The sequence below is a fragment of the Arvicanthis niloticus genome, chromosome 21 (assembly GCF_011762505.2).
Source record: "Arvicanthis niloticus isolate mArvNil1 chromosome 21, mArvNil1.pat.X, whole genome shotgun sequence".
Lineage (NCBI taxonomy): Eukaryota > Metazoa > Chordata > Mammalia > Rodentia > Muridae > Arvicanthis > Arvicanthis niloticus.
In genome coordinates, this window is record NC_047678.1 from 29,353,505 (window position 1) to 29,415,040 (window position 61,536).

Genomic DNA, 61,536 nt, shown 5'->3' on the forward strand with positions numbered 1-61,536 from the left:
CCACATATGAGCAGCACGTCTCCTCACGGCAGCTTGTTCTTTTCATTTAGCAGAATGTTGTTGTCACTGTTGCTGCTCTGAGATAGGGTATCTAAGTAGCCTGGGCTGGTTCTAAATTCATGTAATTGAGTATGACCCAAACTCCTGCCATCTTGCTTCCACCTCCCAAGTGCTTTAATTACAGGCATGTGCCACCACTCCTGCCTCATTGAACTGTAGTTGAGGTCTTCAGAGTGGATAATGCTAACCCATGAGAATATATATCTGTTTGCTTTTCTGTAGGTTGGCACTCCTGTTGGTCAAGAGAAGCAGCTGAGTTCCTGAGACATTAATGTGTCAGAACTGAGTAGACAGGTCTGAATGAGGTAAGTTTAAGGAGGGAAGAGAAGGAAGGGAAAGAGGAAATAAAAGGAAGAGAAGGAAGGGATGAAGGGGAAGGAGGGGAAAGGAAGGGGAAAGGAAGGAGGGGAAAGGAGGGAGGGGGAAAGGAGGGAGGGGGAAAGGACGGAGGGGGAAAGAAGGGGGAAAGGAGGGGGAATGAAGGGGGAAGGAGGAAGAGAAGTAAGTGAGGAGAATAGGGGAGAAGGAGGAGAAGGGGGAAGGGGTAAAAAGGGGTGAGAAGAGGGGAGAAGGGCAGAGAAGGGGGAGAAGGAGGGAAGAAGGAAGGAAAGGAAGGGAGGGAAGGAAGGGAAGGAAGGGAAGGAAGGGAGGAAGGAAGGAAGCCAGGCTGTGTGAGTACAATGCTGGGGTAGCTGAGACTCCAAGACTGAGCAGGAAAGGCCCAGGGCCTTATGATGCACCAGATGGAGGAGTTCAGCCAAGGAGCTTTTACCTTGTTCACTTGGGCAGCCTGTAGCAAACTGAAGGCATCCAGATAGGAGAAGATTTTCAGTGATGTCACAGGAGACAAATAGAACTCCATCTTAAGGGGCCTAAGTCCACATTGACTCTTCTTTCTCCTCCCCAGCTTGCTCCAATTTTAAAGGCTTGGCCAAAGATTTAACAAGGCTGCCACCCGCAGCTCCTCAGGCTTTGATTGCAGCAAGCTGCAGGTGTGTAGACTCTCAGCCTCACACCAACACACACACACACACACACACACACACACACACACACACACACACACACACACTCACAGGAGCCAGATACACTCAGCTAAGAGTGTCCACACCTAAATTCACTCCACAGTGTTATTCATCACACAAATGAGCTCAACAACCCCTGCCTGGCACTGTGGAGACCAAAAAAGTACATGAGCTGGGGTAGCCCTGATTGATAATGTACTTGTCAGAACTTTCTAGAAAATACAGAGTAATACACTAATTTTCAACAGGCTAAAGACTGAGACTTTGTGTCAGAAATAGAAAAGTAAGAGTCATGCTGATTTTGTTCATGCTCGTTATGTTAGTGACCAGAAATCGGAATGTGTTTTCATCTAACATTACCTTCTCCTGTGCGGCCACAGGGTGGAGCTTAAGTCCTGGACCCTTGGTAACTGTGCTCCTTTGTCATTTAAGACAATAACTCGGGGTTAGGGGGTTAGCTGATTGGTAGAGCACTTGCCTATCAAGTACAAGGCCCTGTGTTCAGCTCTCAGCTCTGAAAACAAAAACAAAAACAAAAACAAAAACAAAACAAAAAAGACAAAATAACAAAAAGACAATAAATAACTCAAGGAACCAGCGCTATGACAGAGTGTACATAGACATACACAATGGACAGATGCATTTAAACATGTGTAGACACACACATACAAAATAGATATATGTATATACACACAGAGACACACACACAAACAAAATGGATATATGTATATACACACAGAGACACACACACATACAAAACAAATATATGTATATATACAGAGACACACTATTTAAACTATGCTCTCTACTGATTCAGACTGAAAATAATTTTGAGGACTGCAGACCCCACTCCTGACTTTGCTACTACAGAGATGGAGGGTTGAATGTGAAGCCCCCGCAAAAGCAAAGCAGCCTGAAGAGAGGACGACAGGCCACAGTGCAGGCTCCAAAAGAAGCCACGGGCCTCCTTGTGCTATACTTTTCTCTATTTTCTTTCTTTCTTTCTTTCTCCTTCCTTCCTTCCTTCCTTCCTTCCTTCCTTCCTTTCTTCCTTCCTTCCTTCCTTCCTGCCTTCCTTCCTTCCTGCCTTCCGGCCTTTTTCTCTTTTCTTTGTTTTATTATGAGACAGGGTCTCGCTATCTAGTCCTGGAACTTGATATATATAGTTCAGGCCTCAAACTTACAGATCAGCCTGACTCTGCCTCCCAAGGGCTGGCATGAAAGATGTGTGCCACAGTGCTTGGCTTTGGACTTTCTGTTTGCATGTTTGCTGAGCCAGAGGATGGCCCTGGCTTCTTTCTCTGAGTGTCTGATGTAGATGTTCACATGCACAGCTGTTATAACTCCTTATGATAGTCATGAGGCATTGCTACCACAGACACCTTAACAATGGATATTTTTCATCCATAAAGGCGATCTGATTACTTTACAATGTATAATTGTTTAAGGAGGGGGTGTGTCTGTGTGTGTGTTTGTGTGTGTCTGTGTGTGTGTGTCTGTGTGTGTGTGACTGGATTAAAAAGGACATCATCCTATGGTCCAGGCTGGTCTAGAATTCACTGTGAAGTTTAGGTTGGCCTCAAACATGAAATCTCTTGCCTGTTGAAGCCAGAAAAGGCCATTTGACCTCCTGGTACTGAGGTTACAGACAGTAGTATGTGGTACTGACACCATGTGGGTACCAAAAATGAAACCCAGGTCCTCTGGGGGGAAAAAAACCAGCCAGTACTCTTTTTTTTTAATGTGGACAATTTATTTATTTATTTATTTATTTATTTATTTATTATTGGATATTATATTTACATTACAGATTTTATCCCCTTACCCCACTCCCCCCACCACCCAGGAACCTCCTATCCCATACCCCCCTCCTCATGCTTCTATGAGGATGTGCCCACTCCCACCTCCCCACTCTTGAATTCTCCCCCACTCGGTGTTCAGTCTCCATGGGACCAAAGATCTCCTCTCCAACCTATGCCCAAAAAGGCCATCTTCCCCTACATGTACAGATGGAGTCATGGGTCCCTCCCTATGTGCTCCCAGGCTGGTGGTTTAGACCCTGGGAGCTCTGGTTGGTTGGTATTGTTGCTCTCCTCATGGGGCCACAAACCCTTTCAGCTCCTTCAGTTTTCTTTCTAACTTCTCCAGGGGAAACCCTTGATCAGATCAGTGGTTAGCTGTGAGCATCTGCCTCTGACTGTGTCAGACTCTGGCAGACCTCTAAGGAGACAGCTATATCAGGCTCTTGTCAGCATGCATTTCCTGACATCCATATCAGTGTCTTCCTTTGGTGACTGCACATGGGATGGATACTCAGGTGGAATGGTCTCCAGACAGCCCTTCCTTCAGTTTCTGTCCCACACTTTGTCTCCATATTTGCTCCCTTGAGTATTTTTGTTACTCCTTCTGAGAAGGACCGAAGCACCCACACTTGGTCTTCCTTCTTCATGAGCTTCATGTGTTCTGTGAGTTGAATCTTGGCTATTCCAGGCCTTTGGGCTAATATCCACTTATCAGTGAGTAAATACCATGTGAGTTCTTTTGTAACTGGGTTAACTCACTCAAAATGATATTTTCTAGATCCATTCATTTACCTAAGAATTTCTCAAATTCATTACTTTTAATATCTGAGTAATACTCCATTGTGTAGATGTACCACATTTTTTGTATCCATTCCTCTGTTGAAGGACATCTGGGTTCTTTCCAGCTTCTGGCTATTATAAATAAGGCTGCTATGAACATAGTGCAGCATATGTCCTTGTTATATGTTGGAGCATCTTCTGGGTACATGCCCAGGAGTGGTATAGCTGGATCCTCAGGTAATGCTATGTCCAATTTTCTGAGTAACCGCCATGATTGATTTCCAGAGTAGTTGTACCAGCTTGCAATCCCACCAACAATGGAGGAGTGTTCCTCTTTCTCCACATCCTCACCAGCATCTAGTATCACCTGAGTTTTTGATCTATGCCATTCTGACTGGTGTGAGGTGGTATCTCCGGGTTGGTTTGATTTGCATTTCCCTGATGACTAAGGATGTTGAGCATTTCTTAAGGTGCTTCTCGGCCCAGTCAGTATTCTTAACCACTGAACAATCTTTCCTGCCCCTAAACAGATACTTCTTCTCACTGTATTTAAACCAGTATTTCAATAATGGCCACCTGACAAAGGGATCATCAAGGGACCAGTAGAGAAATGAGCTGAAAAACATTTTCTGAGGCTCTGACATTCACCACGCAAGGCGAGTAGAACATGGTTGTTGCAGTAGCTTCCTGGACCATTAATAAGTGAGTGTCAGTGAGATGGGGTGTGTGGGAAAATACACTGTCTCCCAGATTTAGACATTGGTTATCTGACAGTGGCAGGGCCCTGTTCTCTGCAGGAACACTAGTAGACTATCCACCCCTTGTCTCTGCCAGGTCCCAGAAGCTACCATGGCATCCCTGGGCCTGAGACACATCACACCATTCTCTGTCTCTTCCTTGTGTGGCTAAGATTCTACAAAGGAACAACACTAATGTGTATCAGGCAGTTGTAGCTGACTAATTAAAGGAAGGATGAGGAGACCTCCCATTTTCTCAGTTCCCCAGAATATACTGGGCTTCAAACTGTCACTCATAGGGCAGTTTACAACCATCTGTAACTCTAGTTCTAAGAGACCCAACTCCCTCTTCTGGTCCCTCTGGTACAAGGCTTGCATGTGGTACACATACACACATCTAGACAGAACACACATGATTTCAAAAAATTGAAAACCATGTACCCATAAAATTAATTTTTATTTACTTTTATTTGTTTTGTGGAATTAATTTTTTAAAAAATATTAAGTGGTTTAATTATACATCTGAGTACACTCATATATTAATGTGTGCATGGAGGCCCGAGATCTGTGTTCACGTTTCTCTCTTTTGCTCTACATTTTAAAAATCAATTATTACACTTATTCATCTGTTTGTTCTGTTTCCTTTTGTGCAGTACAATTTCCTTAATGAAAGGAGTCTGCCTCTGACTCACTGCTGAATCCACACAGTCCAGACTGCTCTCTGGTGCGTGAGATTTAATTATGACCTGAAGGATGAGGGACTGGATTAATAAGTCCTAAACCAACAAGAATATAAGCAAGCTCATTCCCGTGGTTACGAATGACCATGGCTGACCCAGAGGGGCTCTGCTCAAGGTCAGCCTGAACACGGATCAGGTCGGAGCCTCAGGGCGCCCTCGGAAGGACAGGAAAAGATTTCCCTCCTTTACTTTAGGCATTTTCCTTCAGAAAAAAAAATTTACTTTCTCTCTCAAAATGTGTGTGTATTTCTTTAAATAGTCTGTCTACTCAAATTTAGTTGCCTAGGTAGTTCTCTGATGAGGTCATTCAGATTGACTTTCAAAATCTTATGATTTCTGAAATCTTATTACAAACATGTATAAACTGATTACATACTTATATATGAATTTATTATTTTCTATTAAATGTCTTTGTAGTATAAATATGTCATTACATTATAAAATGTTTCATTACTTATGCACAGAGATCTGTAATTTGATGAACTGTGCTAGGTCCCCGTCTCCCAGTGTCTGTGGCTGAGGAGCCGGGCTTCAGGGAAAGCTTGGCTCCAGATTGGGAAACTACCTCTTTCATAAAAAAGCCTGTTTTTCCATTGTATAAAACCAATGAACTGATGCAGGTGGTGACCCAGTATCAGCTAGATTTAGGATAAACAAATTATTACAAGTGAGCACCTAAAAATGTGCCTGGTGTCTTTAAGGAGGGCACCTCTTTATAGTAAGACTCTGGAGCCCCTCCCATTCAGATTAGGTCTGCTCCTCTTCCTCCATGCTTTCCAGCTGGCATACCTGCACACTCTACTTTCTGGGCTAGTGACTGGACTTGAGCATGCTAAGCACTCACTCCAGTATGGAACTGCACCCAGTGTGTTCATGTCCTTAGTCAGTTCTGCGCCCGTGACTCTTCTCGGGCTAATACAAAGCAGCAGATGTGGTCCTGACATCTCAGAATATTTGCCTCAAGAGGATAGGCCAGCTTCCTGTCTCTGGGGACCGAGTTCAGGCAAGCAGATGATGCTAGGCTGACTGATGACAGAGAAGCCTGACCTTCTTACTCATCATCCTCCCCCCAGGCACACAGGGGCACCAGCCAGAGGAGTAGCACCCAAGTGACCTGCCACCTGGTGGCAGATACAGGCATTAAACACAGCTGAGATGGAGCTAAATCAGAAACCATTTAGAAAGAACAGCTGAGCCAGGGCCAAAACACCAACCCCCCAAAGCATGAGGTAATGGTTTATTTTAAGCTGTGGAAGTTTTGGAGGGCAGTGTGAATTTAGTCGTGTGTAACTGACAAATTATCATGAAATCAACCAATCTCTGATTTTGTTTGGTTTTGTTTTTTTGACACAGGGTCTCATGTAGCTCAGGCTGGACTTGAACTTGCTAAGTAACCAAAAGTAACCTTGAACTTCTGATCCTCCTGCCTTTGACTCCCAACTGCTGGGGTTACAGGCATGAGTCACCTAGCACACCTGTGTATCAGATGCTTTCAAACTCCATATGTCCCTTTGGTAAATTTGCTGTTCAAATTTACCTTTCAGCTAAGTCTTCATCGTGGTTTCTAAAGAACTGTTTCAGAAATATATCCTGCTTATGTGGAAAATGAAAACACTGCTTAGAGGGATCAGAATTAATTAAAAATAACAATGGCTCAGAACATAGAGCTCTTGCTGTTCACACAGAAGGACCTGCCTGCGTTCAATCGCCAGATCTACCCAGGGGGAAACCATGTCCGTTCTAGCACTGAGGAGGCAGAGGAGGAGGAAGATCCCTGGCCAGTTTGGTTAGACTCGCTGAATCAGCCCGGTTAGCACTGACTTCAGTGAGATCCTGTGCAGGGAATGACTAAAGAATATAATCACTACTGACCTCTGGTTTCCCCATGTATCCATGACACACAACTGCATATGAACACACACAGACACACACCTGTGCGAGGGCACACACACAAATGTGCACACACACACACACATGCTGTCTAGATTATAAAAATAACTACAAACTCACAAAACAAAATCAAGTTTTTACATCATGTCTCAGGTATACTTTAATAGAGTCTGGAAGAAAAAATGTGATGTTCCTCTTGCTGACCTCTCCACAGGAGTGTCATGTGGACCTTATTAGTCAATAATAATCATGTAGAAACTGATTGATTATCTTCAGTTGCTATTTTCTATGTCCACGGGATGGGAGAAGGGGGGCTATTCCTGATCAGAAGTAACCACTAAGTTCTCCAGTGAACCAACATAGTGCATCTGTCTCCCACTGACCCAGAAGCCTACTGTGTGCCCAGAGCTCACAACCGTGGGGTGGAAAACAATAATGGAGATATAGTTACTCCATAAATGCCTCAGTGCTGGAGGCAAACATACAGGACTCTGTGTGAGTGTCAGCCCATGGGTGGTGGCACTCAATGTGATGCTACCTAGATACAGAGGAAATGGATGTCGCTGTAATGTGGAAGGAAACCAGGCTTCTCTTTCCATATCCTCTTGTAGCCTTCACACATCTGTTGAGTTTTACATTTACTTATTTATTCACTTTTGGTATTCGACACGAGGTTTTTCTGTGTATCCTGGAGAGAGTTACTAGGAGTTGGGCTCCCTGGGTACCAGTGAGATAACAGGATTCCAACTAATGGGAACCCAGAGGTAACATTCCATGGTCAGGAGCAAGAGAGGTGCATTTGCTGAAACCAGAAACAAGGCTGGCTTTGCAACCCAGGGGTCTTGAACTATAAGATTTTTTATGTCAGTGGCAAGCATGCCTTGCTGTTCCTAGGAGTGGGTCTTTACAGGTGCCAATGATAATGGCATTCATGTTCTACAGCCAGAAGCAACAGAGTGCAGAAAACTCATGTCAGCCACCAGGCAGAAAATCATGATCCCCTACACACTTTTGGTATGGATCAACTCTTACACACAGAGCCCATTATTCAAACAGGATTTGGATGTTCTTGCGAATGGACCATTGCATGTATAAAAAACATGTATCACCTAGTGTTTGGCTAGTGGGACTTGCAGAGAAAGGAATAATCCTAGATCTATTGAGTGCAGTTGGATGAGTTCCCTCTGTTGCCATGGCAATAAAAAAAAGTAACATAGCTTTCACAATAACATGGGAAACACTGAAACCTAAGGGTAAATGGCCCACATCTACCTTGTGTAGATCAGTGGTTCTGTGAATTCACTCCAGTGTCATTTTCCTGGTCTATGATATAAAGTTATGGCAGAGACAGACTCTGGTAAATGACTCATGAAGTAAAATCCTTCATGGTGAGTAGGCCAAGGATTGCCTTGAAGGATCAATGCATCATGAAGCAGGCATGCTTCATTCTGGCAAAAGTGTAGCCTTTGAAGAAAGAGGCAGGCCATTAGGTCCATTGCATCTTATGTCTAACTACTATTAAAGAAACATAGGTCATGGCAGGGGAAAGTCAGCCAGCAAAACCTGACCTGTGGCTATTCCCAGGTCTCCGTGCACCTGGGTTTGCCTTCAGGGGCAGCTTGGCAGCTTCTGAGCAGTTACCCATTGGAAGAATATGTTCTTTCCCACCTGATCAGAAGGGAAGAGCAAAAGCAATGACCATTTTCCTAGAAGAGTCACTCACACTGACCCTCTACAACTAGCTAGCATCACTTCTTGCTGTGGCAAATCTCAACTTTGACCTTCCAGACTGAAAACAATGTGTAAGGTAGATACTACAGAATACAGGGAGCTGTCTGGGGACCTGCTGAGGACAAATGTGTGCCAGAAGGCATAATTAAAATGTAAATTCTACTCTTTTTAACTTTTAAAATATTATTAGTGGCAGCTGAGGAGATGGCTCAGCAGTTAAGAGCACTGGCTGTTCTTCCAGAGGTCCCAGGTTCAACTCCCAGTACCCACATGGTAACTTGCAACTGTCTGCAACTCCAGTCCTAGGGAATCCAAAACCCCCAAACATGCAGGCTAAACACCAAAGCACATAAAATAAAAATTTAAAACACATTGCAAACTTTTTATAAATATTATTAGTGGCTATTGAAATGGCTTCTTATCAATTCCATTATATACTATAAAATATTTTATTATGGGGGATGGGAGGGTGAGAGGGGAGGCTGCAATGAGGATGTAAAGTAAATAAACTAATTTTTAATAGCTGGAAGGAGAGATCAAACATTCCAAAGTTGTAACACAGAGTTTAGCTGTTCCTCATCACACACACACACACACAACATACACACACACACACACACAGACACACACACACACACACACACACACAAGACCATCACTGTTAAGTCACTAAACAGTGAGTGAGGAGGTGAGTATGTTGGGTGGCACAAACCTTTTTTCTCAGCACTTGGGAGGCAGAGGCAGGTGAATTCAAAGCTAGCCTGATCTACTTTTAGTTAATTGCAGGCTAGCCAGAGTTATATAATGAAACCCGGTCTCCAAAAAAAAAAAAAAAAGGACAGGGGATGGGGGGGGCATAAGACATTTGATGACCTGTAATTACACCTTAAATATATGCATTTGAATTTCTTCAAATGTTACACTTGTTTCCAGGATGCTCCCATGGGGGAAACACAGTAAAGTGGATATGGGGTTATATATATTGTTTCTTCTAATTGTAAAAATTGCATGAGAATTTGTAATTTTACAAAAAGGTTTAACTTAAGAAGGAAAAATAAAAAGGAAAATACCTAAATTAAAAATACTTAACAGTTCAACAACCGGATGAAGGAGTTGGGTTCCTAGTACCCATGCCACACAACTGACCACTGCCCATATCTCCAATTCCTGAAGTTCCAATGCTCTTCTTGTCTTTGTGGGCACTTGCATTCCTCTGAACATACCCCCTATACACATATACACGAGTAAAAATAATACGTGAGTAAAAACACACGATGAAGTGGAAACTTAAGGGTTCTTTGGAAAGTCAGTTGTGTTGGATGGTGTTGTGCTAAAACTGATGTGAAGGTATGTTTTCCAGCCAATTGGAAGAATAATGTCTGCTGAGACAGACTCTGGTGCTGAGGCAAGAACCATGGAGGACACATGATGTTTGGAGGGAGTTTAAATAGGACTTGATGGACAGTGACCAAGGCTGAGCTTGGCTTGCTTGCATAGCTAAATACTTGTTGGTCTCACACCTTTGTTGATCTTCCCTTCATTGAGAGAGGCACAGCCATGAACTTATCCTGGCTTTACAGTTGGCCCTGGTCCCTCCTGCTCACTCCTGCTGTTTTGACTGAGGCCTGGCTGTTCCTCCTAGGCCATGCCACCCCTGCTGATATCCTGACACTACCGAACTGGACTGCTAGGATATTCCTGAAGTGTTTACGATTGGATCGAGCTGTGACCTGTGAACTAAACTGCTGATTTCCTGACAATGCACATGGGATTTGCTCCAAAGGACCATCTCTAAACAGGCCCACTTCCCCTCTATCCTTTCTTCTCCACTGCCTCTGGTGGGTGCTGGGCTAGAAGGAAGGTTAATGTGTTTGAAGACCATCATTAAAAATAGGCATTGAAACAATTAAATTTACAACACGAGGTACCATTTATCTTAGTTACTTTTTCTGTCACTATGATCAAATACTCTGATGCAAGAAATTTAAAGAAGTGTTTAGCCTTGCATTAAATGCCTTTAATCCCAACACTGGAGAGACAGAGACAGGGGAATCCTGAATTCAAGGCCACCCTGGTCTACAGAGTGAGTTCCAGGATAGGTAAGGCTACACAGAGAAAACATGTCTCAACAAAACAAAACAAGAACAAAAAAGAAGGGGTCATCCATGTCTTTGACCTAATCGAGACAGTCCCTCACAAGTGTGCCTGGAGTCTTGTCCCATAGGAAATTCCAGATCCTATCAAGTTCTCAATCACCACTAACTTTCTTACACCATGCAGCCCCTAAAATAGCTAAGAATATGATTGACACTGTCAGACACACAAGAGCTGTGACAATGTGGTTGGCTTAGTTCCTTTTCTATTGCTGTGATAAAACACCGTGACCAAAGCATAGGAGAAAGAGTTCATTTGGACTTAGGATTCCAGAGGGCTAAGAGACTGTCATGAAGGGAACAGCAAACATGGAAGCTGGGCACAAAGCAGACTGGCTCCTGAGCTGTAAGCAGGAGCCAGAGGAAATAAAGGACTGGAAGGCATGTGTGGCTCTGAGTCCTCCACGAGATACTTCATCCGTCCACAGCTTCAAGGCTACACAAAAAGCTCCACTAACTGGGGACCAAGTTCAAAAAGCCACCCCTGTGGGAGACATTCTCATTTAAACCACCACAGAGTCAACCATATTCCTCCACCTAACAGAACTTAGTGTTCTGTTACTAAGACAGCAATTTAGAATCTTTGCTGTGAGTCCCTGTGGACTCTCCCAGATGAAAGTGATGGTAGATTAGATGCCACCATCATCAGAGTCTCTTTTTCTTCACATATGAAATGAAGGATTTGGATTGGATAACACCAAAGCAGTATCAGGTCTGACTTTCCTGATTCTTTTTCTTGATTGTTTGTTTGAGTCAGTGTTTCTCTGTGGACAGCCCTGGCTGTCCTGGAACTCCCTCTGTAGATCAGGTTGGCCTCAAACTCAGAGACCCACCTGCCTCTACCTCCAAAGTGCTTGGAGTAAAGGTGTGTGCCACCACTGCCCAGCAGTTTTCTTGATTTTTTTGGTTAGTGTATAACCTAAATATTTGGCTAAGTTTTTTTTTAAAAGCTTTATTTATTTATTTTATGTATGTGAGTACACTGTCACTCTCTTCACATACACCAGAAGAAGGCATCAGATCCCATTACAGATGGTTATGAGCCACCATGTGGTTGCTGAGAATTGAACTCAGGACCTTTGGAAGATCAGTCAGTGTTCTTAACCCCTGAGCCATCTCTTCAGCCCTCATTAAAACATCAAAGTTGAGTAATAATTTCACAGTCACATAAAATTTTATTTTTTAAATATTTCTCAAATATATACCATAAATATTTACAATACCATGTCCATTACAGAACAAAATGTTTCCACCAACTCTCTTTACACTGCCCTTATTAGAGTTTACTTGCACTGTCATAAGCTAAGCAAGTTTCTGATTGTTGCAATCTTATGAAAACTAGTCAAGGCAGCACAGGGTAAGTTTCCTGTAGCCTGAGCCCCCAGGCATGCACCGCCTTTCTCTTTGGCCTCCACCTACCTATTGATTGAACACAGAGATAAAGGAGAAACTGATGAGAATGAAAAATGGTCTAACATTACATTTTTCCATTATTACATTTATTTATTTACTGGGTGAGCAGTGGATGTGTGCACCAGAATGCACCTGTAGAGGCTTCACCATGGCAGGTACTTCTCCTTGGAATCCAGAACTGAACTAAGGTTCTCAGGCTTGGTGTCAAGCCTGGTTTATCCACTGAGCCACCTTGCCAGACTTAGCTTTTTATTTTAATTGTTTAAGAGGAAACAGTGTGTGGGGTTTTTGGGGAGTGGAGGTACAAAGGCAGCCTTGTGGAGTCAGCTCTCTCCTACTTTATGTGGACTGTGGAGATCGAATTCAAGTTACCAGGCTTATAAGATACACACCTTCAATTTCTGAGCCATCCTGACATCCAGAGCAAAATTTCAAAAAAAAAATCCTTTTACTTTATGAGTTGTTGTCCACATATATGTCTGTGTACATGCATTCCAGGTGCCCTCAGAGGCCAGAGGAGGGCATAGGATCTCCTGGAGCTAGAGTTAGCAGGGCTGTGAGCACATGTGGGTACTGGGAACTGAAGCCAGGTTCTCTACAAGAGCAATGAGAGATCTTATAACCTGAATCTCAACAGGGCCATGATGGCATATGCCTTTGACCCCAGCACCAGAAAGGCAGAGGCAGGCAGATCTCTGTGAGTTCAAGGTCAGTGTGGTCTACAGAGAAGGGAGGAACAAAGCAGGAGGGGGTACAGGGAAAAGGGAGGGGGGAGAGTGAGGAAGGGGAGAGAGGGGTAAGGGAGGGAGGGGGAGTGTGAGTGTCTCTGTGTGTGTGTGTGTGTGTGTGTGTGTGTGTGTGTGTGTGTGTGTGTGTGCCAGGACAGCAAGGGCTACATAGAGAAACCCTGTCTTATCAACAACAACAAACCCTGAAATATCTTCAGCCCAGCACTTGGGAGGCAGAGACAGGTGGATCTCAGTGAGTTTGAGGCCAGCCTGGTCTGCAAAGCAAGTGTGGGACAGCCAAGGCTACACAGAGAAATCTCTGCCAGGAAAACAAAACAAATACACAAAAAACCTGCACCTCCCTGTTCTAACACATTGGGCATGCAGGGAGTAGAATCAGAAGTTCAAGGTCATCCTCAGCTTCACAGAGACCATCTTGGACCAGATGAGACCCTCTCCCAAAAAACAAACCAATAAAAAAGGGAGCTGAGGGGTTACTTCAGTCAGTAAAGTGCTTACTGATGGAGGATACAGAACTACAGGGGTCACAGGTGTAGTGAGTGTGAATTTGCAATCCTGGCACTGGAAGGCAGACTTCTGGCTCTGGATGGCTAGCCAGCCTATTCTACTTGGCAGTTCCAGGCCAGTGAAGAAAGACAATATCTGGAAAACCATGATGGGGATAGGGTGAGGTGGGTGAAGGGATGGGTATCTCAGTGATCAAGAACAGTTGCTGAGCCAGGTAGAGGTGGCACACGCCTTTAATCCCAGCACTTGGGAGGCAGAGGCAGGCAGATTTCTGAGTTCAATGCCAGCCTGGTCTACAGAGTGAGTTCCAGGACAGCCAGGACTACACAGAGAAACCCTGTCCCGAAGGAAAAAATAAAAACCTGAATCCAGAAAGATGGTTCATCAGATGGCGAGCTTCCTGCTCTTCCAGAGGATACAAGTTCAGTTCCTTGCCCCAGTTCCTAGCTCAGGAGCCCCTGTGACTACAGCTCCAGGTGCCTTCTTTCAACCTCCATGGATACCCATAAACATGAGACAGATGGACACATACATGTAAAATAAATTCTTCTTGTTGTTGGGTTTTTTTTTTTTTGAGAGAGAGAGAGAGAGAGAGAGAGAGAGAGAGAGAGAGAGAGAGAGAGAGAGAGAGAGAGAGAGTTTCTCTGTGTAGCCCTGGCTGCCTTAGAACTAGTTCTGTAGATCAGGCTGACCTCAAAATCACATAAATCCTCCTGCTTAAAAAAAACTAAAACAAAATAACTGAATCATTAAATCAGTGCCGCAGGGCTGTGTACTTAGAAAGTAGAGGCAGGAGGATCATGGCAAGGATAGCCTCAGCATCTAACCCAGCCACAGGAAACCCTGCTTTAACAAACAAACAAATTAAGCATGCCCTATTTAATAGCCAATAGCACATAATAGCAAGTTTGGCAAGAGGAGTTGGATTTCCAAGTGGCCATGACAATGTATTCCATCCCCAGAAAGCTGGAATGCAAACAAAGAAGAAAGCATGGGATTCATAATTTGATCTGTATTTCCCTTTTTTTGAGATGATACAGTATGGAATATGTAGCCTTGGAACTTGCTATGTAGACCAGGCTGGCTGCCCTCAAACTCCCAAAGATCTACCTGCCTCTTCCTTGACTGCTGAGACCAGAGGCATGCACCACCACAGCCCTGGCTTGTATTTATTCTTTTGAACTTCAAAGCTCACTGCTTCCAGGGCCAGGCACTGTCCTGAGACAGCCAGCACAGCCTCCTGTCAGTCTTCCTATTTCTTCACTGGCTAAAGATTTCCAGACAGTCAGTTTCTCAGAGCAACTGTGGGAATCACAGCAGGTAACATGCACAACCAATATATAATTTTCTGAGACTGAAAGAGTGTTTTATTATTCATTTCTCTTCAGGGAAGGTCATGGGCTGAACTTACCCAGACAGATCATTTTCCAGAACATGAGAACAGACTGTACCTCTGCTGTTTCAGTTCTGCAGTGAGCTCTTGCTACAAACTCTCCGGCTTTCATTTTGGGAATTTCATTGGTTACTGTTAACACAAAAGCGATACTTACCAAAGCTTAAGAGTGTGGCAGTGTGTGTCTGGGGTTCTGTCCCTTTCTGCTTCTTACTGTCTGTTGACTTCCAGGTCCCGCCCCAGAAGTGACTGCAACTTTAAAAGAGTTATTGAAAGACTCTTGGCACTTATTCCTTCATTTCACAAATATTATTAACCTTTTCTGGTATCTTTATTAATTTTGCTTTATAAATAGTTTTCTTTCTTTTGTTGTTAAACAATGAGACATATATAGCTTTAATAATCTATAAAAAAGCTCATAGCTGGGCACATTGGAAATGTTCCTTATTTAGCCAGAAGCAATGGGTCTGAAAGATCAGGAGCTGTGTTATAAAAACTAAATGTGAATCTAGAATTATATAGATTTGTTCCTTTTACAATTTCACTTTATTATATATGTGAATGTATGTGTATGTGGGCAACTGTGTGCCCCAGGATGTATGTAGAAGCCAGAGGGCAACTTTAGAAGTGTGTTTGAAAGAAATAGAAACTTTTTGAGACCCCCTAGCCGATAGAATAGAGCCCAAGGACCCCTGCTAACAGATACTTAGTGCCTGAGATTGAAAAATGGAGGGCTTGCAGTTCAGGATTAACCCTTGTATATTCACTTCTGTCTTTGATGAGGCCAAAGATTATTGTGTACTTGTACAGCTGGTTCCTCTGGTTTATTATTACCCCACTGATACCCTTGAAAATGAGTTCGAAATGCGACCAAGACTCTTCCAATGAGAGCCCATCTCCTTGACCTTGGCTGTCATACTGGGACTTAGAGTGGCTGCAGGTGTGGGAACAGGCACTGCACCACTAGTACAGACACCTCATTATTTCCATGAATTAAGAGTGGCCATAGACCTAAGGGCCCTGGAACAATCAATATCAAAGCTTGAAAAAACATTAACCTCCCTTTCAGAAGTTGTCCTGCAAAATAGGTGAAGATTAGATTTACTGTTTCTTTAAAATGGTGGTTTATGCACTGCTCTTAGAGAAGAATGTTGTTTTTATATAGTCCATTCAGGGGTGATTAGAGACTCTATGAACAAACTCAGAGAGAGATTAGACCAAAGACAGAAAGACAGAGAAGCACAACAAAATTGGTTTAAAAGTTGGTTTAACAGATCCCCATAGATGACTACTCTGATATCTTCCCTCGCTGGACCCCTTTTTACTCCTGCTTTTTCTCCTGACTATAGGCCCCTGTATATTAAATGAATTAGTAACTTTTGTTAGAGAAGGTATAAGTGCGGTCCAGATCTTAATGCTACTCCAACAATATCAAACTTTACCTAGCCAAGAAAATGAAGGTTATGATGATACTGAAGTTTAGTTTTATGATTAAAATTATGTATTAGAAGGAGTGGAGAATGAAAAGTATAGAAAATTCATTAAAAGATATAGAAAGTATTCTCTATGTCCCCTAGAGCTGAGCCAAGAATGTAGGCCAGCTTGTTCCAGGAACTAGCTGACCACAAAGAAAAATACAACTCATCTGGGGTGGGGTGGGGGTGTCCAGGAACTAGCTGGCCACAAGATGAATGGTCCAGCAAGATTACATTCTTGAAAAAAATGTGTGTACAAGATGTTCCCCACATGACCGACTGAATTATGGGCTAAGACTTTCCACTATTTTTATGATACATCCCCTTGGGTACCCACCCCCTCACCATCAGCCCACCCCAATCCCCGTTTGTTGTTTTTCCCTTTAAATAACCTTCTCTCCCCAGGCTCTTGGTCAATTCCTCTGCTCCTGCGTGAGTTTTGAGTTGACCATCAGCTGGTTGATCCCGAAATATACCTCTTGCTGACTGACTGCATCAAGATCTGAGTCTTGTGAGTTACTGGATGGCCGAGAATTTCTGATGCTTGGGTGAGGTCCTCCCTTCATGGGGGTCTTAAAGTGTCTGTGTACTTGTCATCAGCTCTAGATAGCTATGCCTTTACTGTGAGGCCAGTGTCTCCAGTTCTTTCCCTCTGGGCTGGCTGTGACCTACTCACTTAACAGTATGTGGGGCCTGAAGACAGTTTTCAGCCTCTTCTTCTCTGCTACAAAGGGGCTTCAGAACATTAAAATTTTTCCTCAAAAATAAGTTCCATAAAAATTCAACAACAAAAAAAGGCTTTTACTTTGGCTTCCATTGAGTCTGCTGAAACAATGCTCTCCATACTACATGTGATATTGCACAGAAATCGTTGTCTCTACTCCACCACTCTTATCTTCACTGTCGATAAGATTTCTGCCTCTTTATCCCTTGTGGAGGGATTGAGGGGTGGAGCCCCAGTTGTTATCACTCCTGCTGATGTGACCCAGTGACTCTGCTTTGCAGTGTCAGCAGGCACTCTCCCTGACAAAGCCACTGTTCTGTAGAGAACACCACACTGTTAGAACTTCATTGTTCACAGGCTCCCAGCAGGAAATGGTTATTTCTAGAGTGGAGTCTATGAATCCATTTGGGTAGGAGGAGGTAGCTGTCCCCTGGCGGCCTCTCAGTGCTTTTGCTACTGGTTACAATCAGCCAATGCTGACCCTTAGTAACAGTCTTCCCTAAAGTCATATGCCATTCATTCTAACCAACATGGCATCAATAGAGAAACTAGGTGTTCCTCTAGGTACCTGTTCTGCACACAGACTTTTAAAGCACCATTGAGAATGGAAAAACATGAATGCTGTTTGGTGTGTTGTTGCTTTTACAGATCACTATAGACAGCATGTCTAAAGCCCCAGAGAGCACAAAATATAGACCTGTACTCACACGCAGAGCTGGGCTTAGAGAATTTGATCACATACATGGCTGCATGCCTGTAATCCCACACTGAAGCAGGACTGCCAGTCTGAACTACAAAGTGAGTACAAGGTTAGCCTAGGCTAGAGAAAGACCCTGTCTCAAAGCACACAATGAACAGAAGCTGCAGTAGTGGGCTTGGGTATGACTTGGGGCCCATAAATAGGGGTGATGACCAGGAAGAATGGCAAAATCAGGCTAAAGTGACATTCAGTAGCCATACACTGGAGTGAGCTACTGAATGCTAGTTACACTGTCCTGTCAAAGTATTCCCAAGAGTACTGGCCTGCTTGCTGCTGCTCTGTGGCTGTGAAAAAAAACAGGATGACCGAGGCAACTCTTAGAAAACATTTAGTTGGAATTGCTTTTGGATCAGTTCATTTTCATCATGTTGGAATGCATGGCGGTGTGCAGGAAGACACAGTGCTGGAGAAGTAGCTTTTGATGCCCAAAACACTTTCTCTTCAGCCAACAAGGTCACACCTCTTCATCTTTCTCAAGTAATGCTGCTCACTGATGACTGAGTATTCAAATATATGAGCCTATAGGGGCCCTTCCTATCCAAACAACTGTAGGAGGACCCCAGACTTAGGAGGCCCCGAGACATTAGCACAACTGAGTCCATGATGGCACTATGATTCAGACTGTAAAACAGCACACAGACAGCACGAACTGCCAATTCAGACTTCTTGGAAAATGTCTAAAATATACTAACCTTGCGTCTTAGCTTCTGTGTTTTGCTCTTCTTTGTGGTTGTCGTTTTTGTTTTTTGTTTCATTTTGTTTTGTTTGTTTGATTTGGGGGGGGGGGTTGTTTGATTGCTTTTGGTTTTTGCTTTTTGTTCGAGAAAGGGTTTCTCTGTGTAGCCCTGGCTGTCCTAGAACTCACTATGTAGACCAGGCTGGCCTCAAACTCAGAAATCTGCCTGCCTCTCTCTCTCTCAAGTGCTGGGATTATTGTGGTTTGCTCTTATGTAGTGGTTAGAAAAATTACTGAAGAGAGCAAAGTTCAACTCCTGTCTGTTGCAGGAACCCTGATTCTGCAGATGGTTATCACAGAAGGAATTTCTCCCCTGGAGAATGGAGGCATGAGGGAGGACAGGAAAGGCTACTTTTCTCTACACTCTCAGGCCAGGGGAGACAGAGAAGCTGCTTTCCACCCACAGAAGGCTGATGACAACTTTGTTAACACTGAGCTGAGGCTCCTTCAGTCAGGAGTGTCTTCCACAGCTGAAAGTAAGTAATGCCAGAGGGCAAAGAACTGCTTCCTTCCACAGATCTGTCACCATGAGAGTGACCTCCTCAGTTGCCATCCTTGTTCTAGCCAGCTCAGTGTGGACTTCCTTTGCAGTTGGTGAGTTACAACTTCTTGCTCTAGCCACTTTTTTTCTGCAATACATCTAATCTCTGGGGATATTAGAAGTGTAAATGCCATTAGATGGAGACTAGAAAAATGCTCAGTCAAGCAAAAGCACTGCCCAGCATCCTCACGGCCTGGGTGCCATGTCTGTGTCCACAGGTACGAGGAGAGAACTTAACTCCTGCAAGTTGTCTTCCGACTTCTGCATGTGTGTTGTACCTTCCCCTCTACTCCAAATAAGTGTAATAATTGATTTTTAAATGTAGAGCAAAAGAGGGAAATGTAAACACAGATATCAGGCCTCCACACACACATTTTATATATGCATGTACTCAGATTAAACCACTTAATATTTTTTAAAAAATCAATTCAAAACAAATAAGAGAAAATAAAAATTAATTTTATGGGTACATGGTTTTCAATTTTTTAAAATCAAAACATGTGTGTTCTCTCTAGATGTGTGTATGTGTACCACATGCAAGCCTTGTACCAGAGGGACCAGAAGAGGGTGTTAGATCTCTTAGAACTAGAGTTACAGATGGTTGTAAACTGCCCTATGAGTAACAGTTTGAAGCCCAGTATATTCTGGGGAACTGAGGAAATGGGAGGTCTCCTCATCCCTCCTTTAGTTAGTCAGCTACAACTGCCTGATACACATTAGTGTTGTTCCTTTGTGGAATCTTAGCCACACAAGGAAGATGCAGGTTTGATTAATTGCCACTGAAAGGTGCCTACTGACAGGGCTTCTGTGACTGAGGCAAATGTGGATCAGGCCTGAGCTGGTGAGGACAGACCAGAAGTGGACTGCATAGCCACACTAGGCTACATGGAAGCTAAGGTCACCCTACACATGCATGTGTGGTGAGAGTGTGCAAGTGCTCATACCCACACCAGAACGTGCACTGGAAGCTCAGACACCAACTTCAGGAATTAGATCCTGTTCTGCTGAGTGGGTTCCAGAGATTGAACACACCAGCCATCAGGCTTGCCTCAAAAGCTCCCTCACCCACTGAGCCATCTGGTTGGCACAACTTTTATTTTTAAAACCTTGCTTCAAAAGTATCTTTTTCATAAAACCTTCTGCAAACTTATCCATGACACCTCGTATCATGCTAGGACCTCAGCTGACAGGAAGCCTAGTGCCAAGAGTGGGCAGTGCTGCTATCTGGAACTCGAGAAGGTCATTTCTGCTTTTGTTCTGTCTCAGATCGACCATCACCATCATCCTTCTCCAGTGGAATAGTCCTTCCATTTATCTCCAAGATAAACTTTTCTGAGGGTCTGGGGTCTGATTTCTAATATGGTCTCCAAGTTTGTAGAAACACTGAATGTTATTATGAAATTCCTTAACGTTCTATGAAGACATTGTATCTGTTTTGCCTGCTTTTTCAGTTGGTAATATTTTCATTCCTCAACTCAGAAAATTCTCTTTTTAGGCGTATAGCCTCGTTTACTGGCCTGAGAAAGGGTTTTGTTATACAGTCTGAGCAACTTGAACTCCCTGTGATCAGGCTCAGCCTCCTGAGTGCTGGAACTCCAGGCATACAACACTCTTACCTAGACTGCCAGGGAGCATGTATGTATGTATGTAAGTATGTATGTACATACGTATGTACATATTTACACATGTATGTATTGCCTGAATGTGTACCAGAAGCATATGGTATCCTCAGAGGCTAGAAGAAGGCATTGGATCCCCTGGAACTGAATTGTCAGTTGTGAACTGATATGTGAATGCTGGGAATTGAAGTTAGGTTCTCTGGAAGACCAGCTCTGGTTTTAACTGCCAAGTCTTGTCTCGAGTCCCTTGGTTTTATTTCAAGAGGTGGTGTCTTGTAACCCAGGTTAGCCTTGAGCTCATTGTATGGCTGAGGATTCCTTTGCTTTTGACTCTCAAGTGGTTTAGCTCTGGGGTTTCTTTCTTTGCATTTTCCTGTGTGCTATGAACGTGTGTGCATATGTGGTAATCTGAATGAGAATGTTTCTCCCCCTCACCAATGTAAGCTTGGCCTCTAGTTGGTGGAACTATTTTGGAAGGATTAGGAGGTGTGGCTCTGTTGGAGGGGTTGTGTCACTGTGGACAGGCTTTGAGGTTTAGAAAGAGTTGTTATTTTCATGATTTCTCTTTGCTTCCTATTTGCAGATCAAGATGTGCACACTCCACTGTTTCTGCCTCCCTGGCTTTGCTCTGCCCTATTGACTCTAATCCTTTGAAACCATGGAGCAGATTTGTCCCTGTCCAATCACTTTAAATATCAATACAACAAAAAGCCTGTGATTGGACAGGGAAAAGAGGTGGAGCAAAGAGTTTCAGAGATGAGGACAGAGAAGGTAATGGAGGATACACAGGAGGATTCAGAGTCTGCGTGGCTTTAAGTAGCCACAGGCAGCTACAATACAGGGATAGAACAATCGGGATAACGTGTCTACTCTAGGTGGGCAGCTTGTATCATCATCAATTGCCTCTGAAAGGATTGTGTGGGCATCTTATGAATTGAGAATTTATTGATATAGAAATCTGACTGATTAATGATAAGCTTCAAGAGCTTTGATTTACTGGGTTAAGAGGATTTGTTACCACCAGCCATAGGGATGGATGGCAGAGAAGGAATGAGCAACTCTGAGGCAAGCGAACCGGAGCTGGGAACACCACCATATTGGGCTAGCCTTGGAGGTGGTGACACTGGGAGTGCCGGGGCATAGAGTAGCTGGACAGAGCTTGGGATGGTGCCAACTTTTTTTTTTAATATCTCTTGCAATAAAACCATAAGCTCAATTAAACTTTAATTTTCATTTTAAGGTTTTCTAAGACAGGGTTTCTCTGTGTACATATACATACATAGCCCTGACGATCATGGAACTCACTCTGTAAACCAGGCTGTCTTTGAAGTCAGTTCTGGTTGACTCTGTCTCCCAAGTGCTGGGATTAAAGGTGTACTCTGACACCACCTGGCTTTTAATAATTTTTTTCCTTTTTTTCCTTTTTAAAGATTTTTACGTGTGTTGCTGTTTTGCCTTTAAGGACACTTGTTAGTTGCTGCATGTGTGCTAGCAATTGAACCCAGGTCCTCTGGAAGAGCAGCCAGTGGTCTTCACTGCTGAGCCATCTCTCCAGCCCATATGCCCATGATTTAAAAAAAAAAATGATTTGAGAATAAAGAGGTCAAGAATTCAAAAGAGAACAGTGAGGAGAGGTCTATGGAAAGGTTTAAAGGAAGAAGGGGGAAAGGATAATTATAGTCTAAACAAATGCCTTTTTTTTTTTTAATTTGTCACCTGGCTTCTAAAGTGAGAAGCTGCCCACATGCCCTGGTCATCTAAGGAAACCCTATAGCAGTGAAGTGACAGATGTCACAGACAAGTTGCTCTTACAACTAGCCACGGGTTTTGTTCCAGAGATGGATTCTAATAATGTAGCCCTGGTTGGCCTGGAACTAGCTCTGTAGACCAGGCTGGCCTCAGAACTAAGATCTTCCACCTGCCTCTGCCTGCCCAGTGTCTGGATTGAAGGTGTGCACCTCCATATTTGGCCTCTTCACTTCTTAGCAACACTGAAATCACCAGCCTGGGCTTGCAAATAGACTTTTATTATCATTGAGGAATAATTGACACATAACCTACTCAGTTTTCAAGAAGAGATGTTCAAGGTATATGCCATCAGATAGTTGGGGATGGGACCATTTTTCATCATTCGAATTATGCTCACATCATCACAAAATGTTTCGTTACAAGCGCTGCCAAAGAAAAAACAAGATGTCAGTACTCAAATGGGAGTGAAGCTTGTCAACTGATAATTAGACTGTGGTTTCATCACAGTGCTGAATTTGTTTAAAACTTTTTAATACTTACGTGTCATGTGTGTATGTGTATGTATATGTATACACTCCTGTGTTTGTGTGTGTGTGCCTGTGTGTGTGTGTGAGTGCATGCCTATGCTAATATGCATGGCGTGGATAGATAATAACTTGTGGGAATCAGTTCTCTCCTTTCACCAAGCAGGTTCCAGAGACTCAACTTGTAGGGATTGGTGGAAGTTGCCTGACCTGCTGAGTCATCTCAGGTTAATTGTGAGTAACTGCACACATTGGCAAAGGCAGACTATCATTCATAGTGTGAGTTCCAATCTCAGACTTCTGCCCCACTTCTCAGCCTCAGTTGTTCAGCAGATTACCTAGCTTAAGAACAACAAAAGGCGAGTGTGATGCCACATACCTATAAGTCACTGCAACTTAGGAGGCCGAGGCCAGAGAATTGACAGAGTTTGAGGTTAATCTAGGCCATACAGTGAGACCTTGTCTCAGAAAAAAAATAAAAGATTTTAATTTATAAATTTATTTTAAAATTGAGTTCTGTTCCCTTGGCCAAACATGGTCCACTCAGAGCAAATACAGTAAAGAAGCAATGCATCCCCTCCCACTAGGGGGCGTGGAGATGGTGGGGCACATGTCCATCATTCCATTCTCTACTACTGAGGGAAGCCTCTACTAGATCACTGGGGAGCTCATAAGTGTCAGGCCCGCCCTGGGCAAGTACACAGCCTCCTGCCCATGACCTTGCAGACTCTAGCCAAAACCGGTCGTCTACACTCATAGTTTCCTTTGCACTGAGGTGGTAAAAATGGCACCCCTATCTCTCTCTACTCAACATGTTGAGAACACAGCAAAAGTCCCTAAATTTTGGGGTAAAGTTCATTATCAGGGTTCATCCTTTCCATGTGCAAGACCCTGGATTCATTCCACCAGCACAAGAAAGACAAAATCCCTTCCTTAAATTGTAAGTCTACAGAGAACTTGAAACCAGAGGGACATTATACCTGATCTATAGAATGACAGACCCCAATGACAATTGATCTTTCAGCACCTCATAGAAACCAGAAGGACATGGTAGAGCCCTTTCCAAATCCTGAAGGAGTAGAAACTAATACCAATTTAAGAAAACCAAGACTGAGTGAGAGGGAGAATGTTCAGGAGTTCAAGGCAAGTCCTGAATACATAAAGTTTTAGGCTAGCCTTAAATACAGAGCAAGTTTGAGGCCAGTCTTGGGGTATACAAGTTGTCTCAAAACATACATGCGCATTCTCAAACACACAGACACACACACACACACACAGACACAGACACACACACACACTCTTTACATAGCCAAGGCCTTCTTGAGCGAAACAACAAAACTAAAGCTATCACAATATCAGATTTTAAAATATATCACAGCAAGCGGTTGTGGTCAAAGCAGAATGAATGATACTGCCATCAAATAGATGAATCAGAGCCTAGGAGAACCTGCACTTTTATTGTTTGGTGATTTTTTTTAAGGACAGGGACTAGGCTGTCCAATAAATGGTGTCAGGAAGATTCAAAAGTCATCAGTTTCTTATACTTCCCACTACTCAATGATTCAGTGATCAATTCATAACACACTGAAGGCAACACTAGACCTGAGACTGGAAAATCATGGAAAGAGTCTGTAGAAAAAGCTCCGTGTCTCTAGGCAGGAGTTCTTGGCTAGAAACTCTCAAGTACCAGCAAGCAAAGCAGGAATTGGCCAATGGAACAGAATCAAACTAAAAAGTCTCTCCACAGCTTAGTGGAGGAAACAAACAAAACACCAAAACCAACCAACCAACAACAAAACATCAATCAAGAGAAGGAAGAGAAACCCCACTGAGTGTGGGGAAAAAACTGAAATAAGTTTTCATTGTGTATAGCCCAGATTTGCGATGAATTTGAATGTAGCATAGGCTAGCCTCTAACTTGAGGTAATTCTTCTGCCCTAGTTTCCTGCATGCTGGGATTATAGCTGTGTGCCACTATGTTCAAAGGGAGACATATCTGTAAGCCATACATGTAATATAAATTATACTGGTAAATTGTCATGTGCTGTTGGCCCTTGTTGAAAGGGGACTCTGGGTGAACAACTTCAGTCCCAGGCAGAAACAGGTGGATCTCTGAGTCCAAGGTCAGCCTGATTCCAAGACAGCAGAGGCTAAACAGAGTAAACCTATAAGAGGTAGGGGTGGGGACTCATTTTTTTTTCTTTTTCTTACTTTTTTTGGACACAGGGTCAGGGTGTCCTGCTAAATGGCAATCAACACTTGCTTCAGAAGCCTGGGTGCAGGGTTTGGGGCCTGTACCACCACACCACAATCACTGAAGGTAACTTGGATGAAGGCAAGTACAACTCTAAGGAAAATTAGCCAAATGGAAATAACGACAGCTCACTGATGAAGCAACCCAAGTGGGGCCCACACTCAGGAGAACCCATCCTGCCACTGAAGACAAGACACAAGGATGCAGTCCCCCTACTTCTACTGTGGGCCTGAGACTGCTGACATAATAACTGGATCCCAAGAACTAGCAATTCTTTCTTTTCCCTCCTTCCCTCCCTTCATTCCTAATACACAATCTCTCCCTAGAGCCCTGGCTGTCCTGGGACTCACTATGTAGACCAGGCTGGCATCAAACTGACAAGAGAGCCTCTGACTCTGCCTCCAGAGTGCTGGCATTAAAGGTGTGTGTTATGCTTAGCCAGTTCCTACTTTTGTTTGTTTGTGATGGTATTGAAATTAACCCATCTGGCTGCCAGCTTTCCTAAACAGCAGAAGGTGACCTTGAACTTCTGGATCCTCCTGCCTCTACTTAAATATTAAGCACACACAGCACCATGTCTGCTCTGTATGATAATGGAGGTCATAAATATAGTCATATCTTTTTCTCAAAAGTTCATTTCTCTCTTAAAAATGCAATTTTACATAGACCTTTTTAATATGTTTAACTCAAGTTTAAATGCATTGGTGTGAAGGTGTCAGTCAGATCTCCCGGAAGTGGAGTTATAGACACTTGTGAGCTGCCGTGTGGATGCTGGAGATTGAACCCAGGTCCTCTGGAAGAGCAGCCAGTGCTCTTAACTGTTGAGCCATCTCTCCAGCCTCAGAAATGTTTTAAAATTAATGTCCAGTTTAAGTTAAGAAGCAGAGCTTACCATTGTCGTGGGCAAGGTCTCCAGTTTTTCAGCCAATAACACCTCCTGAGCAGCAGGCTTCTCTCCTCCCAAGCATGCACTTCCATAGAGCCATCAATAAAGGTGACGATGACATTAACGGGGTCCTTCAAAGAACACCCAAATGTGAGTAGGCTGGAGTCAATATCAGATCAAAAGACAGAAAGAGGGGCTAGGAGACGGTCCATCAGGTAAAGGCACTTGCTGAGCAAGCCTGGTGCTCTGACCATGTAAAGGTGGAAAGAGAGAGACCAACTCCAGGAAGTCGGCCTCTGGCCTCTGCATGTGCTCACGCTCGTGCCAATGCACAAACACACCCCAACTGTATGAAGTTTCAAAAAATGTAAATCTATTTTTGTTAAAACCCACTGGAGGGGAAATGTTCCAAACATACCACCCATAGTCTCAAGATCTCTAGTGGGTAGTATGGAACTCTCTGCAGAATGTTGCCGTCCATGCTGAAGAGCAAGAGAGAGGATTGACAGGAACAGACAATCACGTTCTTGTCACTGACTCCCATCCATTCCGGTCTGCCTTCGTAACCTTCGAGCGAGAAATTTGCTACCAGATGTCCTGTTCCAAACAAACACAAAATACACAGACAATTTTTCAATCATTTAAGTCAGAGCAAAATCTTCAACAGTTAAGAACACTGACTGCTCTTCCAGAGATCCTGGGTTCAGTCCCCAGTAACCACATGGTGGTTCACAACCATCTGTAATGGGGACCTGATGCCCTCTTCTCGTGTGTCTGAAGACAGTGTCAGTATACTCACATTAAATAAATAAATATATGAATAAATAAATAAATACATTTTTTAAAAGTAAGAGCAAAACCCTAAATGCTTACTGAAAAGCATATCCATATTTCCATGGCGTGCTACTCTGATAGAGACAATGAAATCAGTCCATTGTTCTGACAAGTCCATGTCCTAAGAAGTCCATTTCTTTGGCCAGGAAAAGGCAGGCTGTGACACAGGGACAGTATGGACAGTCAGAAGCTCAAACTTGGAAAAGACAACTAGACTAGAAAGGACAGTAGAACCCAGTCCCTAATACAGGATGGAAATGGAAACATGTCTGCCCAAGAAAACCATAGCTCATGAGTGTAGTGACCATCAAACAGGCACAAGTTCACTTCTGGCCAAGGAACCTGCTGTTCCCTTTACTAAAACAAACATCATCATGTGGTAATCCACAATCCTAGCAGAGTCCAGTGGATCTCCATGTTTGAGGCCAGCCTGGTCTATAGAGCAAGTTCCAGGTTTGCCATGGCTACACAAAGAAACCCTGTCTTGAATGATTAAAAATATAAGACAATGACAAGCATTTATAGTTTATGAAGAGCACTTGTAGGAGTCACAGGGGAAAACAGGATTTTTTTTTTTTTTTTTTTTTTTGGCTTTTCTTATATGGTTTTTCGAGACAGGGTTTCTCTGTGTAGCCTGGCTGTCCTGGAACTCACTCTGTAGACCAGGCTGGCCTCGAACTCAGAAATCCACCTGCCTCTGCCTCTCAAGTCCTGGGATTAAAGGTGTGCGCCACCACTGCCTGGGCAGGATTTCTTTTAAAATTGTCTTTAAATTATTACATTTCTGTAGGAATTCATGCCACAAGCACATATATTGGGTCAGGGGACAACTTGAGGGATTTGGTTTCTCTCCTCAGTCATGTGGTATTCCAGGAATTGAACTAGGTTGTCAGGCTTGGTAGTTAAGTGTCTCTCTCCTTTAAGCCAGTGCTTCTCAACCTTCCTAATGCTTCCGATTGAACTTTAACACAGTTCTCATGTGGCACTGAGGGTCACCCCAGACACTAAGTTACTGTCATTGATACTTCATAACAGTAATTTTGCTACTTTTATGGATTATGATTCAAGTATTTTTGAAGACAGAAGTTTGCCATAGGGGTCACGACCCATAGAGAGAGAACCACTGCCCTAAGCCATTTTGCCATCCCATAATACAGTTAGTTATTGCTTGTCATTTGGGGTTTTTTGTTTTTGAGACAAGGTCTCACTATGTATCCCTGGCTAACCTTGTACTCACTGTATAGATCAGGCTGGCCTGGAACCCAGAGAGATCTACCTGTCTCTCCTCCTAAATGCTGGGATTAAAGGTGTGTATTACAATGCTTGCCCTTTTATTTTTATTATTTTTTAACTTTATCAGTGTGAAGGTGTATGTGTGTGTACATGTATGCACTGGTGTATGTATGCATGTGTACATGCTAATCCATCTTGTCAGCTCCATCTTTTCTGTTTGTGAGACAGCACCCTCTATGACGCTTTGCTGACACAGTCTCCTGATTTTGGCCATGTGCCAGCATGTCTGACCCGAGAATTTTCTAAGGTTTACCTTTAACAGTTAGTTGGTTCCTGAACTCTTCCAGCTTCATATCAAATGTGGCAAATTTTGTGAATTGTTTAGGGCCTCTTCTGGCCATCAGGGTTATCCTGTCTTCCCTTCTTGGGGTCCAGCAGGCTCTTTGGCATAATGAGAAGGAGAGAATGGTAGACACAGGGGCGGAGAATTCCGATGTCCTCAGTAAGCTGCTCAGGAAATATACCTGCAGAGAGTATGGCCCAGTGCAATCAATGAGGAGTAACACCTCTGTAGCCTGGCACATGTGCACTCCAGACAAGGGGCTTTTGAAAGAAACCCAGGAGTGGCTGCATCTGTTCTTCACCCAGCACATGGTGGAACAGTCATTGCTCTCATTCAGGGTTGAAATAATTCACCATCTTCCTGCCCCTCCCATCACATTCAGAGACAGAATGGAGTCCCTGACCCAGGTCAAAGGGCACCTTGGTCACCCTACTGTAATGGACTCATCAGGCAGAGATTGGTTAAGTACATTTTCCCTGTGCAGAGGACTAGTCCAGGGCTGTTCTGGATTTTTTTTTTTTTTTTTTTTTTTTAATGAGGCATTGAGACTGTCTTCTGTAACCCAGGTTGCTTTGAAAGTATTTCAATATATAAAACCAAGTCAATATGCTTGGGCCCTGAGAAGACCATTTCTTGGCCTCTGAGCAGACCATCTCTCTTACAGTACCTAAGAACCAGGCACCAGAGAGCTGGCAGTTAAGAGAGAAGGCAGTATATAAAGCACTGGGTATGGTAGCACTTATGTGAAATGTGTCATGGCTTGGGTAAGCGTGTCAGCCAGTGATAGAAAACTGCTTCCAGTTCCGGACCAGCAAAGGTTTCTGGGACTGTTATGTCACCTGCCTTGGTCCTTTGGCTGAGCCACATTTCAAGGACACTTCACTAATAGACATTTGCCATTGTGGTCGGTCACGTGACTGCTTCCAAGCACATTACTATTTCCTGACTATAGGAATGGCTTTCCTTATGATAGGGCCTAGGAGGGCAGGAGTGATCTGCCCAAACCTCCCTGAGGTCTGGACCATCCCACCATCTCCCACCTTCACCCTGGAGTTGCTACAACAGACCTACCTTTGGCAAGATATGTGGGTGTTTCTTACTCACAAAGACCCATTTCCTCTGTGGAGAGCAGTAGAGTTCGTTAATACCATATTGGAATACATGGACTTTGGAAATGAGGTTTAACTCTGGAATCTTAAAGATGTAGAGGTCACCATCAGTATCACCTGCCTGAAATCAGAGCACCCGGTCAGTGGGAAAAGGTTAAGCATGGAGGAGGCAGTGTTATCTGCTCTAAGATACACCACTGTGTCTTCAAGTCCAGTAACAAGAGATCCAAAGCTCTGAGCAGCCTGTGTCACAGAGCATCTGGGATGATCATGGAATAAGACATAAGACTCTCTAGCCCTGGGGGGAGACGACTTATTGGGTAATTGTGGAGAGAGAGAGAGAGAGAGAGAGAGAGAGAGAGAGAGAGAGAGAGAGAGAGAGACAGAGAGAGACAGATCAACCCTAGTCCTCCAATGGCTTTTTCTGACCTCTAAGCATGCACGTGATACATAGACACACATGCAGACAAAATATTCACACACAAAATAATTTTTTTCCTTTTAGGTTTCTTGACACAGGATTTCAGGATTTCTCTGTGTAGTCCTGGCTATCCTGAACTCGCTCTGTAGACCAGGCTGAACTCAAACTCAAGAGATTCACCTCCTCTAAGACATACACCCCCATGCCCTGCCGGATTTATTTTTTAAAGAAACTTTTGTGGGGCAAGGTAGCCTATTATTTTCAATCCAACACTCAGAAGGCAGAGGCAGTCTGAGCTCAGTGAGTTAGACCACCCTAGTCTACACAGTGAGTTCTAGGCCAGCCAGGACTACATAATGAGATTCTTTCTCAAAGACATGAGGTAGGATATGTATAAAGATTTTCCAAGCCCTAAAACCCTCTTTCCCAGGTCATCAGCGTTATCCTTTTTTCAATATCTTTCACATTTTTCTCTCTATTGTCTCTACCCAAATTCATGGATTCAGCAATAATAGACATTTCAAAGGCAAGAAGATGTAAAACCACTTAGAAAGATTGTGTGTGTACGTGTGTGCATGTTATATGTATGTATGTGTATGTAGATTACATACCAGGGCATACATGGAAACCAGAGAAGGATGCCAGGTATCCTGTTATCCTCTTCTCCTGACTTCCTGAGAGTCTCTATTGAGCCTGGACTTAGGCTGGCTTGGCTCGCAGCCGTCTAGTCCCAGTGACCCTGTGTTTCCATCCCCTACACTACTGGGGTTACAGGCACCTTTAGCCACAGCTCACTTTTAATGTGAGTGTCAGGGATTTGAACTCGGGTCTTCATGCTTGCACAGATAACACTACTACCCAATGAACCATCTCTACCCAGTTTCCAGGAAAGAATTTTAAATGATAGTTTTGAGAGAATGGCTTAAAGAAATGTACATGAAGTAGGTCAAAGGCTAAGAGATGGCCATGTTCATATACCTAGAAAATGCCCCAACATATAACAAAGACATATGCTCCACTATATTCATAGAAGCCTTATTTATAATAGCCAGAAGCTGGAAAAACCCAGATGCCCTTCAATAGAGGAATGGATACAAAAAATGTGGTACATTTACACAATGGAATATTACTCAGCTATTAAAAATAATGAATTTGAGAAATTCTTAGGTAAATGAATGGAACTAGAAAATATCATTGTGAGTGAGGTAACCCAATCACAAAAGAACACACATGGTATTTACTCACTGATAAATGGAGATTAGCCCAAAATTTGAAACAACAAAGATTCAACTACCAGACGACATGAAGCTCATGAAGAAGAAAGAACAAGTGAGGATGCCTAGGTCTTTCTTAGAAGGAGTAACTAAATACCCAAGGGAGCAAATATGGAGACAAAGTGTGGGACAGAATCTGAAGGGGGGGTTGTATGGAGATCATTCCACCTGGGTATTCATTCCATGTGCAGTCACCAAACATAGACGCTGATATGGATGTCAGGATGGGAAAGCTGACAGCAGCCTGATAAGGCTGTCTCCTTAGAGGTCCCCCAGAGTCTGACATACCCAGAGACAGATACTCGCAGCTATCCATTAATCTGATCAAAGGTTCCCAATGGAGGAGGTAGAGAGTAAACTGAAGGAGCCTTAAGGTCTGGTGGCCCCATGAGGAGAGCAACAATACCAACCAGCCAGAGCTCCCCAGGGTCTAAACCACCAGCCTAGGAGCACATATGGAGAGACACATGACTCCAGCTGTATATGTAGGGGACGATGGCCTTGTTGGGCATAGGTGGGAGACAAGGTCATTGGTACCTTGAAGGCTGAGCACTGAGGGGAGGGGGAATCTGAGGGTGGGAAGGGGGGCTGGGAGTAGGTGGGTAAACACCCTCATAGAAGCAGGAGGAGGGGGGGATGGGATAAGGGGTTCCTGGGTGGTGGGGGAAAAGCAGTAAGGGAATAAAATTTGAAATGTAAATATTATATCCAATAAAAGAGGGGGAAAAAAGAAAAGCAGTTAGAAACAACATTCTTAATAAAATGTTAGCCCTCTTAAAAAAAACTATCTTGATACTAAAATTTTTTTTCTGAGAATTGTATATTGCAGAATGATCAGCCTTGGTGTATCTACTCAACAAGCAAGCTGGGCAGACCTGCTCAAACCTCTGAGGTCCGGGAATTCCATCTGGAGGCAGTGAAGACACAGCATCAGAGGATTGTCAATTTGCTCTTCCCCCGACTCCTCTTCTATTATTTCAACACCCATAATCAGCTTAAAGAAGCTAATGAAGAGTCAGCGCCCCTATTCCCTGGGCTTGGGGACTAAGGTGGTAAATGTTGGACTGTCTTTCTAGGGAAAAGTAGTGGTTTTGTGGGAATAGAGAGGATTAGCTAGGGGTTAATTGCATAGCCATACCTATTAGTAGAAATCTGCATAATTAGTATCAAGATGAAGATATAAATTCTTAAATGGCACCAATTTACTTTGATTACAAATTTTAAGGTTTTCATTGGCATGAGCTTCTTAGTGATATAAGAGTGAGATGAATATTGTTACTCTCATAGGCATTGTACCAGTATAACACATTTAGGAATACAAGGCTTAGACCCAGTCCTTCTTTAACTTTTTAAAACTGATTTGAGAAGGTCAGCCTGTGAGTTAAGGGACTATGGCAAATTCATGACTTGGAGTTTATTATAAGGGTGTACTCTATGTTTTATTTAGAAATAGCTGAGTGGAGTTAACAGGCAACAGTCCAGATTACCTTACATGGATAGTTAGTTTTCAAAACATCAGAAATCCTTAGAATTGACATGACAAACATTTCTGTATTAATGTTCATTTTCATTAGAGACCTGTCTGCTCCTGACAGCTTCCTATATTGAATTCTAAGAAGAAATTGAGCATCCTTGGAGTTACTCCAGTTGTGGTGAGACAGCCACTAGGCAAGAATTACCTCTTTCCTTCTACAGACAAATTACTGTCCAGAAAAGGACACACTTGCAGAATAGTCGACTGATTATATCTGCCTAGACAGAGTAATCAGCCCTTAATAATTCTGCAGCACTAAGGTCTGTCAGATGATCCTGGGCCAGAAGGCAGAAGAACAGATGCTCCAACGTTTTGAAGTAGAGCGAGTGTCCAGGTGTTCAGAGGTCTCTATAAATTAGCTAAGTTTTAGAAGCTATGCTTTGTGCTTCCTACAATTATAGTTAACTCAGTCATTCTGGATTTCTGACGGGATTGAAAACTTATAGCTATTTACCTTGAGAGAAAATATTTGAGTGGATGGTCAGCAGCTGACATTCATCCTAAAGCCAGGTTCAGAACTAAATGTTTTAGTTAGGATAGATGACAGAGGTGCTGGTTAGTCAACAAAAGGATGAACTGGGTATTAGGACTATCTTGTACCTCACTGGTACAAATTGGCATAATTATGCTCTAATTGTATTTTGAGAGAAAAGTTTCATTTTAACAGGAAGGGTGATGTGTAGGAGGATCTAAGGTGGGAGGAGTACTGAGAGGAAGAGAAGGAGTAAGAAGAGGAGAAGAAGAAAGAGAGGAGAAGCTAAGTGATGAAAGAGAGAAAGAGGGGGAGACAGGGAGGCAGATGTTCATGTATCTCCACCAGTCAAAGACAGTTGTTATATCTAGGTTGGGTAGTGGGTTACACCTCTGATTGAACAATACCAAACTTATAAAGCCTATGATTAACATTTTTTAAAAAAATGTATAAATGCAAAAAGGAAAAGGGGGCATGGGATAGGGGTTTTCTAAGGGAAGGAATGGGGAAAGGGGATGGCATCTGAAGTGTAAATAAAATATCTAATAAATAAATGAATTTAAAAAAAAAACAAAAAAACAAAACAAAAAAAGAGAGATGGCCATGTTTTCTGTATACTGTCATTGACTCTCAGGGTTTGCAGAGACTCCAAGATGGCAAGTTAAGATTTGGCAGTAATGGGACCTCAAATTGGCAAGTGTTTTGTTCTGTGTGGCTATTCCAGATTTGGGGGTCACTTACCAAGACAATCGGGCCATCCTTTGTAAAGACAGCTTCCAGTGATACACAGGGAAAGAGCAGCCTGTTAGTCGACAGAGGTTCCCTGCTGTGACAGTCCCACAGTTTGATAGTTAGGTGTACATCTACAGTGACCACAATCTGCATCTCAGGGAGAGTCGTCAACATCTTGATGTAGGTGGGCTGTTCTAGGCTGACCCAGGTCATCACACCCTGGGGAACAAGAACATCATCATGTCTGAGCACCTCTAGTTCAGCTGCTTTCACCCACCAGCTTTATGTGGAAGCCTCCTCCACACTGAAACCCCTTCTTACTTACAAGAAAAGAGCATGGAAGTTCTAAGCATCCCTCACTGGACATGGGAGCACATGCCTAGAATCCCAGCCCAGTGAGGCAGAGGTGGAAAGGTCACTAGAAGCTTGAGGCCAGTCTGGTCTACAATGCCAAGTTGCAGGCCACTTGGAACTACAAGACTATCTCAAAAAAAGAAAAAAACACAGAGCTGGAGAGATGGCTCAGCATTTAAGACCACCAGCTGTTCTTAACCAAAGGACCTTGGTTCGATTCCCAGCACACACATGGCAGCTCATAACTGTAACTCCAGTTCCTGGGGACATGACACCCTCACAGGTACATACATGCAGGCAGAATACCTTTGTACAGAAAAAAAAAAAAAAAAACCACAAAGAGGAAAACAAACATCTGGATTATTTGGGGCAGGAGTCGACAGGAAACAGGACACATACATTGTGCTCAGACACAAGCACACATTCACTATTCAGACCAGAAAGAACATGGCTGTCACATGGCTCACCAGGGAAGGGCACCTGCCACTAAACCTGATGACAGGGCTTCAATCCTCAGGAACCACATGGAAGGGAGACCTAACTCCCACAAACATGTATGAAGAACAATCAGCAGCCCTGTGCTCAACGCCATTTCACCTTCACTAACAGTGCAAGCAGGGAGCATGTGCCTATTGTCACTTCTGGTGGGGCTAGATTTGTTGTTGTTGTTTCAGAGACAGGGTCACTCTATACCCCTGGCTTTCCTGAAACTCACTATGTAAACCAGGCTGGCTTCAAACTCACTGGCCTCTGCCTCTTGAGTGTTGTAGTTAAAGGTCTGCATCACCACTTCTGGCAGTATTACCTTTTATAACACATGAAACAAACCTATTTACAATGAATCAATTCCAAAACTGGTTATTGTATCATCAATTCTTTTGTTGTTGTTGTTGTTTCGAGACAGTGTTTCTCTATGTAGCCCTGGCTGTCCTGGAACTCACTCTGTAGACCAGGCTGGCCTCGAACTCAGAAATCAGCCTGCCTCTGCCTCCCAAGTGCTAGGATTAAAGGTGTGCACCACCACTGCCCAGCTATAGCATCAATTCTTATACATTGCAAATGAGAAAAGCAGGTTCTTTTGCAGGCTTTTCTTTAGCTTTAAAAAAAAAAAAAAAATCAAGAGGCTAGGGAGATGGCTCAGTGGTTAAGAGAACCAACTATTCCTCCAGAGGTCCTGAATTCAATTCCCAGCAACCACATGGTGACTCACAACCATCCGTAATAGGATCTGATGCCATCTTTGGGCATGCAGGTATACATGCAGATAAAGCAAATAAAATAAAAAAAAAATTTTTAAAATCACATTCGCATACACACAATAACAATTTCACACACACACACACACCTACACACAGACACACCTCACACACAGACACAACTCACACACACACTCACACTCTCACACACACACTCTCACACACACACTCTCACACACACACTCTCACACACACACTCACACACTCACACACTCACACACACACACACACACACACACAAACACACACTCACACACACACTCACACACACTCTCACACACACTCTCACACACACTCTCACACACACTCTCACACACACTCTCACACACACTCTCACACACACTCTCACACACACTCTCACACACACTCTCACACACTCTCACACGCACACACAAACACACAAGCACACACGCACACACGCACACACGCACACACGCACACACGCACACACGCACACACTCACACACACTCACACACTCACACACTCACACACTCACACACTCACACACTCACACACTCACACACTCACACACTCACACACTCACACACACTCTCACACGGACACACAAACACACACTCTCACACGCACACACAAACACACACTCTCACACTCTCTCACACTCTCTCACACTCTCTCACACACTCTCACACACTCTCACACACTCTCACACACTCTCACACACTCTCACACACTCTCACACACTCTCACACACTCTCACACACTCTCACACACACTCACACACACTCACACACACTCACACACACTCCACCAGCAGCAGCGTAAGTAACAAAAAGCCAAAAGCATAATTAAATTTAGTAAAATATTAGAGGCAGCAATCAATATAGCCATTTCTAAGCCCTAGCTCCATTTGCATGAAAATTATTAATTACCTCTCCTTCCCTCTAAACATAATCTCCCCTTTGAGTCAATCTTGCCTCCTTTGAAAGGCAACCTGGTGAAGTCCTTGTCACCATGGAGCACAAGACTCAGTCTCACAAGGTTGAGGTCCAGCTCCACTCCATGCTCCCTCTGCCAGGTACAATGACAATGTACCACTGGATCCTGCCTAGCACTTAGGAGGCAGAGGTCAGAGGGTCCCCATGAGACCAAGGCCAGCCTGGACTGCACAGTGAACTCTAGGACAGCCTGATATTGTCCTAAAAAGCCGCCTCCTAACCACTCCAAAATAAAAACCAAACAAAAACCTCCAAACCTCCAACCCCAAGATCATCCTGTTCATTATCTTCAGTTTGCTGTAGGAGACAATGTTTATAAACATTGAGATCCTGTCTAACAAGATAAAAATCCCTTTGCTGGGTGTGTTGGGCCACCCCTTTAGTCCCAGCACGCAGCAGACAGAGGCAGGCAGATCTGAGCTGGAGGCTAGCCTGGTCTACATCGTTCCAGGCCAGTTAAGACTACAGGGTGAGACCTTCTCCCAGACAGACAGAACAAACCAAACTCAAGAATGGATTAATGTTCACTCCATTAGACTATTTTACCTTTTAAAATAAAAAATCTGAGAGAACGGAGGATAATGAAGAAACACGTACTGAGGTATCCAGCAGTCACACAGTTCTCTCCTCCAATGGCTCAGAGCTGGCTGTCTCCCAAGTCAGAGTACACAAGAGAAAAATACTCTTTATAAAGCAGCAGGGACTGCACAGTGGGAATCTAGTGTCACAACGCTGAGACAAGCCATGAGCAACGTCCTCAAGAACCACAGGCTTGGCCAGTCCTGTGTTCTTTCCCACTGGTACTAGGGTCCCCACCATCCCTCTCCCAGGGCATCATATGGGCCCCTAGCACTCACAACACCATAGAAAATAGAGATTCTCTACCTACACAGGTGTGCTGGTGCCAGATCAAGCAACACTGCCACAGCTGTAGCAGGGTTTCCTCCCCTAAGACACACAGCCCAGGAAGGTCTCAAGAGAATTGTGCTCAGAACAAGCCACACCTTGTTTTATTAGCTCCTGGGCAAAGAGTGGGGGCCCATTCTCCTAGTGCCACAGCCAATGAGAGGGCATGGCCAGCTCTCCTCATGCCCTCATGGCCAGCTCTCCTGACTACCACAGGTAGTGAATTGAGGGAGGGCATCACCCCCACATCCATGCCAGCAGATTGCCTCTAAGCACATCTGTAGATATTTCTCTAATTAATCATCAGTGTGGAAGGACTCAGCCCACTGTCGGCAGTGCCACTGCCAGGCTGGTGGTCCTGGGTGGTATAAGAAAGCTAACTGAGCAAGCCATGGAGAGCAAGCCATAAAGAATGACCAATCCTCCATGGTCTCTGCTTCAGTTTCTGTCTGAGCCTCCTCTGATGAACTCACCTCTGAGTTCTTCCAAGTTACTTTTGGTCATGGCCTTTTAACACAGCAAAAGAAAGCACAAACACACAAACGTGTGGCAAACTATATTATGTGGTAAATGTAGGTTCTCAAGACTCTCCAGATATCCAGACATGAGATCAAGCTGGATTATGGGATTTCTGACTGTTAGATAAAAACCATGGTTCCTCAGGAACTTCTGAAACAGGTTCCCATCTGCCAAAAGGTATCTTTAGCCTTGTTTTTGCTACTGTTACTATGTACTATGTTACAATGTACTCTCTTTCCTTACTAGATACATCCTAGATCAAATAAACACAGATTGTCTAACTCCAATATACTTAACAGATACTGGCTCTCATTCCTGTCAGAAATCTGCTAAATGTAATGTTCAATGTTACTATGGTAACTATGTTACTAGGATTTTCTAATGTTACAGCTTACTAGGACAGACAGAGACTACCAAATCCTGACAGTGAACCCCCAACTCCCAAGATCTCTGAGTGACATGGGCAGAGTGACAACAAGACTCCCTAGATTGTGATATGATAACCACTGAGAAACGCCAATCCATTGCCTTGCCCACTGCCAGGGCTTGGTCTAAACTGTGGACAGAGGACACCCAGAGAGTTACATGTCTCATATTGCCTAAGACAAGTGAGTCATTTCTCCCAGATTCCTCCCCCACAGGAAAAAGCTTCTCATCTTATGGTTCTAATGGCCAAACCACCTCTGCCGGAGTCATGATGGAATTGTCCACTGCAAGTATCACAAGATGGATGACTGTACTATCTCCAAGGGAAATGACTGAGCTGACAAGGTAGCTCGAGCTGTTTCACCCACCACAGGACATTTTTAAACTCCTCCAAGGTCCTTACTTCCTTGACATCCCCCCTCATAAATAACACTAACCTGGCATTTTGCCTTCTGCTTCAGACCCCGACCTCGGCCTACCAACTCCTTAATGTCATGCAACCTGGGCACTTTAAAGATTGCTGGTTATGTGTACCCCCTGAACAAACTCACAATTGCCACTTACAGCTTCTCCAGTGACCCTGTCAAGTCATCTTACTTCACCTTTCACCAGCTGCCCTGACTCTGCTGTTGCCAAGACCCCATACCTTTTCTCTATCACTCTTAACTATAGACTTAAGGTGTTTCTCATACTAATCTATATAATCAACTATCATATTCACAAGGTCAAATTTTCAAGTTTCCTTTAATTGTCTTTTAAATGTAAACTTAAAATGTTTATCATACTGCTAAATTTATATATATTCAATCTCCCAGATGGAAGGAGAAAGCCCTTCTTGCTTTTTCTGCTCCACAAAAGGTTTTTGTCTTCCCTAAATGCATCTACAATAGTGGTCATGCTGTTAAGAGATTTAACTCTTTTGTAAACTTACAAGCTCCAGGAAACCCACTCAGATCCACCTCTCATAGATTAAACAGACTCCATCTAGATAAGTACACCTGCCAATCAATAGCCTGAGTTTCTACCTGTTACCTATTCCAGAGGATGGGATTCCCCTCTTGTTCCCTGGGATTGGGCCTTATCTCACCCCAACCACCAAGACCTAACGGTTTCAAATGTACACCTAAGAAGATTATTCTCCCCAAAGTACTTAACTTTATTCTCTATCTCTAATATGTGTGTGTGTGTGTGTGTGTTTGTTTCAGCATCTTGCTATGTCCAGGCATCTACTCAAAATCTGCATCCAGAACATCTCCAGAGAAGCAACCCACAGATGCACCAGCACCTGCTCTCACAGACACCGATGCTTCTACTACACCTGCTTCTTCCTATCCACAGATGGTCCCACAGATCCTAGATAGCAAAGAAACAGCCAATTCTCCTAAGACTGGACCAACATCCCCATCTCCGTTTTCTTAGGTTTCACAGGGACACAACACCTCAAAGTCAGCAGGAAATAGCTAAAGATCAAGATGGTCCTATCCCTGGTTCACCACCACCTCTTTCTAGTTTCTCCTTTAAAAAATTGAACCAAAATGGAGAAATGTCAGCTCCAGCCGAGGCAACAGCCAGGTAGGCCTGCCTTGCCACGAAAGGGGATGTTTGTCCCCTCCTTGCTCTCTCTGCCCCTTCTGTCTGGCTCTTTTTTCTCCCTAACCACTTTTTCACTCTTCCCCCCCCCCCCCACTATCTCTATGTGTTCTGACTGGCCTCTCCTCTCCTCTCTTTCTCTCTATCTTTCTCTGTCTCTACTCTCTTCTCAACTCCCCTTCCCATGCCCTAAATAACCTCTATTCTATACTATACACATTGTATGATTGTTACCTCAGGGGGAAGGGATGCCTCAAGGTCAGCCCACCACGGCACCCTCCGACCTCAACATACTTTGCTCTACAAAACATATCCTGGCCTTTTAAAAAGACAACACAGTCTACTTCTTCCTCTGTGTAAACCTCTGGACTCTTCTAGATGCCTCTGGCTGCTCTCTCATATGTACTGTAAACAACCTTAATCATTATCATGGAGAGTCATGTCAGCAGTTTCTTTACTGAATCCCCTCAAATAGCTTTAAAAAGCATCTCAAAGCATTTCCAGCAAAATCAGGAACAAGACAAGTATATCCACACTCTCTACTCTCCCTCAAAATGGTATTGTTTTAGCTAGAATAATCAAACAAGGGAAACAAAGAAAAGGGATGCCAATAGGAAAGAGAAGCCAGAGTTGCCTCATTTGCAGACACTATGAGCCTGTACTTAGAGACACCGAGACTCCACAGGAACACTCTTAGAACTGATAAACTTCCAGCAGATTGATAGGCTATGAACTTAACATGGAAAAAAAATACTACCCTTCCTATACAGCAATAGACACAGTAAGAGGGGATCAGGGAAGCCATCCCATCCACAGCAGCCTTGAAACACCACCCTGAAATGGCCTGGTGGACGTGGTACACACTTTTGATCCCAGCAGGCAGAGGTTGGCAGATCTCAGAGTTTGAGGCCAGCCTAGTCTACAGAGCAAGTGACCCCCAAGGCTTTCACACAGTGAAACCCTGTTCCAAACCAAAAATACAACAACAAACAAACCCTGGAGTAAGAGGCCAGAGTGATGGGTCAGGAGCTCAGAGCAAGTAATGCTCTTGCAGAGGACCCTAGGTGGGTTCCCAAAGCCTACACAACATCTCAGTCTCTGGCCTCGGCCAGCAGGCACCAACCACAAACTAACACAGGCACACACATATAAAATAAAACACATATCCTAAAAAGGAATCCCTGGGAGTAACCCCAACCTAGTATGTGAACAATCTCTATGATGAAAACTTTGAAACACTGACAGGCACTGCAGAGATGGCTTAGCAGAGGACCTGAGTCCAGTACCCACACAGCTTACAGCCACCTGCAACTACAGTTTTAAGGGACTTGACACCCTCTTGTGACCTCCACAGGCAGCAGACACACTTGCATCACACATACATATATGCACAGAAAACACTCATAAAATAATTAAATCTAAAAAAGGTAAGAGGGGAAAATCAGGTGTGTGGTATAAACCTTTGACCTGAGAACATGGGGAGCCAAGGTAGGTGGATCTACATGGGGACTTCTACAACAGTCAGGTCTATACAGGGAGATCCTGTCTCATCATCACCAACAATAAAAAGATGAAATCAGAATTCACATCCAGATAAATATTGCTACTCATCAGCCAAACTCACCTCGTGAATATCCCAGGTGGAAATCTGGGCCTTGGAATTTACCATACAGACAACTGATCGGTCTTGTAGGTTTCTTGTTAAGCCACGCCCTGAGAGATAACATGCAAATTCCTGAAATCCTGCAAGGAAACCCCAACAATATTTGGACACCAGACAGTTGAGGGGCAACTCAAATCAAAGAAGGTATCTTTCTTTTTCCTCTACCTTGTAGAAGCCTTGTATAAAAGTTGTGGGAAGGATGAAGCAGAGGCAGTCAAGCACACTGCAGGGTGGTCATTGGTTCAGATACAGTTACTCTTTAATGTGCTTCTATAGATACAAAATGGGTACTGGGGGCTGGGGCTGGAACTCAGTGGGCAGAGTGCTCAGTTCTGTTCCTAGAGGCCTATAAACCGTAACCCAGTTCTCATTTGGATGCAGAAGGAACAAGGTCATTGGTGTTTTCTACATGAAGAATTTGAGGTCAGCCTGTGGTACATGAGATCCTGTTTGAAAGAAAGAAAGAAAGAAAGAAAGAAAGAAAGAAAAAGAAAGAAAGAGAGAGAGAGAGAAAAGCAGGAAAGAGAAAGAAAAAGAAAAAAGAAACAAAGGAAAAAAAGAAGCAAAGAAAGAAACAAAACAAATAAAACAGCCAGATAAAAGATGTCCCAATCCCAGTGAAGGCAAGCTGCAGATCTTGAGTTTGAGGCTAGTGTAGTCTACAGATCAAGTTCCAGGCTAGCCACAGCAATATAGTTTCAAAACAGAAAAGGTAAGGTTTTTCCCATCAGGAGAACCAATTCCACAAAGTTGTCTACACACACACACACACACACACACACACACACACAGTGACATGTACACACAGCACATACACGCTAAAACTAATACGTGAAAGAAATTTAAAAGTATCTCTCCATCACAAAGCAGTTCTGAGGAAGTTTTTAGAAAAAAAGATAACTACTAAAGCCTATCTAGTAATTTTCCCATTAAGTTCTCTCTCTACTCTGGGAAAGGTATGAAGCCTTCAGGGCAACGGAGCGATATATAGACCTGGTTAAAGATTTTGAGCAACCACTCAGCAGATCAAGAGTGGTTCTATGGCTAGCCTAGCACAGCAGGCCCATCCCATTAAACTACAATTCCCTTCCTATTTTTGAATGAGAATGGGAAAAACCAAGTGGGTGTCTCTTCTAGCAAACCTGATGTCTTTGTGTGAATTTCTTTGTAAGTGAAATCTTTTAGCTTTGCCCGGGACTTGGAGTGTTCTTGCCATGTTCGGTAAACAAAGAACTGCTTCCATGTCTTGGTGCCCAGGAGCTGTGGGGTGACGTCCTCACAGAAGTGCCATCTCTTCACACAGAGCTTCCTGCAAAGCACATTTGCAATCTCATCAGGCTAACCCCAGTCACCTCACCTTAGAGCCACAATTACAGTGAGCACAACTTTTATTCACTAACCATCCTCACACAGCAGAGGTCCTGGTCCAGACTCAGAAGGCCTCCTCTTCCCTTCCTGCCCCATCTCATCCCTTCTTCCCATCCCACCCTGCCCCTCTCCTTACTTCCACAGGATATTACTGCTTGCAGTTACATTCCACTCCTATGGGAGAAAAAAGAATCCTTAAATCAACAACAGCCCCCTTCCCCTTGCTCTCAATTTGGTCTGTGCTGGGCCTACACAGGTTAATCAAGCACAGTCCTAGCTCCCCAGGCCTAGCCAGCCTGGAGAGACCTACCCCAGCAAGTCACCTTGGGAGGGCTCAGAGGCAGGAGGGCCGGTCTCCACAGGTCTGACAGGGAGTCTCAAGGATGCCACATATGAGCAGCACGTCTCCTCACGGCAGCTTGTTCTTTTCATTTAGCAGAATGTTGTTGTCACTGTTGCTGCTCTGAGATAGGGTGTCTAAGTAGCCTGGGCTGGTTCTAAATTCATGTAATTGAGTATGACCCAAACTCCTGCCATCTTGCTTTCACCTCCCAAGTGCTTCAATTACAGGCATGTGCCACCACTCCTGCCTCATTGAACTGGATTTGAGGTCTTCAGAGTGGATAATGCTAACTCATGAGAATATATATCTGTTTGCTATTCTCTAAGTTGGCTCTCCTGTTGGTCAAGAGAAGCAGCTGAGTTCCTGAGACATCAATGTGTCAGAGCTGAGTAGACAGGTCTGAATGAGGTAAGTGTAAGGAGGAAAGGGAAAGGAAGGGAAGGAAGGGAAGGAAGGAAGCCAGGCTGCGTGAGTACAATGCTGGGGTAGCTGAGACTCCAAGACTGAGCGGGAAAGGCCCAGGGCCTTATGATGCACCAGATGGAGGAGTTCAGCCAAGGAGCTTTTACCTTGTTCACTTGGGCAGCCTGTAGCAAACTGAAGGCATCCAGATAAGAGAAGATTTTCCACAGCGGCACAGAAGGCAAATAGAACTCCATCTTAAGGGGCCTAAGTCCACATTGACTCTTCTTTCTCCTCCCCAGCTTGCTCCAATTTTAAAGGCTTGGCCAAAGATTTAACAAGGCTGCCACCTGCAGCTTCTTGGGCTTTGATAGCAGCAAGCTGCAGGTGTGTAGACTCTCAGCCTCACACCAACACACACACACACACACACACACCGGAGCCAGATACACTCAGCTAAGAGTGTTCACACCTAAATTCACTCCACAGTGTTATTCATCGCACAGATGAGCTCACCAACCCCTGCCTGGCACTGTGGAGACCAAAAAATTACATGAGCTGGGGTAGCCCCCATTGATGATGTACTTGTCAGAACTTTCTAGAAAATACAGAGTAACACACTAATTTTCAACAGGCTAAAGACTGAGACTTTGTGTCAGAAATAGAAAAGTAAGAGTCATGCTGATTTTGTTCATGCTCCTTATGTTAGTGACCAGAAATCGGAATGTGTTTTCATCTAACATTACCTTCTCCAGTGCAGCCACAGGGTGGAGCTTAAGGCGCATACGTGAGAATGGAGACTGGAGGACAGCCTCAGCTGTTGTTATTCAGGTGCCATCTATGATTTTGACACAGCCTCTCATTCTTCTTGGTCTGGTGCTCAGTGATGGGGTTAGGCCAGCTGTGCAGCGAGCATGAGGAAGCCACAAGTCTCCAGTGCGGAGATTACAAGTGAGCACCTAAAAATGTGCCTGGTGTCTTTAAGGAGGGCACCTCTTTATAGTAAGACTCTGGAGCCCCTCCCATTCAGATTAGGTCTGCTCCTCTTCCTCCATGCTTTCCAGCTGGCATACCTGCACACTCTACTTTCTGGGCTAGTGACTGGACTTGAGCATGCTAAGCACTCACTCCAGTATGGAACTGCACCCAGTGTGTTCATGTCCTTAGTCAGTTCTGCGCCCGTGACTCTTCTTGGGCTAATACAAAGCAGCAGATGTGGTCCTGACATCTCAGAATATTTGCCTCAAGAGGATAGGCCAGCTTCCTGTCTCTGGGGACCGAGTTCAGGCAAGCAGATGATGCTAGGCTGTCTGATGACAGAGAAGTCTGACCTTCTTACTCATCATCCTCCCCCCAGACACACAGGGGCACCAGCCAGAGGAGTAGCACCCAAGTGGCCTGCCACCTGGTGGCAGATACAGGCATTAAACACAGCTGAGATGGAGCTAAATCAGAAACCATTTAGAAAGAACAGCTGAGCCAGGGCCAAAACACCAACCCGCAAAAACATGAGGTAATGGTTTATTTTAAGCTGTGGAAGTTTTGGAGGGCAGTGTGAATGCAGTCATGTGTAACTGATAAATTGTCATGAGATCAACCAATCTCTGATTCTGTTTTTTTTTTTTGTTTGTTTGTTTGTTTGTTTTTGTTGTTTTTGTTGTTTTTTTGACACATGGAACTGCACCCAGGGTGTTTATGTCCTTAGTCAGTTCTGTGCCCGTGACTCTTCTCGGGCTAATACAAAGCAGCAGATGTGGTCCTGCCATCTCAGAATATTTGCCTCAAGAGGATAGGCCAGCTTCCTGTCTCTGGGGACCGAGTTCAGGCAAGCAGATGATGCTAGGCTGTCTAGGGTCTCATGTAGCTCAGGCTGGACTTGAACTTGCTAAGTAACCAAAGGTAACATTGAAATTCTGATTCTCCTGCCTTTGACCCCAAGTGCTGAGGTTACAGGCATGAGTCCCCTAGCACACCTGTGTATCAGATGCTTTCATATTCCGTATGTCCCTTGCAGAAATTTGCTGTTCATATTTACCTTTCAGCTAAGTCTTCATCGTGGTTTCTAAAGAACTGTATTTCAGAAATATATCCTGCTTATGTGGAAAATGAAAATACTGCTTAGAGGGATCAGAATTAAGAAAAAATAACAATGGCTCAGAACTTAGAGCTCTTGCTGTTCACACAGAAGGACCTGCCTGTGTTCAATCCCCAGCATCTACCCAGGGAGAAACCATGTCCTTTCTAGCACTGAGGAGGCAGGGGAGGAGGACGATCCCTGGCCAGTTTGGTTAGACTCGCTGAATCAGCCCGGTTAGCACCAACTTCAGTGAGATCCTGTGTCAAAAGACAAGGCAGCGAATGACTAAAGAAGATAATCACTATTGACCTCTGGTTTCCCCATGTATCCATGACACACAACTGCATATGAACACACACACATGCACACACACACACACATGCTGGCTAGATTATAAAAATAACTACAAACTCACAAACAAAAGTAAGTTTTTACATCATGTCTCAGGTATACTTACTAGAGCCTAGAAGAAAAAATGTGATGTTCCTCTTGCTGACCTCTCCACACGAGGCCCATGTAGACCTTATCATTCAATAATAATCACTTAGAAACCGAGATCTATTATCTTCAGTTGCTATTTTCTATGTCCACGGGATGGGGGAGGGGGACTATTCCTGATCAGAAGTAACCACTAAGTTCTCCAGTGAACCAACATAGTGCATCTGTCTCCCACTGACCCAGAAGCCTACTGTGTGCCCAGAGCTCACAACCGTGGGGTGGAAAACAATAATGGAGATATAGTTACTCCATAAATGCCTCAGTGCTGGAGGCAAACATACAGGACTCTGTGTGAGTGTCAGCCCATGGGTGGTGGCACTCAATGTGATGCTACCTAGATACAGAGGGAATGGATGTCGCTGTAATGTGGAAGGAAACCAGGCTTCTCTTTCCATATCCTCTTGTAGCCTTCACTCATCTGTTGAGTTTTACATTTACTTATTTATTTACTTTTGGTATTCGACACAAGGTTTTTCTGTGTAGCCTGGGTTATCTTGGAACTTCTGTTCCAAGCCTGCCTCTGCCTCCAGAGTGCTGAGATTAAAGGTGTGCACCTCCACACACCTTTGGAATGTACTCTAAATGTGAGTGGAGCCTCCTTGAGAGAGTTCTGTGTTCTAAAGTGTTTTCATGTGAGGGCATAAGAGTTACTAGGAGTTGGGCTTCGTGAGTACCAGTGAGATGACAGGATTCCATCTAACAGGACCCCAGAGGTAAACATATCATGGTCAGAAGCAAGAGAGGTGCACTTGCTGAAACCAGAAACAAGGCTGGCTTTGCAACCCAGGTTTCTGGAACTACAGGATTTTTTATGTCAGTGGCAAGCATGCCTTGCTGTTCCTAGGAGTGGGTCTCTACAGGTGCCAATGATAATAACATTCATGATCTACAGCCAGAAGCAACAGAGTGCAGAAAACTCATGTCAGCCACCAGGCAGAAAATCATGATCCCCTACACAATTTTGGTATGGATCAAGTCTTATACAGAGAGCCCATTATTCAAACAGGATTTGGATGTTCTTGCGAATGGACCTTTGCATGTATAAAAAACATTTATCACCTTGTGTTGGGCTAGTGGGACTTACGGGGGAAGGAATAATCCTAGGTCTATTGAGTGCAGTTGGATGAGCTCTCTCTAATGCCATGAAATTAAAAAAAAAAAAAAGTAACATAACTTTCACAATAACATGGGAAACACTGAAACCTAAGGGTAAATGGCCCACGTCTACCTTGTGTAGGTCAGTGGTTCTGTGAATTCACTCCAGTGTCATTTTCCTGGTCTGTGATATAAAGTTATGGCAGAGACAGACTCTGGTAAATGACTCCTGAAGTAAAATCCTTCATGGTGAGTAGGCCAAGGATTGCCTTGAAGGATCAATGCATCATGAAGCAGGCATGCTTCATTCTGGCAAAAGTGTAGCCTTTGAAGAAAGAGGCGGTCCATTAGATCCATTGCATCTTATGTCTAACTACTATTAAAGCAACATAGGTCATGGCAGGGGAAAGTCAGCCAGCAAAACCTGACCTGTGGCTATTCCCAGGTCTCTGTGCACCTGGGTTTGCCTTCAGGGGCAGCTTGGCAGCTTCTGAGCAGTTACCCATTGGAAGAATATGTTCTTTCCCACCTGATCAGAAGGGAAGAGCAAAAGCAATGACCATTTTCCTAGGAGAGTCACTCAAACTGACCCTCTATAACTACCTAGCATCACTTCTTGCTGTGGCAAATTTCAACTTTGACCTTCCAGACTGAAAACAATGTGTAAGGTAGATACTACAGAATACAGGGAGCTGTCTGGGGACCTGCTGAAGACAAATGTGTGCCAGAAGGCATAATTAAAATGTAAATTCTACTCTTTTTAACTTTTAAAATATTATTAGTGGCAGCTGAGGAGATGGCTCAGCAGTTAAGAGCACTGGCTGTTCTTCCAGAGGTCCCAGGTTCAACTCCCAGTACCCACATGGTAACTTATAACTATCTGCAATTCCAGTCCTAGGAAATCCAACATCTCCAAACATGCAGGCTAAACACCAAAGCACATAAAATAAAAATTTAAAACACATTGCAAACTTTTTATAAATATTATTAGTGGCTATTGAAATGGCTTCTTATCAATTCCATTATATACTATAAAATATTTTATTATGGGGGATGGGAGGGTGAGAGGGGAGGCTGCAATGAGGATGTAAAGTAAATAAACTAATTTTTAATAGCTGGAAGGAGAGATCAAACATTCCAAAGTTGTAACACAGAGTTTAGGTGTTCCTCATCACTCTCTCTCTCTCTCTCTCTCTCTCTCTCTCTCTCTCTCTCTCTCTCTCTCTCTCACACACACACACACACAAAGACCATCACTGTTAAGTCACTAAACAGTGAGTGAGGAGGTGAGTATGTTGGGTGGCACAAACCTTTTTTGTCAGCACTTGGGAGGCAGAGGCAGGTGAATTCAAAGCTAGCCTGATCTACTTTTAGTTAATTGCAGGCTAGCCAGAGTTATATAATGAAACCTGGTCCAAAAAAAAAAAAAAAAAAAAAAAAAAAAAAAAAAAAAAAAAAAAGGCAGGGGATTGGGGTGGGTGGGACATTTGATGACCTGTAATTACACCTTAAATATATGCATTTGAATTTCTTCAAATGTTACACTTGTTTCCAGGATGCTCCCATGGGGGAAACACAGTAAAGTGGATATGGGGTTATATGTATTGTTTCTTCTGTTTCTTCTAATTGTGAAAATTGCATGAGAATATGCAATTTTACAAATAGGTTTAACTTAAGAAGGAAAAATAAAAAGGAAAATACCTAAATTAAAAATACTTAACAGTTCAACAACCGGATAAAGGAGTTGGGTTCCTAGTACCCATGCCACACAACTGACCACTGCCCATATCTCCAATTCCTGAAGTTCCAATGCTCTTCTTGTCTTTGTGGGCACTTGCATTCCTCTGAACATACCCCCTATACACATATACAGATAATTAAAAATAATAAGTGAATAAAAACATGCAATGAAGTGGAAACTTCAGGGTTCTTTGGAAAGTCAGTTGTGTTGGATGGTGTTGTGCTAAGGCAGATGTGAAGGTATGTTTTTGGGCCAATTGGCAGAATGATGTCTGCTGAGACAGACTCTGGTGCTGAGGCAAGAACCATGGAGGACACATGATGTTTGGAGGGAGTTTAAATAGGACTTGATGGACAGTGACCAAGGCTGAGCTTGGCTTGCTTGCATAGCTAAATGCTTGTTGGTCTCACACCTTCACTGATCTTCCCTTCACTGAGAGAGGCACAGACATGAACTTATCCTGGCTTTACTGTTGGCCCTGGTCCCTCTTGCTCACTCCTGCTGTTTTGACTGAGGCCTGGCTGTTCCTCCTAGGCCATGCCACCCCTGCTGATATCCTGACACTACCGAACTGGACTGCTAGGATATCCCTGAAGTGTTTACGAGTGGATCGATCTGTGACCTGTGAACTAAACTGCTGATTTCCTGACAATGCACATGGGATTTGCTCCAAAGGACCATCTCTAAACAGGCCCACTTCCCCTGTATCCTTTCTTCTCCACTGCCTCTGGTGGGTGCTGGGCTAGAAGGAAGGTTAAAGTGTTTGAAGACCATCATTAAAAATAGACATTGAAACAAGTAAAGTTACAACACGAGGTATCATTTATCTTAGTTACTTTTTCTGTCACTATGATCATATACTCTGATGCAAGAAATTTAAAGAAGTGTTTAGCCTTGCATTAAATGCCTTTAATCCCAACACTGGAGAGACAGAGACAGGGGAATCCTGAATTCAAGGCCACCCTGGTCTACAGAGTGAGTTCCAGGATAGGTAAGGCTACACAGAGAAAACATGTCTCAAAAAAAAAACAAAACAAGAACAAAAAAGAAGGGGTCATCCATGTCTTTGACCTAATCGAGACAGTCCCTCACAAGTGTGCCTGGAGTCTTGTCCCATAGGAAATTCCAGATCCTATCAAGTTGTCAATCACCACTAACTTTCTTACACCATGCAGCCCCTAAAATAGCTAAGAATATGATTGACACTGTCAGACACACAAGAGCTGTGACAATGTGGTTGGCTTAGTTCCTTTTCTATTGCTGTGATAAAACACCATGACCAAAGCATAGGAGAAAGGGTTCATTTGGACTTAGGATTCCAGAGGGCTAAGAGACTGTCATGAAGGGAACAGCAAACATGGAAGCTGGGCACAAAGCAGACTGGCTCCTGAGCTGTAAGCAGGAGCCAGAGGAAATAAAGGACTGGAAGGCATATGTGGCTCTGAGTCCTCCACGAGATACTTCATCCGTCCACAGCTTCAAGGCTACACAAAAAGCTCCACTAACTGGGGACCAAGTTCAAACAACTGCCCCTGTGGAGACATTCTCATTTAAACCACCACAGAGTCAACCATATTCCTCCACCTAACAGAACTTAGTGTTCTGTTACTAAGACAGCAATTTAGAATCTTTGCTGTGAGTCCCTGTGGACTCTCCCAGATGAAAGTGATGGTAGATTAGATGCCACTATGATCAGAGTCTCTTTTTCTTCACATATCAAATGAAGGATTTGGATTGGATAACACCAAAGCAGTATCAGGTCTGACTTTCCTGATTCATTTTCTTGATTGTTTGTTTGAGTCAGTGTTTCTCTGTGGACAGCCCTGGCTGTCCTGGAACTCCCTCTGTAGACCAGGTTGGCCTCAAACTCAGAGACCCACCTGCCTCTACCTCCCAAGTGCTGGGAGTAAAGGTGTGTGCCACCACTGCCCAGCAGTTTTCTTGATTTTTTGGTTAGTGTATAACCTAAATATTTGGCTAAGTTTTTTTTTTTTAAAAAGATTTATTTATTTATTTTATGTATGTGAGTACACTGTCACTCTCTTCACATATACCAGAAGAAGGCATCAGATCCCATTACAGATGGTTATGAACCACCATGTGGTTGCTGAGAATTGAACTCAGGACCTTTGGAAGATCAGTCAGTGTTCTTAACCCCTGAGCCATCTCTTCAGCCCTCATTAAAACATTAAAGTTGAGTAATTTCAGTCACATAAAATTTTATTTTTTAAATATTTCTCAAATATATACCATGAATATTTACAATACCATGCCCATTCCAGAAGAAAAGGTTTCCATCAACTCTCTTTACACTGCCCTTATTAGAGTTTACTTGCACTGTCATAAGCTAAGCAAGTTTCTGATTGTTGCAATCTTATGAAAACTAGTCAAGGCAGCACAGGGTAAGTTTCCTGTAGCCTGAGCCCCCAGGCATGCACCGCCTTTCTCTTTGGCCTCCACCTACTTATTGATTGAACACAGAGATAAAGGAGAAACTGGTGAGAATGAAAAATGGTCTAACATTACATTTTTCCATTATTACATTTATTTATTTACTGGGTGAGCAGTGGATGTGTGCACCAGAATGCACCTGTAAAGGCTTCACCATGAAAGGTACTTCTCCTTGGAATCCAGAACTAAACTAAGGTTCTCAGGCTTGGTGTCAAGCCTGGTTTATCCACTGAGCCACCTTGCCAGACTTAGCTTTTTATTTTAATTGTTTAAGAGGAGACAGTGTGTGGGTTTTTTGGGGAGTGGAGGAACAAAGGCAGCCTTGTGGAGTCAGCTCTCTCCTACTTCATGTGAACTGTGGAGATCGAATTTAAGTTACCAGGCTTATAAGATACACACCTTCAATTTCTGAGCCATCCTGACATCCAGAGCTAAATTTCAAAAAAAAAATATTTTTACTTTATGAGTTGTTGTCCACATATATGTCTGTGTACATGCATTCCAGGTGCCCTCAGAGGCCAGAGGAGGGCATAGGATCTCCTGGAGCTAGAGTTAGCAGGGCTGTGAGCACATGTGGGTACTGGGAACTGAAGCCAGGTTCTCTACAAGAGCAATGAGTGCTCTTAAAACCTGAACCATCAACAGGGCCATGATGGCATATGCCTTTGACCTCAGCACTTGGGAGCCAGAGGCAGGCAGATCTCTGTGAGTTCAAGGCCAGCCTGGTCTACAGAGAAGGAGGAACAAAGCAGGAGGGGGTAGAGGGAAAAGGGAGGGGGAGAGTGAGGGAAGGAGAGAGGGGTAAGGGAGGGAGGGGGAGTGTGAGTGTCTGTGTGTGTGTGTGTGTGTGTGTGTGTGTGTGTGTGTGTGTGTGTGTATGCCAGGACAGCAAGGGCTACATAGAGAAACTCTGTCTTAACAACAACAACAAACCCTGAAACATCTTCAGCCCAGCACTTGGGAGGCAGAGACAGGTGGATCTCAGTGAGTTTGAGGCCAGCCTGGTCTGCAAAGCAAGTCTAGGACAGCCAGGCCTACACAGAGAAATCTCTGTCAGAAAAACAAAACAAAATAAAAAATCTGAACCAACCTGTTCTAACACCTGTGAAGTGCAGGCAGTAAAATCAGAAATTCAAGGTCATCCTCAGCTTCACAGAGACCAGCTTGGACCAGATGAGACCCTCTCTCAAAAAAACAAACCAATAAAAAAGGGAGCTGAGGGGTTACTTCAGTCAGTAATGTGCTTACTGATGGAGGATACAGAACTACAGGGGTCACAGGTGTAGTGAGTGTGAATTTGCAATCCTGGCACTGGAAGGCAGACTTCTGGCTCTGGATGGCTAGCCAGCCTATTCTACTTGGCAGTTCCAGGCCAGTGAAGAAAGACAATATCTGGAAAACCATGATGGGGATAGGGTGAGGTGGGTGAAGGGATGGGTATCTCAGTGATCAAGAACAGTTGCTGAGCCAGGTAGAGGTGGCACACGCCTTTAATCCCAGCACTTGGGAGGCAGAGGCAGGCAGATTTCTGAGTTCAATGCCAGCCTGGTCTACAGAGTGAGTTCCAGGACAGCCAGGACTACACAGAGAAACCCTGTCCCGAAGGAAAAAATAAAAACCTGAATCCAGAAAGATGGTTCATCAGATGGGGAGCTTCCTGCTCTTCCAGAGGACACAAGTTTAGTTCCTTGCCCCAGTTCCTAGCTCAGGAGCCCCTGTGACTACAGCTCCAGGTGCCTTCTTTTGGCCTCCATGGATACCCATAAACATGAGACAGATGGACAATACATGTAAAATAAATACTTCTTGTTGATGTTGGGTGTTTTTTGAGAGAGAGGGGGGGGGGGGTTTCTCTGTGTAGCCCTGGCTGCCTTAGAACTAGTTCTGTAGATCAGGCTGACCTCAAAACCACATAAATCCACCTGCTTAAAAAAACCTAAAACAAAATAACTCAATCATTAAATAAGTGCCGCAGGGCTGTGTACTTAGAAAGTAGAGGCAGGAGGATCATGGCAGGGATAGCCTCAGCATCTAACCCAGCCACAGGAAACCCTGCTTTAACAAACAAATTAAGTATGCCCTATTTAATAGCATATAGCACATGATAGCAAGTTTGACAAGAGGAGTTAGATTTCCAACTGGCCGTGACAATGTATTCCATCCCCAGAAAGCTAGAATGCGAACTCACCAAAGAAGAAAGCATGGGATTCATAATTTGATCTGTATTTCTTCCTTTTTTTTTTTTTTTTTTGAGATGAAGTCTCAGTATGGAATATGTAGCCTTGGAACTTGCTATGTAGACCAGGCTGGCTGCCCTCAAACTCCCAAAGATCTACCTGCCTCTTCCTTGACTGCTGAGACCAGAGGCATGCACCACCACAGCCCTGGCTTGTATTTATTCTTTTGAACTTCAAAGCTCACTGCTTCCAGGGCCAGGCACTGTCCTGAACAGCCAGCACAGCCTCCTGTCAGTCTTCCTATTTCTTCACTGGCTAAAGATTTCCAGACAGCCAGTTTCTCAGAGCAACTGTGGGAATCACAGCAGGTAATGGGCATAACCAATATATAATTTTCTGAGACTGAAAGAGTGTTTTATTATTCATTTCTCTTCAGGGAAGGTCATGGGCTGAACTTACCAGGACAGATCATTTTCCAGAACATGAGAACAGACTGTACCTCTGCTGTTTCAGTTCTGCAGTGAGCTCTTGCTAGCAACTTTCCGGCTTTCATTTTGGGAATTTCATTGGTTACTGTTAACACAAAAGCGATACTTACCAAAGCTTAAGAGTGTGGCAGTGTGTGTCTGTTGTTTTGGTGTTCTGTCCCTTTCTGCTTCTTACTATCTGTTAACTTTCAGGTCCCGCCCCAGAAGTGACTGCAACTTTAAAAGAGTTATTGAAAAACTCTTGGCACTTATTCCTTCATTTCACAAATATTATTAACTTTTCTGGTATCTTTATTAATTTTGCTTTATAAATAGTTTTCTTTCTTTAGTTGTTAAACAATGAGACATATATAGCTTTAATAATCTATAAAAAGGTCATAGTTGGGCACATTGAAAATGTTCCTTATTTAGCCAGAAGCAATGGGTCTAAAAGATCAGGAGCTGTGTTATAAGATCTAAATGTGAATCTAGAATTATATAGATTTGTTCCTTTTACAATTTCACTTTATTATATATGTGAATGTATGTGTATGTGGGCAACTGTGTGCCCCAGGATGTATGTAGAAGTCAGAGGGCAACTTTAGAAGTGTATTTGAAAGAAATAGAAACTTTTTGAGACCCCCTAGCCGATAGAATAGAGCCCAAGGACCCCTGCTAACAGATACTTAGTGCCTGAGATTGAAAAATGGAGGGCTTGCAGTTCAGGATTAACCCTTGTATAGTCACTTCTGTCTTTGATGATGCCAAAGATTATTGTGTACTTGTACAGCTGGTCCCTCGGGTTTATTATCACCCCACTGATACCCTTGAAAATGAGTTCAAGATGTGACCAAGACTCTTCCAATGAGAGCCCATCTCCTTGACCTTGGCTGTCATACTGGGACTTAGAGTGGCTGCAGGTGTGGGAACAGGCACTGAGGCACTAGTACAGACACCTCATTATTTCCATGATTTAAGCTTAGCCATAGACGTTGACCTAAGGACCCTGGAACAATCAATATCAAAGCTTGAAAAAACATTAACCTCCCTTTCAGAAGTTGTCCTGCAAAATAGGAGATTAGATTTACTGTTTCTTTAAAAAGGTGGTTTATGCACTGCTCTTAGAGAAGAATGTTGTTTTTATATAGTCTACTCAGGGGTGATTAGAGACTCTATGAACAAACTCAGAGAGAGATTAGACCAAAGACAGAAAGACAGAGAAGCACAACAAAATTGGTTTAAAAGTTGGTTTAACAGATCCCCATAGGTGACTACTCTGATATGTTCCCTCGCTGGACCCCTTTTTACTCCTGCTTTTTCTCCTGACTATAGGCCCCTGTATATTAAATGAATTAGTAACTTTTGTTAGAGAAGGTATAAGTGCGGTCCAGATCTTAATGCTACTCCAACAATATCAAACTTTACCTAGCCAAGAAAATGAAGGTTATGATGATACTGAAGTTTAGTTTTATGATTAAAATTATGTATTAGAAGGAGTGGAGAATGAAAAGTATAGAAAATTCATTAAAAGATATAGAAAGTATTCTCTATGTCCCCTAGAGCTGAGCCAAGAATGTAGGCCAGCTTGTTCCAGGAACTAGCTGACCACAAAGAAAAATACAACTCATCTGGGGTGGGGTGGTGTCCAGGAACTAGCTGGCCACAAGATGAATGGTCCAGCAAGATTACATTCTTGAAAAACATGTGTGTACCTGATGTTCCCCGGGTTCCTTCCGGTCTGGGCCAGAGCACTGAGCAGATCTTGGGTGGCAGCTCTGTCCCCAACCGCCAAGAACCCAGAAGAAGCAGGGATCCCAGGCACTAGAACTCAGTCAGAATCTTAGGTAAGCAGACTGCAGGGCCCGCCCTAAACAGGGAGTAACTGGGAACCAAAAGGACCCAGGAAGTTACTCCTGGCCTGGATCACTGTTTCCTTCCAGTCTGGACCAGAACACTGAGCAGATCTTGGGTGGCAGCTCTGTTCCCAACCTCCAAGAACCCAGAGGAAGCAGGGATCCCAGGCGCTCTAACTTGGACAGTGTCTTAGAAACTAGTACTCAGATCTGAGGCCTTGATCAGACCTCTGCCAGGTCTGGTGTTGTGTGGACCCCGGATTCCACCTGAGACATACTGGAAGGTCCTCTCAATCCAGAGCCACAAAAGAACAAATGAACTCAGAGCTTCAGACAACATATCCTGAGATATTCTAGAGGAGACACTGCACCCAGAACAGCAGACACCTAGCTGGACTACTACCTTGGAGGCACCATATCCTGAGGCATCCTAGAGGTACCACTGTAATCAGTGCAGCTGGAAAAGATCACAGAGACATCTGGACCCCTAGGAGATCAGACACAAGCTAGATAACTGGAAAGACAGGCTTCAGTCAGAGACAGAAAGTACAGGCAGCACTAGAGTTAACCAGACGTCAAAAGGCAAGAGCAAGAATGTAAGCAACAGAAACCAAGGTTACATGGCATCATCAGAACCCAGCTCCCCCATCAGAGCACGCCCTGAACACCCCATCACACCAGAAAAGCAGGAATCAGAATTAAAATCACTTCTCATGATGATGATAGAGGGCCTTAAGAAAGACATAAATAACACTCTCAAAGAACTTAAGGAGAGCACTGGTAGACAGATAGAAACCCTTAAAGAGGAAACAAAAAATCCCTTAAGGAATTGCAAGAAAAGGCAACCAAATGGGAAAAGGAATTAAACAGAACCATGCAGGATCTAAAAATGGAAGTAGAAACAATAAAGAAATCACAAAGGGACAATACCCTGGAGATAGAAAACCTAAAAAAAAAAGATCAGGAGTCATAGACACAAGTATCACCAACAGAATACAAGAGATGGAAGAGAGAATCTCATGTGCAGAAGATACCATGGAAAACATTGACACAACTGTCAAACAAAATGCAAAATACAAAAAGCTAGTAACCCAAAATATACAAGAAATCCAAGACACAATGAGAAGGCCAAACCTAAGGATAATAGGTATAGATGAGGGGGAAGACTCCCAACTAAAAGGACCAGTAAATATCCTCAACAAAATTATAGAGGAAAACTTCCCTAACCAAAAGAAAGAGATGTCCATAAATATACAAGAAGCTTACAGAACTCCAAATAGTTTAGACCAGAAAAGAAATACTTCCTGCCATATAATAGTCAAAACATCAAATGTACAAAACAAAGAAAAAATACTAAAAGCAGTAAGGGAAAAAGGCAAAGTAACATATAAAGGCAGACATATAAGAATTACACCAGACTTCTCACCAGAGACCATAAAAGCTGGAAGATCCTGGACCGATATCATACAGACCCTAAGAGAACACAAATGCCAGCCCAGACTACTATGCCCAGCAAAACTGTCAATCATTATTGATGGAGAAACCAAAATATTCCATGACAAATCCAAATTTACACAGTATCTCAACACAAATCCAGCACTTCAAAGAATAATTGGTGGAAAACTCCAACACAAGGAGGGAAACTACAGCCTAGAAAAAGCAAGAAAGTAATCTTCCAAAAACCCCAAAAGAAGATAGTTACACAAACATATCTCCATGGATGTTAGCCCAAAAGCTTGGATTAGCGAAGGCTCAACCCACAGACCACATGAAGCTCATGAAGAAGGAAGACCAAGAGGGGATGCCTCAGTTCTACTTAGAACGAGAAACAAAAATGCTCAAGGGAGCAAATAGAGAAACAAAACATGGAACAGAAACTGAAGGAGGGGCCATCAGGAGACCATTCCACCTGGGTATTCACCCCATGTACAGCCACCTAGTCTAAACACTGTTGTGGATGGCTGGAAGTGCATAATGTGAGGAACATGATATAGCTGTCTCCTTAGAGGTCAGCCAAAGACTAACACACTCAGAGGATAATGTTCACAATTAACCACTGATATGATCAGGGGTTTCCCAATGGAGAACTTAGTGAGAGGACTGAATTGACCCCAGGTGGAAAGCAACAATACCAAACAACCAGAGCCCCCCAGGGTCTAAACCACCAGTCTGGGAACACATAGGGAGGGACCCAAGACTCCAGAAGTATATGTAGGGGAGGATGGCCTTGTCGGACATAGGTGGGAGAGGAGTTTCTTGGTCCCATAAAAAAAAAAAATGAACACACAGTGGGGGGGGGAATGTGAGGGCGGGGAGGGGATAGTGAGGGGGGGTAGGTTCGGTCACTGCCTCATAGAAGCATGAGGAGAGGGATGGGATAGGAGGTTTCTGGGTGGTGGGAGGAAGTAGGCTAAGGGGATAAAATCTGAAACATAAATACTACAACCAATTTTAACAAGCGGGAAAAAAAAGTCTTCAGAACCAACATCTTTAAAAAAAAATGTCAGCCCCCTGGGGGTGGGAAATTTTTTTTTCTTGATACTAAAACTTGTTCTGAGAATTGTATATTGCAGAATACACAGCCTTGGTGTATCTACTCATCAAGCATACTGAGCAGACCTGCCCAAACCTCTGATGTCCTGGAATTCCACCTGGATTCAGTGAAGACACAGCATCAGAGGCTTATCAACTTACTCTTCCCCCCACCCCTCTTCTAAAATCTCAACACCCTTAATCAGCTTGAAGAAGTTAAAGAAGAGTCAGCGCCCCTATTCCCTGAGCTTGGGGACTAATGTGGTTAATAATGGTCTGTCTTTCTAGGGACAAGTCGTGGTTTTGTTGGAACAGGGGGGATTAGATAGGACTTATTGCATAGCCATAACCTATTGGTAGAAATCTGTATAATTATTATCAAGATGAAGTTATAATTTCTTAAATGGTACAAAATTTACTTTGATCTCAAATTTAAGGTTTTCATTATTCTTATTAATATAAAATATTAAATAAAATAATATAAAATAATTATTAATATAATTATTAATTATTAATATAAAAATGAGATGAATATTGATACGCTCATGGGCATTGTGCCTGTATAACACAGTTAGGAATACAATGCCTAGACCCAGCCCTTTTTTAACCTTTTTAACTGATTTGGGACGGTTAACCTATGAGTTAAGGGACTATAGCAAATTCATATTTTTGAGTTTATTGTTAGGGTGTTTTCCATATTTTATTTAGGAATAGCTGAGAGGAGTGAACAGACAACAGTCCAGGTTACCTTACATGGATAGTTGGTTTTCAAAACATCAGAAGTCCATAGAACTGACGCTACAAATATTTATATATTAATGTTCATATTGATTAGAGACCTGTCTGCTCCTGACAGCTTCCTGTCGTGGATTCTAAGTAGAAATTGAGCATCCTTGGAGTTACTCCAGTTGTGTGGTAACAGCCACTAGGCAAGAATTGCCTCTCTCCATCTACAGACAAATTACTGTCCAGAAAAGGACACACATGCAGAATAGTCGACTGATTATATCTGCCTAGACAGAGTAATCAGTCCTTAATAATCCTGCATCACCAAGGTCTGTCAGATGATTCTGGGCCAGAAGGCTGAAGATTTGATGCTCCAACGTTCGGTAGTATAGGGGCTTTTCAGGTGTTCAGAGGTCTCTATAAATTGGCTAAGTTTTAGAAGCTATGCTTTGTGCTTCCCACAATTATAGTTAACTCAGTCATTCTGGATTTCTGACGGGGTTGAAAACTTATAGCTATTTACCGTAAGAGAAAAGATTTGAGTGGATGGTCGTCAGCTGACATTCATCCTAAAGCCAGCCAGGTTCAGAACTAAATGTTTTAGTTAGGATAGATGACAGAGGTGCTGGTTAGTCAACAAAATGATGGACGGGGTATTAGGACTATCTTGTACCTCACTGGTACCATTTGGCATAATTATGTTCTAATTGTATTTTGAGAGAAAAGTTTCATTTTAACAGGAAGGGTGATGTGTAGGAGGAGCTAAGGTAGGAGGAGTACTGAGAGGAAGAAAAGGTGTAAGAAGAGGAGAAGAAGAAGGAGAGGAGAAGCTAGGTGATGAAAGAGAGAAAGAGGGGGGAGACAGGGAGGCAGATATTCATGTATCTCCACCAGTCAACGATAGTTGTTATATCTAGGTTGGTCAGTGGGTTACACCTCTGATTGAACAATTCCAAACTTATAACGCTTATGATTAACAATATTTAAAAAAATGTATAAATGCAAAAAGGAAAAGGGGGAAGCGGATATGGGTTTTCTAAGGGGGGGGAATGGGGAAAGGGGATGGCATCTGAAGTGTAAATAAAATATCTAATAAAAAATTAAAAAAATGAAAATAAAATAAAAAAAATATGTTCCCCACATGACTGACTGAATTATGGGCTAAGACTTTCCACTATTTTTATGATACATCCCCTTGGGTACCCCCTCACCATCAGCCCACCCCAATCCCTGTTTGTTGTTTTTCCCTTTAAATACCCTTTTCTCCCCAGGCTCATGGTCAATTCCTCTGGTCCTGCGTGAGTTATGAGTTGACCATCAGCCAGTTGATCCCGAAATATACCTCTTGCTGACTGCATCAAGATCTGAGTCTTGTGAGTTACTGGATGGCTGAGAATTTCTGATGCTTGGGTGAGGTCCTCCCTTCATGGGGGTCTTAAAGTGTCTGTGTACTTGTCATCAGCTCTAGATAGCTATGCCTTTACTGTGAGGCCAGTGTCTCCAGTTCTTTCCCTCTGGGCTGGCTGTGACCTACTCACTTAACAGTATGTGGGGCCTGAAGACAGTTTTCAGCCTCTTCTTCTCTGCTACAAAGGGGCTTCAGAACATTAAAATTTTTCCTCAAAAATAAGTTCCATAAAAATTCAACAACAAAAAAAGGCTTTTACTTTGGCTTCCATTGAGTCTGCTGAAACAATGCTCTCTATACTACATGTGATATTGCACAGAAATCGTTGTCTCTACTCCACCACTCTTATCTTCACTGTCGATAAGATTTCTGCCTCTTTATCCCTTGTGGAGGGACTGAGGGGTGGGGCCCCAGTTGTTATCACTCCTGCTGATGTGACCCAGTGACTCTGCTTTGCAGTGTCAGCAGGCACTCTCCCTGACAAAGCCACTGCTCTGTAGAGAACACCACACTGTTAGAACTTCATT

General features: G+C 43.5%; 2 protein-coding genes across 2 annotated transcripts in view; both read right to left on the reverse strand.

Moving 5' to 3' along the window:
* LOC117693514 (F-box/WD repeat-containing protein 15-like) overlaps window positions 1-922 on the reverse strand; it is an 18,354-nt gene extending 17,432 nt beyond the window's left edge. Inside the window, exon 1 of the mRNA XM_076918102.1 lies at window positions 833-922. Coding sequence (XP_076774217.1) covers window positions 833-922 — 90 coding nt within the window. The remainder of the gene's footprint in view (window positions 1-832) is intronic.
* A 21,975-nt stretch (window positions 923-22,897) lies between these two features.
* Window positions 22,898-44,256, reverse strand: LOC117693522 (F-box/WD repeat-containing protein 15-like). The gene is made up of 10 exons (XM_034484227.2): window positions 44,152-44,256; window positions 43,376-43,413; window positions 43,014-43,180; window positions 41,833-41,951; window positions 34,210-34,419; window positions 29,730-29,888; window positions 28,629-28,839; window positions 26,667-26,845; window positions 26,255-26,379; window positions 22,898-23,009 (listed from the first exon to the last, which is right to left on the reverse strand). The coding sequence occupies exons 1-10, from the start codon at window positions 44,239-44,241 to the stop codon at window positions 22,904-22,906; spliced, it is 1,404 nt and encodes a 467-aa protein (XP_034340118.1). The 5' UTR covers window positions 44,242-44,256; the 3' UTR covers window positions 22,898-22,903.
* Between the last annotated feature and the right edge of the window lie 17,280 nt (window positions 44,257-61,536).

Excerpts from the sequence above, each read along its gene's own strand:
- LOC117693522 (XM_034484227.2), bottom strand. The coding sequence starts at position 44,241 with ATGGAGTTCTATTTGCCTTCTGTGCCGCTGTGGAAAATCTTCTCTTAT. Across the intron at positions 41,952-43,013 it reads AATTCACACAAAGACATCAG|GATTTCAGGAATTTGCATGT; the intron begins GTTTGCTAGAAG and ends GTTTCCTTGCAG. Across the intron at positions 28,840-29,729 it reads ACCCACATATCTTGCCAAAG|GTATATTTCCTGAGCAGCTT; the intron begins GTAGGTCTGTTG and ends TACTCTCTGCAG.